Source organism: Malus domestica, chromosome 14 (assembly GCF_042453785.1).
Source record: "Malus domestica chromosome 14, GDT2T_hap1".
NCBI lineage: Eukaryota > Viridiplantae > Streptophyta > Magnoliopsida > Rosales > Rosaceae > Malus > Malus domestica.
The window spans coordinates 15365883-15437971 of NC_091674.1; the positions used below are offsets into that span (position 1 = coordinate 15365883).

Sequence of the window (72089 nt, forward strand, 5' to 3'; positions counted from 1 at the left end):
ATGCAAACTTCACAGATTTAATTTATTCAAAAATTCAACTGGGGTCTTTGGTGTAGAATTTCTTGTTAAAATGTATTCTATTTCATATAAATAAGGAAGTACAAATAACACATATATAAGAGCTATTAGAGAACCGGTTACAAGATGAAGATAAAAAAACTAACAATTACATATAATACTAATCAGCTCCATGCTTGCATATAATACTAGCAGCTGCCATGATGCGTTCCTGTGCTTGCCTTTGTTAAAGACCACAGATTATGTAGCTCCATGCTGCCATATATAATACTGGCAGCTCCATGCTGTCATGCTTGCCATCAGATCAGTGCTCCAATACATTACTACTTTAACATTAGAGCTCTAATCTCTATAGATTAAACTCAGGTTTTATACCTTTCAAAAATTATGGATTTGAGATTTCCAGTGTCCTTGCTCTTTAGCATGAATTTTTATATGGATTTTCGAACTGTTGATCTTATTGAACAAGAACATAAAAGAGGAGCTCAATGGAGATGATAGCTTTAGTAGTCATGCATTAGACTGCTTAGCATTCACACATTAATAACTACGCGAAAGGTTGTAAAAACATCAAGAGTTCCACTTATTCTTCCTACCTTTCACCTCCAAATCATCCAATTAGAATAGATTTTGTTGTTATACCTTTAAATGATGGATCTAGAACGAAGACAACTCCATAGTGGTTTTTCCTTGAGAGGCGATTTGGGGCTGTACTAGTGGTTGCATCGTCTTTTTTTTTTTTTTTAAAATACAAATCTCAGGTCCCTGCAAAAGAAACAACACAAGCATGAGGAGTTGAAGATGTTTTATCTTGTATGGCATATTTCAATCCGTGAACCTGAGTACATGAACAGGCAAGGCAGGGTGAGAAGTTTGCCTCTGAGTGCATCTGCACCAAGATTGGTGCTGCTACCCTTCTGGTGATGCAGTAAATTCATGGCTGTGAGGTCTTATGGGTTGATTATGGAAGATTAAGGTTTGGTTTGCAGAAACAAAGGTTAGGGTTTGAGAAAATGTGCAGAGAAGAGCTGCGGTTTTAGGGTGTTCTTGGAAGAAGGGAGAGATAAATGAGGGAGGTGAGCCTTTTGAAAGAGGGAGACTAGCATCCTCTTTTTGAAAGAGGGAGCCTTTTGTCATGCAAGATAAGTATTTAAAAAAATAGAAACACCAACCTGTCGGCTACAATCGACATGAAGTTTTAAAATATTTAAAAAATATTTATTAGTGTCGGGTAGAAGCGACATGTGTTTCGTTTTTACCAACACTAACTTTATTTTGGTTGAAAGCGACAATGTTTTCTTTTTATACGACACCACCATTTAAAAATATTAAAAGCTAGGTCAGTTATAAGCAACGTAGACAGTTTATGTCGCTTATACCTGACAACAATTCTGACACCATGTAAGGAGGGTGTCGGAAATGTCTTATCCGCCAGTATTTTATATAAAATCGACACCAACCACCGACACAATAAGCCACTTTTGTAATAATATTAATATGCATCAACATATAATAATAGTTTATTTAAAAACATTTAGTTTTCAAGTAGGTCACTCACAGGTAAGTAGAGCGTCCTTCCTCGTTAAGCTCATTGCCTGGTTCCTTTTTAATATGTACTAAACTTGTGAATTTGACATATAGCTTAAAATGAGCTTTAATGGTCAATTTATGAAATTTAATCCATAGCTTCCATTTAGGCTTTGAATTTGCACAAACGGAGGGCAGCACGTGACTCAGAACATACAAAAACCTTAGGATAAGTCTCGGGTCCTGCACACGCCGCCACACATTGTTGTGCTTCGGCCACGCGCCATCATCGTTTCATCATTGTTGGCGAACATGTCTTTGCTGGTGCCACGCATCGGTCGTCAGAAAATATTATAAGGGTCAACAGAATATACCTTTAGCTGATTCTGTTAACTCTAATAGAATAGCAGTCTACGTCGTCAATTCTAACGGTGGCTGTCACCGTTCACTGCCATTTATTGCCATTCATCACCGTTTGTCGCCAGCAATAGCTATTAAATTCCAGAAATCGATTAAGACCTCCTTGAATTCAACATATTTCTTAACCAATATTCATTAATTTAAGGGGGTGTAGAACCGTGTTCAGAGCATACAACTAATCAAGAATAATGTGAAAGAATTACCATAAAAACGTACGGACAAAGAAACGGGTCTTACATAGAGGAGACTCGAAGATACCTATGCGAAAGTGCCCTGACGCCGAGATTGAATGCCTTAATTCTAACTCTTGAAGGGGGCACAAAACAAAAGGATGAGTGGACCAAAGTTTATAATACTAATACTAACAATAAGAAAACCATTTTCTTTCTGAACATACTAACCCCCTGTTTTGGAAACACATATATAGTACTACATAGTAGGTTTTTTTAAAACTCTAGCATGCCATGAAAATGTTCCTACAAACATGTACGTGTAAAACAATGCTCAATAATGGTGATATCACCGCCCGAAGGCAAATCCATAAATCTCATCAAAGATGTACTCACTAGGGGTATCATAGTCGCCCGAAGGCAGTATTTGTCCATCACTTGAAGGTGAAGCTGTATGACATTGGGTTACGCTAGTGAAGAAACATGGTAGGCCCCATCATCTGAAAGTGAAGCTGTACGACTCTCGGTTACGCCAGTGAAGAAACATATAACATCACACACTAGCACTAGCCGTGACTAATGAAGCTGTCCGACACTAGTTTTGCCAAACCTTTAGGCAATGCAAACCCAATAACTAAAGACCAATCCTATAACCCTTGGCCCATTAACCCTAACTTGGTCCAACCCAACTCACCCAGAACACGAATCTAAACTGGATCCAACCCAGGCCCAACCCAGCAACCCAAGCCCAGATCAGACCCAGACCCGACCCAAGCCTGATACAAATTTCCATGGTTAGTGCGTGGGTCGCGTGTGGGTCCACGCGTGGGAGATGCCCTGGCCGACACTTGGAGCACATGCGCTTCCACTGGAGGTACTGTGCTTCGCCGCCCGTGAATTTTCCAACGACCTATCTCGGCATGTGGCAGTGTGTGGTCTCTCGTGCCGCCGTCCCATGGTGGCATGTGGGGGAACCCAAGGTCCCTCCTCCTCCTTAGGTTTTTTAACGTGCCAAATCCAAATTTGTTGTCCGTTTTCCTAAATTCCATTGTTTTGGTAGAGTTTTATTAAATGCTTTCTATTTGTGTTTAGGTGCATCGGTTGGAAGTGATCCAATCCTCTCTAGTTCAAGCAGCTTCCCTGTAGAGTAGCCCAGTTTCTTACAGCTTCACCTCCAGGTGATGGACATGTTATGCCTTCGGGTGATTATGATACCCCTAGTTGACTATACCATTGATTTGAGTTATGAGATTATTGAGTTTTGCCTTCAAGCACTTCGATACCACTTCTAGAGATGATTTTATTGCTACGAACATTTTTGGCATGTTAGAGTTTTATCAAAACCTATATGTAGTATTATATACGTTTTCAAAACAGATGGATAGTATGTTCAGAAAGTCAATGGTTTTCTTATTGGTAGTATTAATATAAATTATGGTCCACTCACCTTTTGTTTAAAGAAGCTTAGGAACTTACCCAATGCTATTTTAGGAGAAGGAGAGGTCGAATCCACCTGGGATTCGATGAGTTTGGCTTTGAGTAGCTCGCTGGATTTTGGAAAACGGAAACACAGTGCATGCACAGGTAGGGTCTTCGATCTCAACTCGAAAGCACCTACAATTCATCCTCAAGTCCACACGAATTAAAACACAGAGAATGTCACCTCAAGTGGCTTCGAACTCAACGGTTTTACACCGAAGTTAGTCGCCGGTGCGGGGACGCATGCACAAAGGAATAATAGATGTTTGAACCCTCGCATTCACCACCAAAATCACATCACATACATGACTCAGGGATTCGAAGATAAGATAGAAAACCTTACCTGGGTTTGAGTTTAAGTGCTTGGGCTATCGGCTTCAATGGTAGAGCACTCTATGATGCCCCGTTGATGCATGCATGACCATATTCGAACTCCCAAGGTCTCAAGGATTCCAAATCTACAGTATTGGGGTTGAGTTTTGGTCGGAATCGTGAGTGGTGAGGGTTTTTCTTGGTGCTAGAGAGAGTGAGTTGCAAAGAGGGAGAGAGTTTAGATAGAGAGCAACATGAAGTGAGGGATGAGAGGCCGAGAGTGGGTATAACCCCACTTCAAAATACTTAAAGTGAATTACAAATTTGTCTTTCCATAGTTGTAAATTTACAAATTGACCTTCATGTTGATTTAAATTTTGTTTCCGATCTCATTCGAATGACATGAATATTTATGAAGACTAAGAAAGTATAAGAAATTGAAGTTCGAGTCAAGGCTTAAAAATTTCTCAAGACACCCATCCAAGGGTAATTTGGTCAATTCACATGGTTTAAGAATAAAATACAATATTTTAAGGTACATGGTGTAACACATAACTGTTATGCCCAATACCATATTGTCACATGTTATATGCTAAAATAAACTAGTATTAGAGCATCTTCAAGCATTGATGATGATTCACTTGTCCCCTTGTCTATAGGGACCTAATGGCATACAACCGAAACTACTCTAGATGGATAGCAAGGGTAAAGGCTTAAAGCATGCCCTTTAACTCAAAAACCACCACTAGTGGGCCAAATTGAAGAGGGAAAGTGGTGCAACAAATGTTGAAGAAGATTCATGCACAATTTGTCGAGAAGATTCGAAGCACATCCCAGACCAAGCAATCTCTGTCGAGTAGGTACAAACATCCACATAAAGAGTTGAAATCTTGGCAAGAAGCCGTCACAAAGGCAGAAGCAATTTATGGAAGTGACAATAATCTAGCCAATAAGGTAACAACATTTTACTATTAATAAATTTCAAATATAATTAACATGTTCTTATTTGGACCTTTCGGTGATTAAAAGTAATCATTTGATTAATTAAATTATTATGTTGTTTCACAATTCTTTTTTCAACTACTACAAGCACAAATGTGGTTCAATCTTTAGCAACTACTAGGACCACGCTTTGGATGCCCTAGGTTATAGGCTACTGAGAATAATAATATTTTAATATTGTACTATGTTGTAATGCTATGCTTTGCTCTTCATTTGAAATTGGAGTTAAATATGGAGTTTATTTTAAAAGAAAAAACTTACAAAGTTCACACTTAAACACATTTACAAGGCATAAAAAAATAATTTGTGAATAGTAATCACCCTTTGCCCTTGCTCAATGGGTGGAGTTGCACAAATGCAAATACTATTCAGAGTGAATTGCAAGAGCAATTCACATGCTCTAGCCCTTGCCTTGCTCTTGCCCTCTTAAAACGGGTGGAACTACTCTTAGGAAACTAAAAATTGATTCAATAGTTAAAACATGGTAGGATTTTCTTTGGTACAAGCCCTACTTCACGGAAATCGTCAGCCTTCTTGGCCACCTTATTATGTTCTATCCTTTTCCCCTCTACAACCATCGCCCTCTTCTCTTCTGCTGCCTTATGGATTTCAGCTAGTTTGTTTTGCATCTTTTCAACGTACAAAGCCTTCTTCTTTTCTAGTTTTTGCTGCCAAACATTAGACATATTTAGAAAGCAACGATAATCAGCATCCTTCGTAGTTAATATATATACTACTAAGATATAATGAAGCATATATAAAACCTCAAAACTCATAAGAAGACTAAATTATGGACTTAAAATTTCTCGAGTTCCAACTGATGTGGCATTAAATTTCATTTGTTATGTTATGTATGCAAGAATATGAGCATGAGATAGAGAAGTTTTAGGACCGCTTATAGGTATTCAATTTGATGGAAAGTCTTGTTGATGAAAGGAATGGTGATCGTTGACAAAGAAGGATTTTGTATAGCATTAAGATCAGTTTTATAGGACACGGAAACAAGGATTTGTTTCCTATATGGATTTTGATAGGGAATCCTAGTCTTGTTTGGTAAAGTCTATATGTATATATATGGTGACCTCTCTTCTCACAGAACACACGCTCGTACTGGACTAAAACCTATCTGTAAGTCGAGCCTTTGATAATCTGCAAGAGAAGAGAAGGATCACTGAGAGCTTGCTACTATGGCTTCGAGTTCTGGTGGTGCTGCAGGTATGCTTTTCTTCCTAGTTTTCTTATACACATAATTGATTAATTCTCTCGAGGTTGTAATTCATGCTTTGGTCTTGGTGTTTGTGAATTCTATGCTTACAATGTATTCATATCTGATGTGGCTTAGGGTTTATTAGCAGAGGATGCTTTTCAGATTGCGAAAACTCTACACCCTGCTAAGTTTCTACACGTCTCTAGAACATATAATGGAATAGCTCATAGATTGGCTCAGTTTGCTACTTCAATTGGCAATGTGATAGTTTGGTTCAAGGATCCCCTGACCTTATTTAGAATCTCATTGTCCAAGATATGATGTAACCTTCAGTTTCAAGTCAATAATATATAGTCTTCCTTAAAAAAAAAAAAAAAATATTCTCATAAGTTAGCTCATTTGGTGACTAACAAGCTTTTAAATATGTGTTCAATCCAAAGTAGGGTTGGGCAGTTGGCACCCGATATTAGAGACTTTTGGTGCGGGCGCCCGCACAATGGGCTATGTCCGGTCAAGATTCATTTGGTGGGATCAAAAGAGAAGTGAGTGGGGTCATAATGCAACAGGTGTGCCTGAGTGCGTTTTTGTTCACTAATCTAAACTGTTAGTGAATACCACCACTATATTGATTATCGTTAATAAGTATGCTTTAATTTATTTACAATGTAAATTTCAAAATTTAAACTTATCTAATGACAATTAATATTATACTGAGCATCCCTACCATTTAAGAGTAAAATAATTATTATGGTTCTTAGATAGGATTTTTATGTGTGGGTCATAGGAATGTGATGGTCTGTCCAAGAAGACCCTATAATTTCGTCACCCAGTGGGCAAACCTACTATAACTACCGTTGCATCTCTAACACCGTACGGGTAACCACAGTATCGTGCAATCCTTATCAAGAGAAGTGATTTTTGCACACAATTTTCTCCTTCTATACATGTGTTTATTTCTATCCATTAAATTTACTTTATTAATCTAATAAGGATAAAACATCAATATATATTTTTTGAACAAATAATATTATCTACACTAAGGAGAGGAGGAGAAGTGGGCTTAGCCTCACAATAGGCTAGTAGTAATGTAGTTCAAACTCGTCTTTGGTGAAAATCAAACTTAAGACCTCTCACTTATAAATGAAGAGACAAAACATAAATATGAATGTGCATGATAAAGAAAATGGTATAGGAAATTTCTCTAATTCAAAATAGTCCTATCAATTACCTCATATTTCTTTTGACGTGCATCAATGGTTGCTTGCTTGCTTAGCTCCCAAGCCACAACATTAGAAAACTTTTTCTTTGCTCTGTTCAACAATTTGAATAATTAGTTAAGTTAAACAATGGATTTTAAAAGTTTAGCTGTTAATGAATGGATAATAATCTATATTAATTACGTTGTATAAATGTGCCATGTTTCTCCTATCAAATTAGCAAATGTGCTAAAAAGCTGAAATGGTTTTGAATGTTTTACTTGTTATCTACTTTTGTTTTCTCGCTTTCTTCCCATGCTTTGATTAAACCCAATGACTTGATTGACAAAACTGTTGTGCAAGCACAAGAAATGATATAAGTACGAAGTTGAGGGAATAAACTGTTCGTTAATTAAATAATCAAATCACTACGTAAAGCAGGAATAAAATAAGAAACTTCAAAGTGTGCCCGACCAATTACCTTTTCTAATCAAACCTGCATCCTCTGCGTAAACAGAAAAAAAAAAAAAAAATCCATAATTAGAAGTTGTGTTCATGATACATGATGACCTAGCTACCTACTAAATGAAATATGTTCCATCATAAAATTAATTGACAACGTAGGGAGCAGTTCAATTATTTATGAGCACATGCAAGGTAATTTCTTTCTTTGATGTGGAATAATATACTCTCAAGATGCCCCTAATGTGTGACGAATTTTCAAGCATAGCACGTGAACAACACAAATTAGATGACGTGAAGTATGTGTCCCATTGAGCTTTACATGCCGAACAACATGCTCTGATATTATGAAGGTAGTTGAGTTCCACCTTAAAATCAATTGGCAAGATATGAAATATAAATCAATTACTTATAACCATATACAAGGTTCTTTCTTTCCCAAGTAGGATGGATACTCTTCAACAACTTCTTAATGTAGTGCTATCATATACCAACTTACATGTATATGCACCACCCGACTCGTGACGGATCATATAAAAAGAAAAAGAAGAATAAAGTGACAAAAAAAATTGTAGAAATGAAAAGAAAAAAAAAACTACACATATAGATTAACGTTTTATTCCTAAATTTTATCACCACTTTTATCATTCTTGATCTATTTCCCTTGTTTGTCATATAGACTCGCTCTTAATTACAATAAAAAACTAAAAAAAGGGGCAAAAGAAAAGATAGAAATGTTTTGAAACTACCTATATAACAAATGGTTTTGCATTGTATCACAGGAGCTTTAAAATTTTATAGAAACTTGTAACTCTAGTTTTGCACTTAAATTTGAGGTAAAGGGACATAACACAGTGGCATATCAAGAATTTCTCCTCAGATGGCCAATATACAATAGTTTATTTTTTGAAAAACAACATTATAACATTCATACATAAATTAGGAATTAAAATAAGAAAAATCTCTAAGAAAATAGGAGCATAAGGAAAAACTAATTTCAATGCTACAACATTGATTGATACGTTAAATGAATGATTGAAATTAAAAATAAATTATTCAAACTGTTATGAAAATCAAATCTAACCGTTAAAACACATTAAGCATTGAATATGAGAGAGAAATAAATTATTCAAACTGTTATGAAAATCAAATCTAACGATAAAACACATTAAGCATTGAATATGAGAGAGAGAGAGAGAGAGAGATTACTTTCAACTTTTGCAGGAACAGCCTTTTCTTTTTCTGGTGTTGTTGGCGCTGGGCTCGCCATGGAGATTTTGGCCAAGGCAACCAGATTATGGGTCGTATTCTAAAGAGTGTGCTATGAACTTAAAAGTTAGATGCACCCCAATGTGTGTTACCCACCTTTGTAGTAAATTAATTTAGATCAGAGAAACAATGAAGAGAAACCCGACGGCCTAAGAAAATAATTTCTCAGGCGCTTCATTATTAGCTCTGCTTTCTTTCTCTTCTTCTTTTGTTATGGGTGATCTGAGAGAAGATAATAAGAAAACAATTTAGAATATTTAGTTTGAAATTAAGAGACCTAAAATTAATCTAAACCATCAACTTCTTCTGGAGGTACATGCAAACTCTAAAAATTGCGTTTTCCTAAATTTTGGACTCTGGGTAGATGGAATTATTTAGCATTCTTTGCGCATTTCCAATAGGTGGAATTAAATGTAGACAAGTCTCTAAACATAACTAGATGGATTCCGCACACGCATGAGCAAGAGCACAGTATTCCAATTCGGGGCTGGAACTTGAAACCGTAAGTTGTTTAGATGAGCTCCAAGATATAAGACCATGAAAAAATAAGTACCCATACGTAGAACGATGTTTATAAACTTAGAGACAGAGAGACAGTACCGCTATGAGAAAAAATGTTACTAGTATAAGGATGGAGGTCTTGAACTGCCAGGGTTGGTCATCTGATGAGTGGCTCCAGTATCAAGGAACCAAGTAGGATCCGCACCATAGCTAGAAGCAGCATGAAAGCCAGCGAATGGAGCAGCAGGACGATGAGAACAGGCCATGACACGGTGACCCGATGAATTACAGTAATTGCACCAATAGGCCGGGGGAGTTGCTCTAAACGCACCCAAGAGTCTTCGCAAGTTGCAAGCCTGCCTAACAGCAAGAAGTTCCACTCGCTTGACCGAGGCAATGCCGCTGCCCCCCTGAAACTTCCTCCTTCCCATATGATTACGCCTACAGCAGCCCCAACTCCCCTCTGGTACAATAGTTCTTAGTTTCATTATATTCCAATGTCCTAATTCAATATAATCTGCAACCGTTTCATTTTTGAGTAATCAATACTACTAGAAATTAAGGGAAAAGGAAAAACGCAATTAAATTAAAGGTCCGAAATTTTATATACTACTTACCATCACCAACAATCCCATCCCATTCCGTTGAGTAAAGTAGAACCAACTTCCATAATTCCTTTCCAAGCCTCTGAGTTTACTTGCTTACAACATCAACAACAACAACAACAACAAAGCCTTTTCCCACTAAGGGCTGGTTTGGTATTGCTGTGCTTTGAAAAAAAACTGCTGTGAGAATAAGCGGCTGTGCTGTGAGAATAAGCGGCTGTGAAATAAATCAGCAGAGTGTTTGGTAAACTTTTTTGTAAAATTGCTTTTGGAAAAAAAAGCAATCTAATAGTGGGTCTTTTCATTAAAGAAGCACTGTAGCTCCGTGTGCTTTGAAAAAAAACCAGTTTTCCAAAGCTGCAAATAGCAGCTTCAGTTTTTTCCTTTGATTTCAGCTTATTCTCACAGCAGCTTCCAAAATAAGCCCTTTTTTTTCAGTTTACCAAACACCTAAAACCCTCACAGCTTTTTTTCATGGGTGCTTTTTTTTAAGCACCTCACTCCCAAACTAGGTCTAAGTGGGGTCGGCTATATGAATCCTAGAACGCCATTGCGCTCGGTTTTGTGTCATGTCCTCCGTTAGATCCAAGTACTCAAGTCTTTTCTTAGGGTCTCTTCCAAAGTTTTCCTAGGTCTTCCTCTACCCCTTCGGCCCTGAACCTCTGTCCCGTAGTCACATTTTCGAACCGGAGCGTCAGTAGGCCTTCTTTGCACATGTCCAAACCACCGGAACCGATTTTCTCTCATATTTCCTTCAATTTTGGCTACTCCTACTTTACCTCGGATATCCTCATTCCCAATCTTATCCTTTATCGTGTGCCCATACATCCCACGAAGCATCCTCATCTCCGCTACACCCATTTTGTGTACGTGTTGATGCTTCACCGCCCAACATTCTGTGCCATACAACATCGCTGGCCTTATTGCCGTCCTATAAAATTTTCCCTTGAGCTTCAGTGGCCTACGACGGTCACACAACACGCCGGATGCACTCTTACACTTCATCCATCCAGCTTGTATTCTATGGTTGAGATCTCCATCTAATTCTCCGTTCTCTTGCAAGATAGATCCTAGGTAGCGAAAACGGTCACTTTTTGTGATCTTCGCTAGATTGCTCCGGTCATTAGTGTGGATAAGTATATAAATGGATAGAGATAGGAAAGCAAACACAAGATGTACGTGGTTCACCCAGATTGGCTACGTCCACGGAATAGAGGAGTACTCATTAATTGTGAAGGGTTTACACAAGTACATAGGTTCAAGCTCTCCTTTAGTGAGTACAAGTGAATGATTTAGTACAAATGACATTAGGAAATATTGTGGGAGAATGATCTCGTAACCACGAAACTTCTAAGTACCGGAGTATGGTATCATCTTGACTTGCCTTATCTGTCTCATAGGTAGATGTGGCATCTTCTCTGGAAGTACTCTTCCTCCATCCAGGGGTGGTATCTGTAACTGGTGGAGATGCACAAGGTAATGTATCAATTTCACTTGAAGCTTAGTTGTAGTTTCAGGCTTGGTCAAGCGCGATACAAACCATGTAGTAGGAGTCCCCCAAGTCGCCGGGCTAGGGGATCTGCTGAAAGAGGTGACAGACAAGGTAAGCAATCAGAGCTCCGGCTGATTGTTCACATTCTCCCTATCTTGCAGGCAGCATGAAGGATAAAGAGAAGAAAAATGAGAAGAGATGATATGGGATACTTTTGCTTTTGAAGAAGTAACTTTCCACAGGCTTATTCTTGAACAGGGCTGGAGGGTTTTCTGGTTTCCTCCAGAGTATAAGGCCGACTGAAGAATTTGAGGGTCAAAACAAGTCCATCAAATATAGAGTACGTTCGACCCTACTGATATGGGATACTTTTGCTTTTGACAGAGTAGTGGATGTATCGGCACGTGTCCTGTTACGCTTGTCTCCACATGCTTCCTTGTATCCTTCTCACTTGCCCTATTTGTTCCTCAGGCAGATGCGGTATCTTCCCTAGAAGCATAAGATGTTGAAGATGAGTACTCGAGAGCAATGCCAGGTAAGTAATCAGGTAAGGGGTTCCAGGCAGTCAGTTCCTGGCTGGAAGCTTGATTCCAAGTGATGACTGATTGCTCTCTTTCTCCTTGTCTTGCAGGTAAGAACAAGGCCAAAGGAAAAGACAGGGAAAAAGCATGATATGGGATACTCTTGCTTTTAACCCTGATGATATGAGATATTCTTGCTCTAGTATAGCTTGTTTACAGAGGTATTATCGGGGGGAAAGAAAGCTGAATATTTCGAAAGGCTTCGTTGGGAGTGCCCTCTCAGATAAGAGAAAGGGTTGAGCATTTTTGCAGGTCTGCCTGTCCGTTAGGGATGGAGGTCGACATATATAGGAGTCTCCCTAACATCAAGTAATAATGCTATTCCTTTACCCTGCTTGGTCATAGCACGGTAGTGGGAGCTGCCAGCTTCACATGTTTTAACTCTGTCAAAGCACTTTGAAAAAGTGGTCTGTGGTATCTGGAAAGCTGATGTTGCGTGTGAAGATTACAGACAAGCTTTATCCAAGGAGATCCAGCTCTTGAAGTTGGGAAAATGGTGCCTCTTCGGTTTTCGAACAAGCAATCCTGTCGGGGATCTGGCTCTCGAGATTCAGAGAACGATGCCTCTTCGATTTTTGAGAAAGCAATCCTGCTGGGGGTCTGGCTCTCGAGATTCGGAGAGCGGTGTCTCTTCGATTTTTGAGAAAGTAATCATGTTGGGAGTCTGGCTCTCGAGATTCGGAGGGCGGTGCCTCTTCGATTTTGGAGCAAGCAATCTTGTTGGGAGTGTTTTCTCGAATGTGAGTAAAGGTTGGGCATGTTTGCTAGTCTACCTTGCCACGAAGCACAGAGGTTGACACACAGGGACTTTCCAATTATCCAGCAGTGGTACTGTTCCTTTACCCTCTCTTCGATTTTTGAGAAAGTAATCATGTTGGGAGTCTGGCTCTCGAGATTCGGAGGGCGGTGCCTCTTCGATTTTGGAGCAAGCAATCTTGTTAGGAGTGTTTTCTCGAATGTGAGTAAAGGTTGGGCATGTTTGCTAGTCTACCTTGCCACGAAGCACAAAGGTTGACACATAGGGACTTTCCAATTATCCAGCAGTGGTACTGTTCCTTTACCCTCTCTTCGGATTTTTAGAAAGTAATCATGTTGGGAGTCTGGCTCTCGAGATTCGGAGGGCGGTGCCTCTTCGATTTTGGAGCAAGCAATCCTGTTGGGAGTGTTTTCTCGAATGTGAGTAAAGGTTGGGCATGTTTGCTAGTCTACCTTGCCACGAAGCACAGAGGTTGACACACCGGGACTTTCCAATTATCCAGCAGTGGTACTGTTCCTTTACCCTTGTGGGTAATAATATGGTAGCTAGATCTTCAAAATTTATGTGTCTAAACTTTGTTAGTGTTGTTTCTTTGCAATTCTTTTACCCTTCTTGGTCAGAGCGATGTAGCGGGAGCTGCAAGCTTCACGTGTCTCAACTTTGTCAGAGAACTTTGGCAAAGTTATCTGTGGTACCCATGAGTTACTGTTGCGTGTGGGAAGTGGGTGATTGAACAGTACGATTCATGTGCTTTCTACTTCGCCAGAAATCTTCGACAGAATGCCCATAATTTCCCAAAGCTGAGTGTGCGTGTGACAGGTGCTAACAAGGCTGGAAAAGTAGGTGCCTCTTCGATTTCTGAGATCGGCCCTCGTGGTCTCTTAGCAGCCCAGCTTTTGAGAAAGCAAGCCTCTTCGATTTCTGAGATCGGCATTCGTGGTCTTTGAGCAGCCCAGCTTTTGAGAAAGCAAACGCCTCTTCGATTTCTGAGATCGACCCTCGTGGTCTTTGAGTAGCCCAGCTTTTGAGAAAGCAAACGCCTCTTCGATTTCTAAGCAGGCGCCTCTTCGATTTCTGAAGCTTCGTCGAGTGCAGATTTTTACAGGGGCTGACATTAAGTTCCTAAGCACACTTGAATATCCACCAGTAGAAGCTCCATTCTTGCACTTCTAAGATCTTGATTTGTCCGACCTCTTCTCTCTTCAACACCTTTGAAAATGTCTGGCCCCTCCGACCGTCGTTTTGACTTGAACCTTGTTGAAGAGGCACCCCGCCTTCTCCAGACAACATATGGCGCCCATCCTTCGCCTCCCCTACTGGTCCTCTTACCGTTGGGGATTCCGTGATGAAGAATGATATGACCGTTGCGGTAGTGGCCAGGAACCTTCTCACTCCCAAAGATAACAAACTACTTTCCAAACGGTCCGATGAGTTGGCTGTTAAGGATTCTCTGGCTCTCAGTGTTCAGTGTGCAGGTTCTGTGTCTAATATGGCCCAACACCTATTTGCTCGAACCCGCTAAGTTGAATCATTGGCGGCTGAAGTGATGAGTCTCAAACAGGAGATTAGAGGGCTTAAGCATGAGAATAAACAGTTGCACCGGCTCGCACATGACTATGCTACAAACATGAAGAGGAAGCTTGACCAGATGAAGGAATCTGATGGTCAGGTTTTACTTGATCATCAGAGATTTGTGGGTTTGTTCCAAAGGCATTTATTGCCTTCGTCTTCTGGGGCTGTACCGCGTAATGAAGCTCCAAATGATCAACCTCTGATGCCTCCTCCTTCTAGGGTTTTGTCCAGTACTGAGGCTCCGAATGATCCCCCTCCGGTGCCTTCTCTTTCTGGGGCTCTACCGACTGCTGAGACTTCTCCTAAGCAACCTTTGTGAAGGTTCCCTCTTGTTTGTTTATTTTGACTCAAGTATATGTACATATTTGTAACTTATCGGGGATATCAATAAATAAGCTTTCCGTCATTTCAACGTATTATGTTAAATACACCAAAGCCTTCTTCGCTAAGTTCTTTGAATTTTCTTTTGTTGAAGCTTGTATGTTGAAGCTTTGTGAGTGGAGCATGTAGGTTGAGGTAATGTTCCCTTAATTTCCCGAGTGAGGAAAACTTCTCGGTTGGAGACTTGGAAAATCCAAGTCACTGAGTGGGATCGGCTATATGAATCTTAGAATGCCATTGTGTTCTGTCCTGTGTCATGTCATCCGTTAGATCCAAGTACTCTAAGTCTTTTCTTAGGGTCTCTTCCAAAGTTTTCCTAGGTCTTCCTCTACCCCTTCGGCCCTGAACCTCTGTCCTATAGTTGCATCTTCTAATCGGAGCGTCAGTAGGCCTTCTTTGCACATGTCCAAACCACCGTAACCGATTTTCTCTCATCTTTCCTTCAATTTCGGCTACTCCTACTTTACCCCGGATATCCTCATTCCTAATCTTATCCTTTCTCGTGTGCCCACACATCCAACGAAGCATCCTCATCTCCGCTACACCCATTTTGTGTACGTGTTGATGCTTCACTGCCCAACATTTTGTGCCATACAACATCGCCGACCTTATTGCCGTCCTATAAAATTTTCCCTTGAGCTTCAGAGGCATACAGCGGTCACACAACACGCCGGATGCACTCTTCCACTTCATCCATCCAGCTTGTATTCTATGGTTGAGATCTTCATCTAATTCTCCGTTCTTTTGCAAGATAGATCCTAGGTAACGAAAACGGTCGCTCTTTGGTATTTCTTGATCTCCGATCCTCACCTCTAACTCGTTTTGGCCTCCATTTGCACTGAACTTGCACTCCATATATTCTGTCTTTGATCGGCTTAGGCGAAGACCTTTAGATTCCAACACTTCTCTCCAAAGGTTAAGCTTTGCATTTACCCCTTCCTGAGTTTCATCTATCAACACTATATCGTCTGCGAAAAGCATACACCAAGGAATATCATCTTGAATATGTCCTGTTAACTCATCCATTACCAACGCAAAAAGGTAAGGACTTAAGGATGAGCCTTGATGTAATCCTACAGTTATGGGAAAGCTTTCGGTTTGTCCTTCATGAGTTCTTACGGCAGTCTTTGCTCCTTCATACATATCCTGTATAGCTTGGATATATGCTACTTGTACTCCTTTCTTCTCTAAAATCCTCCAAAGAATGTCTCTTGGGACCCTATCATACGCTTTTTCCAAATCTATAAAGACCATGTGTAAATCTTTTTTCCCATCTCTATATCTTTCCATCAATCTTCGTAAGAGATAGATTGCCTCCATGGTTGAGCGCCCTGGCATGAACCCGAATTGGTTGTCCGAAACCCGTGTCTCTTGCCTCAATCTATGCTCAATGACTCTCTCCCAAAGCTTCATTGTATGACTCATTAGCTTAATACCCCTATAGTTCATGCAATTTTGTACATCGCCCTTATTCTTGTAGATAGGCACCAAAGTGCTCATTCGCCACTCATTTGGCATCTTCTTCGTTTTCAAAATCCTATTGAAAAGGTCAGTGAGCCATGTTATACCTGTCTCTCCCAAAACTTTCCACACTTCGATTGGTATATCATCTGGGCCTACTGCTTTTCTATGCTTCATCTTCTTCAAAGCTACAACCATTTCTTCCTTCCGGATTCTACGATAAAAAGAGTAGTTTCTACACTCTTCTGAGTTACTCAACTCCCCTAAAGAAGCACTCCTTTCATGTCCTTCATTGAAAAGATTATGAAAATAACCTTTCCATCTGTCTTTAACCGCATTCTCTGTAGCAAGAACCTTTCCATCCTCATCCTTGATGCACCTCACTTGGTTTAGGTCCCTTGTCTTCTTTTCCCTTGCTCTAGCTAGTTTATAGATATCCAACTCTCCTTCTTTGGTATCTAGTCGCTTATACATATCGTCATAAGCCGCTAACTTAGCTTCTCTCAGAGCTTTCTTCGCCTCTTGCTTCGCTTTTCTATACCTTTCACCATTTTCATCGGTCATATCCTTGTATAAGGCTTTACAACATTCCTTCTTAGCCTTCACCTTTGTTTGTACCTCCTCATTCCACCACCAAGATTCCTTTTGGTGTGGGGCAAAGCCCTTGGACTCTCCTAATACCTCTTTTGCTACTTTTCGGATACAACTAGCCATGGAATCCCACATTTGGTTAGCTTCCCCCTCTCTATCCCACACACACTGGGTGATTACTTTCTCTTTGAAAATGGCTTGTTTTTCTTCTTTTAGATTCCACCATCTAGTCCTTGGGCACTTCCAAGTCTTGTTCTTTTTTCTCACTCTTTTGATATGTACATCCATCACCAACAAGCGATGTTGATTAGCCACGCTCTCTCCTGGTATAACTTTGCAATCCTTACAAGTTATACGATCCCCTTTCCTCATTAGAAAAAAATCTATTTGTGTTTTTGACGACCCACTCTTGTAGGTGATCACATGTTCTTCTCTCTTCTTAAAGAAGGTGTTGGCTAAGAAGAGATCATATGCCATTGCAAAATCCAAGATAGCTTCCCCATCCTCGTTTCTCTCCCCAAAACCATGGCCACCATGAAAACCTCCATAGTTGCCTGTCTCCCTGCCCACGTGTCCATTTAAATCTCCTCCTATAAATAACTTATCCGTCTGAGCAATTCCTTGCACCAAGTCTCCAAGGTCTTCCCAAAATTTCTCCTTCGAACTCGTATCCAACCCTACTTGAGGGTGCGTACGCACTAATCACATTGATAAGTTCTTGTCCTATTACAATCTTGATTGCCATGATTCTATCTCCTACCCTCTTGACATCTACAACATCTTGTGTCAAGGTCTTGTCCACGATGATGCCAACACCGTTTCTCGTTCTATTTGTGCCCGAATACCATAGTTTAAACCCTGAGTTTTCTAGATCCTTGGCTTACGACCAACCCACTTAGTTTCTTGTAGGCACATAATATTTATCCTTCTCCTCACCATAACTTCTACTACTTCCATAGATTTTCCCGTCAAGGTTCCTATATTCCACGTTCCTAAACGCATTTTGCTCTCTTGAACTCTACCCTTTTGTCCTATCTTCTTCACCCTTCCCCGTCTAATAGGATCAAAGTACTTCTTTTGTATGTCCCGTGTAAAGTTGATAGGAGCATATGCTCCCAAACAACTTTGAGTGGAGTCGTTCGAAAAGAAGTTTCTATAGCCCCCTTGCTCATTTAACACTGCATCCGGGTGCCGATGGAGATACAGCGACCCTTACTCACTTATCACTGTGCTCGGGCCACACAGCGCGCCACTTACGAGTGACGCCCTAGCTTTAGCGCGATTTCGTTCTGAATTCATTTTCATAAGGATTCGACGTGATCATGGAGTGCCGGTTGTCGACTACCTGACGCCCTCCCCCTCCTCCTTTATCCGGGCTTGGGACCGGCAATGTAAGATAAACTTACACGGCGGAGTTTTACTTGCTTACGACATACTTAAAAAAAAAAAAAAAAAAGAGGTATATATGTTTTAAATATTTTTTCTTTATAATTCTAACCCACCAATTATTAGGACCAGTAAGTATTTCCATCCTAGCTTAGCCAGAGCTGCATAATTAAAATGTTCAATATTCCTAATACTAAGACCTCCTAATTTTTTAGGACAACAGACATTACTTCAACCAAGAGGAGGATGAGAACCAAATTCTTTTCCCCAGAAAAAAGTACGTGCCATAGCGTTAATTTTTAAGTAACTTTTTTGAACAGGAAAGACATCACATAACGTGATTAGGCATCTTACAAATACTAGAGTTAATAAGAACAGATTTACCTGAGCTGGAAAAGAGACAATCATCTGCAAAGCATGAATTTGATATATGAATGCCTCCTGTCGAAATAAGCAGACCAATATGGGATTTAGAAGTATTCGCCAAATTATTATGATCGCCAATAAATGGTCCAAGGCAAAGAATGAAAATATAATAGCATCTTCAAGGGAGATGCCCAATAAATCAGCACTAACAATTAAAAAAGGTAGTAACAATGTTTTCCAACCGAAAAGCCAAATCTGATATGACATGACATAGATTGGTAGCCCTCATCCTTCCTCCCAAAATAGATAGCTATTTCAAATCCTTTTTTAATTAATTACTAGTATATTGTTTTTAAAAATTGAAGGAGAGAGGAATGGAGTAAGAGAGAGAATGTGAGAGTGGGAGAGAGGTTTATTTATTTTAAAATTTTTTAAAAATAGAGATGTTTAAATCACCTGTAAGTAGGCTTGGCAGTTTTTGACATGACACGATAACACGACACGAAAACGACACGAAAATAACGGGTTTCGGGTCAACACGATAACTTATCGGGTCACTATCGGGTGACCCGTTAAAAACCCGTTAATAACGGGTTCTTAACAGGTATACACGTGGGTAACCCGTTTCGACCCGTTAAGAAAAAAATTATTTTAATAATTTTAAAGTTTAATTACTAAAAGATTTATTATAAAATACAATAGTCATATTAATATATACAATATATTCTATATTAAATATATAGTTTTGTATTACTGTTCTATATAAATTATAAAAAAATTAAAAAAAAGTTTTAGTCATTATTTATTTTTATTATGAGAGTTCTTTATTATCATTACTAGGATAAATTTTACATAACATATTCTTGTTCAAAATTAAAATATACTGGTATAGTATTTGTATATGCAAGAACTAAGAAGACATACATACAAGTATGAAAAATGTGAAGAATATATAAACACTCGTGATTTATCATTATTCCTCCACGAATAGATAATTGTTACACTTATATTATCGTTTAGATTTTTTAAATCCTTCAAACCCTCATGAATAATGTTTTTTATTTGAGGGCAAAATTAATAAAATTAATAATAATTATTGTAGAAGTGTAAAAAATGTAAAAATATATATATACAATCACTCATATATAAAAAAATGTAAATGCTTTAAATTAAAGATCAAATTTATTCATTACATTCTTATAGGGTCGAGGAGTGTATCTGTAAAAAATCATCAAAATCAGAGATAAAATAACCGTTAAATTATGATTTTTCGTTTATAACCGCCGAAAACTTTTGTTCCATTACGTAATCTCTGAATGTTTGTTTTTTACGATTTTTTACATATGCGATCTTGGAATGTGTACAAATACGTTTGACGGTTAGATCGTTGAAAAGAGTTTCATAGAATGCATATTGCGTTAAAACGGTAGATTAAGCAAACACTTAGAGTTAATATTATACTTCTATTAAGTATAAAATAAGTTTTTGTGGTATCCACTAGTGTAAATACATTAAATTAAAGATCAAATTTATTCATTACATTCTTATAGGGTCGAGGAGTGTATCTGTAAAAAAATCATCAAAATCAGAGCTAAAATAACCTTTAAATTGTGATTTTTCGTTTATAACCGTCGAAAACTTTTGTTCCGTTACTTAATCTCTGAATGTTTGTTTTTTATGATTTTTTACGTATGCGATCTCGGAATGTGTACAATTAAGTTTGACGGTTGGATCGTTGAAAAAAGTTTTGTAGAATGCATATTGCGTCAAAACAGTACATTAAACAAACACTTAGAGTTAATATTATACTTCTATTAAGTATAAAATAAGTTTTTGTGGTATCCACTAGTGTAAATACTTTAAATTAAAGATCAAATTTATTCATTACATTCTTATAGGGTCGAGGAGTGCATCTGTAAAAAATCATCAAAATCAGAGATAAAATAACCGTTAAATTGTGATTTTTCGTTTATAACCGTCGAAAACTTTTGTTCCATTACGTAATCTCTTAATGTTTGTTTTTTACGATTTTTTACGTATGCGATCTTGGAACGTGTACAAATAATTTTGACGGTTGGATCGTTGAAAAAAGCTTCGTAGAATGCATGTTGCATCAAAACGGTAGATTAAACAAACACTTAGAGTTAATATTATACTTCTATTAAGTATAAAATAAGTTTTTGTGGTATCCACTAGTGCAAATACTTTAAATTAAAGATCAAATTTATTCATTACATTCTTATAGGGTCGAGGAGTGTATCTGTAAAAAATCATCAAAATCAGAGATAAAATAACCGTTAAATTGTGATTTTTCGTTTATAACCACCGAAAACTTTTGTTCCATTACATAATCTCTGAATGTTTGTTTTTTACGATTTTTTACGTATGCGATCTCGGAATGTGTACAAATAATTTTGATGGTTAGATCGTTGAAAAAAGTTTCATAGAATGCATATTGCGTCAAAACGGTAGATTAAGCAAACACTTAGAGTTAATATTATACTTATATTAAGTATAAAATAAGTTTTTGTGGTATCCACTAGTGTAAATACTTTAAATTAAAGATCAAATTTATTCATTACATTCTTATAGGGTCGAGGAGTGTATCTGTAAAAAATCATCAAAATCGGAGCTAAAATATCCGTTAAATTGTGATTTTTCGTTTATAACCGTCGAAAACTTTTGTTTCGTTACGTAATCTCTGAATGTTTGTTTTTTATGATTTTTTACGTATGCAATCTTGGAATGTGTACAAATAAGTTTGACGGTTGGATCGTTGAAAAAAGTTTTGTAGAATGCATATTGCGTCAAAACAGTACATTAAACAAACACTTAGAGTTAATATTATACTTCTATTAAGTATAAAATAAGTTTTTGTGGTATCCACTAGTGTAAATACTTTAAATTAAAGATCAAATTTATTCATTACATTCTTATAGGGTCGAGGAGTGTATCTGTAAAAAATCATCAAAATCAGAGATAAAATAACCGTTAAATTGTGATTTTTCGTTTATAACCGTCGAAAACTTTTGTTCCATTACGTAATATCTGAATGTTTGTTTTTTACGATTTTTTACGTATGCGATCTTGAAACATGTACAAATAATTTTGACGGTTGGATCGTTGAAAAAGCTTCGTAGAATGTATATTGCATCAAAACGGTAGATTAAACAAACACTTAGAGTTAATATTATACTTCTATTAAGTATAAAATAAGTTTTTGTGGTATCCACTAGTGTAAATACTTTAAATTAAAGATCAAATTTATTCATTACATTCTTATAGGGTCGAGGAGTGTTTTTGTATAAAATCATCAAAATCGGAGCTCAAATTACCGTTAAATTGTGATTTTTCGTTTATAACCGTCGAAAACTTTTGTTCCGTTACTTAATCTCTGAATGTTTGTTTTTTACGATTTTTTACGTATGCGATCTCGAAATGTGTACAAATAATTTTGACGGTTGGATCGTTGAAAAACGTTTCGTAGAATGCATATTGCGACAAAACGGTAGATTAAACAAACACTTAGAGTTAATATTATACTTCTATTAAGTATAAAATAAGTTTTTGTGGTATCCACTAGTGTAAATACTTTAAATTAAAGATCAAATTTATTCATTACATTCTTATAGGGTCGAGGAGTGTATTTGTAAAAAATCATCAAGATCGGAGCTAAAATAACCGTTAAATTGTGATTTTTCGTTTATAACCGTCGAAAACTTTTGTTCCGTTACGTAATCTCTGAATGTTTGTTTTTTAAAGATTTTTTACGTATGCAATCTTGGAATGTGTACAAGTAAGTTTGACGGTTGGATCGTTGAAAAAAGTTTTTGGACCGCCAACAATAGATAATTTTGTAGTAGTGAAACCTTAAATTTATTTAACCGTCAATTGTTATTTACACTTTATTCTTCTGACTGAATTTCATTTAAATTTTTTTTTTTTTGAAAACATGATCATCTGGTGGATGTAAGAAGATGATTTCACGTTTCGATATTTACGATTAACTGAAATATGAGTTAATGTCATATAATTTGTAGAAACTTTATAAACATCAAGCAATATTTTCACTAACCGTAGAACTCTAAATATAATATCAACGATCCAACGATCCAAACCGTTCATCTACCTGCACCCTCTAATAGATCATGTTTTCAAAAAAGAAAATCTAAAAAAACGAAATTTGATGAGAACAATGAAGCATAAATGTAAACAACAATCAACGGTTAAGTTTTGATCTATGATTTATATGATTATAGTGGCGAATTTCGAAGTTAAACTCTTCATGAAAGTTATAAAGCTTGTCATTACGAGTGTTTATATATTTTTTTACACTTCTACATTAATTAAAAAACTATTAAAGACTTTAGGTAAGCGAAAATATACTTAAAACAAAATTGCGTTTTTATGTTTTGGATGTGATAATATGGAATGTATATACTTATTTAGTATTATGTTTTTCATTTGATTATTTATTGGTTTAAAATATATTTTCCTTAACGGGTAACGGGTCGGGTCATATTACCTGTTAATATTATCGGGTTGATTTCGGGTCGGGTCATTTTACCCGTTTATTTTAACGGGTGTTACACGACACGACCCGTTAAGATATCGGGTATGACACGAAAACGACACGAACACGGAAAACACGACACGAATGCCAAGTCTACCTGTAAGTAAGGTTCTAAAAGGCGCTAAACGCTAGTAGGACGGCAAGTTGAGACCTAGCGCCTAAGCGGACTAAATGGATTTATATAATTTTATTATATATCATATAAATTAATCAAATTTACTATATAGTATATAAATAAACAATAAATAATTGTTAGTTTTGTATCATTTTCGAAGTCCAGAAGTTGTGTTGGGCATTTTATTCTTAGTAATAAAATGCAAGGCTGGACTTGTATTCCTCGTTTTAATTAACAAAATTGTCACCGAGTATCCATGGACAATCCACTCCATTTATAAATGGGCGTAATGGATCCTAACAGAAAAAAAAAAAAAAAATTAAAGAAAGAAAGAAGAACACTAAAACTCATCTAATCCATTTATTATCCTATTTGAATAAAAATACGGAAAATTTGGAAAAGTAACCAAAATTTGGAGCCCATATAAAATTATAACCACCCTTTGAAGTTTCGGATAATAATAACCTAAATTTGATATAAAAGTACTAATATATCATTAATGCATCAAATTTTATTCCTCGAAATCCTTGGATGTCGCCTCCTTTTCCCCTCCTTTTATTTATTTTGTTTGAACTACAAGTGTAATGCGGTATTGTTTATTGTGTCTGCTGAGCACCTTGCCCATCTATTTCCTTTTAATCCTGGAATAGATGTGTCATTTGCTTTAATGGTTACCCTTTTTATTTTTGATAAGTTACATAATGCCTCCAGCAATGAAGATGAGGTCTCGAAGGCAGAAGCTACTGTTAAGGTTCAAAAGTTTACTGAATGGCCTCTGAAATGAATAGGCTTTCATTCTTGTTTCCTAGGCAATAAGGATAGAGTTAACAATAGCTCATCAGTTGAGACCTGACTCCATTTATCAGCATTTAAGGCGTTCATTGATCTTGCTGGTAACCAGCTTTTCGGGAAAGGGCGAGCTAGTGCAAAAAGCTATTGGCTGTTCTAGTTTTTTCATGGTTAAGAACATGAGGAAGTTTATAACTTTTCACTCATTAGGGGTATATTAGTACTTTCACATCAACCATATCTGGACTTTGAAATTTTCCTAAAAATATTATGGATGCTTGTATGCATAGGTCAAGTGGCCATCCAATCACCGACTCACCTCTTTAAAGAAGAAAACCTAACTAAAGCTGCTACTGCTAAGCCATTTCCACCGTCAGCCATATCTGCAATTGCCAATCTATACCCCTCCCTTTCCCTCTCATTCTCTCTCGTCTCATCAACTGTCATCAACTCATCTTCTAACACACCGAGAGGGATACAGTGAAACTCATGGAGACAAGATGCGAGAAGCAAAACGCATAGACTGTCCAGCGTTCACCTTCTTCTGGGTAGGCATTTATTTTTTCCCAGGCCGCCCAGACCGTCCAACCTTCGCCTAGTCCGCCCAAGCGACCGCTTTATGCCACTACTACAAAAGGGCCCTATAGTGTCAGTTGTTGCGTCGGTTTAATATAATATAGTGGCGCACAAGAGAGTTGCGACACCCACTGAATATGACGTCGGATTTAGAAAGCCTGCGTCGCTTTTAAACCGACGTAAACATTTAATGTCGCTTATAACCGACACACATTTTAATAATTTTAAATACTGGCGTTGCTTTAAATAAAACAGTGTCGCTTTTAAGCGACATAAAGTATGGGTGTCGCATATAGAAGCGACACTAATTGATTTTTTTATATATTTTAAATCCTGCGTCGGTTCTGAGCGACATATATTTTATTTTTTTAAATATTTTGAAATCCGGTGTCGGTTGTAAGCGACAGATTGATGGTCTTTATATACCCTCCCCCGTTTTTTCTTCTTCTTCTCTTGCATTTATCTCATTCTCACGGTTTACAAACCTTCTGCTGTTCTCTCTCTTTCACCTTCAGAGTTCTTCCAAGTTCATTCTTCACAAAGGTAAGTTTTTCTTGCTTGTAGTATTTTTATTTTCTCCTCTTATGTTTAATTTTTGGATACAATTTATTTTTGTAGGGAATTTATTTGAGCTGGTTGAGTACATAAAGAATTAATCGACGGCGGAATTCTTCTATAATTCAGGTTTCTATCACTAAATTCTTTAATTTTTAAATTGTATAATACACAAGTTTATTTATTTAAAAATTGTAATTTAAGTAGTTAGATAAATTTCTATTATTTTTGTTAAATTAATTCATATTTAGGTGAATTAATTAATTTTGTCACTTGAATTGTTATGAGAAAATGGAATGAATATTATTTATAAGCGTTTATGTTAAATTAACAACATTAAATATAACATAAACTTATAATATTGAGTAATTTAAGAATATATTATGTTAAATTAATTTTTTTTGCACTCTAATTGTTATTTTAATTTGTTGTTATTTTGATAATTTTTTGTTGTTATTTACTAGAATGGATTAGATGAGAATAATTTGAATTGTTAAGAGAAAATGGAATGAATATTATTTATAAGCATTTATGTTAAATTAACAATATTAAATATAAAATAAACTTATAATATTGAGTAATGTAAGAATATATTATGTTAAATTAATTTTTTTTTGCACTCTAATTGTTATTTTGATAATTTTTTGTTGTTATTTACTAGAATGGATTAGATGAGAATAATTTGAATTTTTATGAGAAAATGGAATGAATAATAATTATAAGCATTTATGTTAAATTAACAATCTTAAATATAACATAAAATTATAATATTTAGTTATATAAGAATATATTATATTAATTTTTTTTTTTTTTTTTTTGCAATTTGAATTGTTATGAGAAAATGGAATGAATAATATTTATAAGCATTTATGTTAAATTAAAAATATTAAATATAACATAAACTTATAATATTTAGTAACATAAGAATATATTATGTTAAAGAATTTTTTTTTTGCAATTTGAATTTTTATGAGAAAATGGAATGAATAATATTTATAAGCATTTATGTTAAATTAACAATATTAAATATAACATAAACTTATAATATTTAGTAATATAAAAATATATTATGTTAAATTAATTATTTTTTTGCAATTTGAATGGTTATGAGAAAATGAAATGAATAATATTTATAAGCATTTATGTTAAATTAACAATATTAATATAACATAAACTTATCATTTTTAGTAATATAAGAATATATTACGTTAAATTAATTTTGTTTACAATTTGAATTGTTATGAGAAAATGGAATGAATAATATTTATAAGCATTTATGTTAAATTAACAATATTAAATATAACTTATGCACTATAATTGTTATTTTAATTTATTGTTATTTTGATAACTTTTGGTTGTTATTTACTAGAATGGATTAGATGAGCATAATTTTGATAACTTTTTGTTGTTATTTTAATTTGTTTTTACTATAGTAGGTGTTGAAAATTAAAAGATTGCAATCGTGATAGAGTTCGAGGGTTGAAAGATAGAAATTGAAAATTCTAATAGTTATGCCTACATGATAGGGATTGCAAGATTGTAGGCATCTTAGTGTCAGCGTAATATTTTACCCTCGTAAACTGGTAAAACATGGACAAGAGTTTGTTGACGATACCCCGAAATTTTGAAGCGTATACAGCTGGAATTAATTTGTTTTTGGATCAAGCAGTTGCAAATGGTGTTGGTCCTGATAAGTTTAGATGTCCTTGCAAAAGATGTTGTAATCGATATACTTTTGTTAGGAACACTATTATTGAACATCTCATATTGTATGATATGGATAAAGATTATAAAAATGCTTGCTGGCGACATCATGGCGAGCAAAACATTGGAGAGCAAAATGTGGCAATTGGAGAAGAAGAAACAGGAGATGAGGTGATTGGCATGCATGACTTTCTTAATGATGTATTTGTCCAACCATTAACAGAAGAAGGTGTTGGGCCATCTACTGAACCGTCTATTGGGGAAGGACGTCCAGAAGAGGTGGAGACTTTTTTTAGGTTACTTGAAGAGGCAGATCAAGATTTGTGGCCAGGGTGTAAGGAGTTTAAGAAATTAAAAGCAGTTGTAAGACTGTATCAGATCAAGTGTTTAGCGGGAATGTCAGACGACATCTTCACAACTTTACTGGAGTTAATTAAAAGAATGTTGCCTGAAGGGGATTGTTTGCCTGAATCTTGTTATAAGGCAAAAAAACTTATAAATGACTTGGGTCTGACGTATGTGAAAATTGATGCATGTCCCAATGATTGCATGATCTATTGGAAAGATACTTCGGATTTGACCTTGTGCTCAGTTTGTGGTGAATCAAGATATAAAATTACCAACGCAGCGGATAGGTCGAGAAAAAAGATCGCAGCTAAGGTTATGTGGTATTTTCCTTTAAAACCACGATTGCAACGATTTTTTATGTCGAAGCATACGACTGAACATATGAGGTGGCATGCAATTGAATGTCCTAAAGATGATTTTATGAGACATCCTTCAGATTCTCCAGCATGGAAGCATTTGGATAATTTATATCCAGATTTTGCGTCAGAAATTCGACATGTCCGATTAGGGTTGGCCAGTGATGGATTTAATCATTTTGGAAAAATGAGGAATGACCATAGCACATGGCCTGTGGTGCTTTCTGTTTACAATTTGCCGCCTTGGATGTGCATGAAGCAACTAAATTTGTTGTTGTCTCTTTTAATACCAGGACCGCGCAGTCCTGGTAAAGAGATTGATGTATACATGCGTCCACTGATTGACGAGTTGAATGAGTTGTGGGAGGTGGGAACTCTAACTTATGATGCGTATTCCAACCAAAGTTTCACGATGAAGGCTGCTGTCTTATGGACTATAAGTGGTTTTCTAGCTTATGGAATGTTGTCAGGATGGAGTACACATGGCTATAAAGCCTGTCCACATTGCATGCATGATAAAGAATCTATTTACTTGCCGGCGAGTCGTAAAATTTGTTATATGGGGCATCGACGCTTTCTTGAAGATAATCATAGGTTTCGAAGGCAAACCACAGTTTTTAATGGTCGTTGAGAGCATCGTAGTGCACCAAGGCAGTGGACTGGTTTACAATGTCTCGAAGAACTTTGTACATTGAGATTTACTTTTGGAAAACCAAAGAAAAATGCTTCAGTTGGGCAACGCAGAAAAAGAATTTCGAGCAGTACAAGTGGTAACAGTCAGTGGAAGAAGAAATCTATTTTTTATGAACTACCTTATTGGAGGCATATGTTGATTAGACACAATCTTGATGTTATGCATATCGAGAAAAATATATGTGACAGTGTGGTGGGAACATTGCTAGGTATAGAAAAGTCTAAAGACGGATTGGCTGCACGTGCAGATCTTGAAGTCTTGAACATAAGACGCAGTCAACACCCACGTAGAGAAGGAAATAGAACATTTCTACCTCCAGCTTTGTTCATGTTGAAAAGAGAAGAAAAAGCTGCGTTTTGCAACGTGTTGTCTACTATTCGGGTCCCCGATGGATATTCATCAAATTTATCGCGATGTGTGCACGTGAATGAACGAAAAATACATGGGTTGAAAAGTCATGATTGCCATGTTTTAATGCAGCAGTTGCTCCCGCTTGCAATACGCCCGGTTTTGCCTAAAGCTGTTACTATGGTTTTATTAGAGTTGAGTGCAATTTTCAGACAGTTGTGTAGTAAGAAGGAGTCTGAGGAAGGATTCAAGGAGCTGAGTTCAAGAATTGCCTTGACATTATGTCAACTTGAAAAAATATTCCCTCCTGCATTTTTTGATATAATGGTGCACCTTCCAGTTCACTTGGCAGATGAAGCAGCTCTTGCAGGGCCTGTTCCCTATAGATGGATGTATCTAATTGAATGGTAATTAATAAATTTTTTACAATTGTAGTCATAACTTTAATTTATAATTATAATTGTTTGTGTTTCGTTTATAATTATAGGTATTTGCAAACGTTGAAGCGCTATGTTCGTAATAAGGGTCGTCCTGAAGGTTCTATTGCTGAAGCATATTTGGTGGATGAGTGCTTATCCTTCTGTTCCATGTATCTTAAAGGTGCCGAGTCTCGTCGTACCCGTAGAGGACGAAATGAAGATGGTATTGGACGTGGAGTATCTGGTGGGCTATCAATTTTTGACTCCAAAGGATGTTATATGGGTTCAGGAGAAAATGTGGAGCTCGATCTAAATGTTCTTGATCAGTGCCATAGATACATTCTAAATAATTGTGATGAAGTGAACCCATTTAGAAGGTAAGAACGTTTAATCATACGTCTTAATGTTTTATTGATTTTCTTAACTTTGAAAAATTAATTATCTAAATTTGGACATAATTGTGTAGCCAACATGAGGAATTCTTGAAAACTAAACATCGTCGAGAAAGGTTAACTATGCGACAAATTAAGGAGCTAAGCAAGAAAGAATTTCCAGAATGGTTCAAGCAACATATGAGTTGATATAACAATCACATTATTTATTTATTGTTTTGCATTTTAATTATAACATGTTATAGTTATTCTGTCAATTTTTATCTTCATACTTATTACATATGAATTCAAGCTATAATGCTAATGACACGTTGATATCTCAAGACTTGCAATGGCTAGCTAATTATCCTAGTAGGGTTGTGAGTAGGTATAAAAGTCACATTGTTCATGGGTTTAGATTTCGTATAAAATTTGTGGATGATAAGCATAAGAATCAAAATTGTGGTGTCTTTGTACCTGCAAATGTTCCTGGAGCAATTGGGCAAGTGAATTGTTATGGCAGAGTTGTAGATATGTTCGAGGTTAAATATTGTGGTCCTACTGAGGCAGGAGATAGGGGTCGAGCTGTGATGTTATTCAAGTGCGAATGGGTTAATAGTGAAAGTCCACGAGGAATGAAGACCGATCAATATGGATTTACTATGGTGAATTTCAATCAATTGGGATTTAAAGAGGATCCTTTCATACTAGCATCACAAGCATTACAAGCATTTTACGTGGAGGACACAATTGAAAAAGATTGGCACGTAGTTGTTCGAACCCATACCGAACTTGGATGATCGAATTCTTGATAATGAAAATTTCCATACAAGGGTTGGCGTGGAAGAGACTCCTTTTCTTGAATCATTAGCATTGCCTACCGAGTTCGTTAATCATGCCAATGTCGACGATGAGCTAACAGATGATGATGGGGAATAATTGTGTAGCCAATTATTTTATGTATTAATTATACTATCTTTCATTTCGTATGTTATGATATCTTATTATAAAATTTTATTTCTGCTTTTTTATTAAGTATTATATATAAGTTAAACCTTTTTTTTTAAATATTGGGTTATATATATATATATATTTTAGCTTGTTTCTTGTCGCTTTTAACCGACGGCATATGTCATCTGCGTCGGTTTAATTGAAATATTTTGGACGCATGAGGATTGGAAGAGCCTTTTCATTCAGTTAGCGTCGGTTTTAACCGACGGCATATGTCATCTGCGTCAGTTTAATTGAAATATTTTGGACGCACGAGGATTGGAAGAGCCTTTTCATTCAGTTAGCGTCGGTTTTAACCGACTCAACCTCGGATTATTTCGATGCAATGAAAGCTTATTTCGACAGACTGTAATGTTATGTCGGTTTAATCCGACACAATATCAGTCTATTTCGACACAGACTGTCACGTTACGTCGGTTTAATCCGACGCAATATTAGCCTATTTCGACGCAATGTTAGTCTATTTCGACACATACTGTCACGTTACGTCGGTTTAATCCGACGCAATGTTAGCCTATTTCGACGCAATGTCAGTCTATTTCGACGCAAGGTAAATACCTATTGTCAATTATATGTTTCTTTTTATTTACAGTTCACGAAACTTTTGAGTTGTTAATTACACTATTTTTCTTTTTATTTAACAATTTTATACTTCTAAAAACTATAATAATTATATATATAAAATTATTTGATCTTTTATTTAACAATTTTATACCCTATATGAATATAGTGAATGATTTCGATCTTCAATTTAAAATATTTATACTAGTGGATACGACAAAATCTTATGTTATACTTAATGAAAATATAAATAAACTCTAGTAGGGTTAGTGAATCTATCGTTTTGATGGAATACGAATTCTACGAAAATAATTTCAACGATCAAACCGTCAAACATGTTTGTATATAATTCGAGATCGCGTACGCCAAAAATTGCAAAAAAAAAAACATTCTGAGACAAAGTAACGGGAAAAACCTATTCGATGGTTATTAACAAAAAATCACGATTTAACGGTTATTTTAACTCCGATTTTGATGATTTTTTATATGTACACTCCTTCACCCTATATGAATACAGTGAATGAATGCAATCTTCAATTTGAAATATTTACACTAGTGGATATCACAAAATCTTGTGTTATACTTAATGAAACTATGAATAAACTCTTTAAGTGTTAGTGAATCTATCGTTTTGATGGAATACGAATTCTACGAAACTAATTTCAACGATCGAACCGTCAAACATGTTTGTATATAATTCAAGATCGCATACGCCAAAAATTGCAAAAAAAAAAAAACATTCTGAGACAAAGTAATGGGAAAAACTTATTCGACGGTTATTAACGAAAAATCACGATTTAACGGTTATTTTAACTCTGATTTTGATGATTTTTTATATGTACACTCCTTCACCCTATATGAATACAGTGAAGGAATGCAATCTTTAATTTGAAATATTTACACTAGTGGATATCACAAAATCTTGTGTTATACCCATATTAATACAAATTGGTACGTTATATTTAATATTTGTGCATGTTATATTTCATAATTGTATGTTAATATGATGTTTATATGTTTTTATAGTTTAATACAACAAATTATTTGCATAAGAAAAATTCATTTTAAACGAATGATGATAAGATAAGATAGGATGTTTGTGGTGATTTTAGAATATTTATCATATTATTTTATGAACTAGTTGGTCAATTATTTACAATAAAAATCAAATTTTTAATTAAAAATTAACAGAAGAATGTTTGATTAAAAAAATTCAAATTCAAGGCATCTATATCAAAATGATCCTAAAATTACATAAGTTAAATTTTAAGGCATCTATATCAACATGAGGAATTCTTAAAATTCAAATTTAAGGCATCTATATCAACATGAGGAATTCTTAAAATTACATTTCTCTTTTTTATTAAGTATTATGTATAAGTCAAATTTTATATATTAAAATATTATATGAAATAACGTAAGTTAAATTTTAATTTTGGGTTAAACTTTTGTTTTTTTTTTTCTCCTGCGTTTCCATTTTTTTTTTAGTTAAACTATTTTTTTTTTTTTTTATGTTGGGCGGGAATTTTCCCGGTTTTTTTTGCACGGGGAAATGGATTGGAAGAATTAGGGTGGAATTGGACGTGCGAATGAACCGAGGCATCGAAATAATAAATGGTTGCGTCGAAATAATAAGTAGTGGCGTCGGTTTGAACTGACGCAACTACTTATTATTTCAACGCAACCACGTATTATTTCGAAGCTTCGTTTTATGCGTCGGTTTAAACCGACGCAACCACTTATTATTTCGACGCAAGGGTTTATTATTTCGATGCCTCGGTTCATTCGCACGTCCAATTCCGAGGCCACTGCAATGACTGTCTGTCAGAAGAACGTCGGTTCAAATCAACGCAATTGCCTTCTATTTCGATGCTAGGCATATCTGTCAGACTAATGTCGATTTTAAACGACGCAACATGACCCTATTTGGACGCCAGTATCCTTGCAGTCAAAAGTGTGTCAGAGGTTGTGTCGGTTTGAAGCGACGTAATGTTTGCATATTTCGACGCTAAGTTTTTTTGCATATTTAAGCTTCTACGACCTATTTCCGTGTGTTTCCTTTTCACTCTCCTATTTCACTCCCTCATTTCACTCCCTCTCCTTCTCCATCTTCTGTATTCCGCATTTCTTCCGTGAATCCTTTACTTTTGCTATGGATAGTAATAGTGATCATCAACGTTATGAGGAACTTCATGTGGAAGAGGAAGAGGTCGAAGCTGGTTATTTTTCCATATTATTATTAGTTTCGTTTTTTTTTTGTTTGTTTAATCTTCTATTATTCTTATAAACTGAAAATTTACATATGTTTCCTACTTTTTTGGTGTGTTTTAATTGTGGTTTTTGTATGAACAAGGAACATCTCAACGGAGGCGAAGACCTTCAGTTCCCAAATGGACGAAACAGCTTTGTTCGTTTGATATGTCCGGAAAATGCATTAGTGATAATTCTAGTGCATTTTCAAAATATGTGGCATCGGAGGTTAGAGACTACAGAAATCTCCCATTGGCGAAGCATTGGCGTAAGATTAAGGATGTAGATAAGGAAGCTTTCTGGAATAGAATTAAGGTATAGGTATTTTTATTTTTATTAGAAAATAAAAGATTAATTCAATGATTGTTATAATATTTGACTTGGTTGATTTTTTTTTTTTTTTTTATGGATGTAGGGAAATATTGTTTTTGAAGATGCAGATATACCAAAAATTCCTTTGATCCGCTTTATGACGCTTAAGGTTACTGAGCATGCACATAAAGAGTTTAGAAATAAGTTAAAAAAAAAGTATTATACCGAGAGAGCAACAGAGGAGCGTCGCCAACCTCCTCCTGATGTGAATCCTACCCAGTGGGGTACTTTGTTGGCATACTGGAGTGGAGATAAAACAAAGGTAATCGATGTAGTTTATTTCGTTATAACTATAAATTTGTGTAATAATTTTTTTATTTTTATTTTCAGGATGTTGCTGAAAAAAACAAGATTAACCGGCAAAGGAAAACAATGAACCATACTACTGGTACAAAATCTTTTGCAAGAAAGCGGCAAGAATATGTATGGATTGTACAATTTGAAGAAATGTTATTTTAAATATTCTATAGTTGTTATAAATATTAATTTTAATGAGGTTTGTCTAAAATTGTTTGTGTGAAATTTTATTTTTGGTAAAGTGGAAGAAGCATGGGAAAGAAGCCGATCCTGTAACCTTTTTTCGTGAATGTCATACACGAAAAAATGAAACTTGGATTGATGAAGAATCGGAGCGTACAGGGGTAATTTATTTTAGTGTGTTAGTATTTCATTGTTATTAATTTTTATTATCTATAGCTTATTTTTCTGTTTTACGATTGAATTTTTATTTTTAAAAATTGTAATGCTAGGCAACAATGGAGAGTAATCTGCAAACTTTGATTCAGTCGGGGCAAGAGGATAATGAAGATCTTAGGACCCAAGTGTATGTTGATACAATGGGTCCTGAGAGGTATAATAGAGCCAGAGGATACGGTCATGGGGTGACTCCTGATATGGTGTCCTATGCGTCTTCTTCGTCTTCTACATCAATTTCCTCCAAGAGGTCATCTAACAGTGCAATGGCATTGCTGATGACTCAAAATAATGAGTTGAAATTGAGGGACGAAAATAACAATAAACGGATTTCGGACCTAGAGAACAAGCAAAGTCAGATGTTTGCGTGGCTTTTCCAAAGATTTCAGCCACAACCACAACCACAACCACCATATAGCCCGGGAACTCAACAGTCAGGCCAGAGTCAGCCTTCTCCTCCTCAACAGTTGGGTCAAAGTCAGCCACCCCCTGCATATCTGTATGCTGGCTATAATCAACAACCTCCGTATCCTATGCATTCGATGCCTATGCAGCCCACGCCATACATGCAGCAGCCGCCTATGCCATGCATGCAACAGCCTCCCATGCCTTACATGCAGGAGCCGCCTTATCAAGTGCCAGTATATCGACCCGAGATGGCTGCTCCTTGTCTTGAATTTCCAGCTGGGGGGTTTGATGAAATGCTTGCGGGTGTTGGATCTGATGTGGACTTGTCGAGGATGTTGGCATCAAATATAGGACCTCAAGAACGAGAAGGATCTGTGCCACGTTCAGGCGCAGATTCGGTTCCGTAGTTTATTTGGTTCGCTTTCTTGTCGGTTAAATATGACTCTTTAATCGTTCTATCTTTTTTGTTTTTTTATGTTATGTTTGTAATGTCGGATTTAGCAGTTGTTATGATGGATGAGTTTTTGTATATTAAGTGGAACGTTAGATGTACAATATTTGTGTATTTTGGCACTATTTTTATTGTTAATTATTTTCATTAATGTATGTACAATATTTGTGTATTTTGGCACTATTTTTCTTTTTAATTATTTTCATTAATGTTTATTTTGGCCTTGGAATTTATTAATATAATTATATAAATTTTTTCTGTTACAATGAATTGAAGAAGAATGCGGTTTGTCGGTTTTTTTTTATTATTATTAACAAAGGTGGTGTCAGTTAAGACCGTTATTCGTTTGCATATTTTATTTATTTAATTGTTATTTGACGTCGGTTTATGGGGTATTAAATTGATTTAATATTATTTCAGTGTCGTTTAAAAGCGACAGTAGGATTTATATTTTACAATTAAATTGCTAATGAACGTCGCCTTAAAGCGATGTAACGTGTAAGTATGCGTTGCTTTAAACCGACATGAATTTTAGTGTTGCTTTAAAGCGACGCTGTTTAGTGTCGGTTTAAGCCACGAAACCGACGCTAAAGCCCTTTCGTGACGCTAGCAATGGTGTCGCTTTGAAAATGCGACATTACATTGTTTTATGTCGCATTTTTGCCAAAATTGCGACAGAAATCGGATTTCTCGTCGGTTTTTGCTCCGACAGTGATAGCATATATTGTAGTAGTGTGCCGCCGAATAGCTTAGCCGATTTATTAAACATTTTCGGGTTAATCGTGGCTGAGCACTGCCGCTGAGCGACTAGGCACCGTGTAGACTGCGTTTTAGAACATTGCTTGTAGATGCTTAATAAAAAAACAACAAAATTTTGTTTTGTGAAATTACATTCTTACCCTTGATTTTTTTTTTTTTTTTGTGGTAGAAGATTAAATAGTCTTTTCACATTTTTTTGGTTGACAAAAAGGGTTCTGTTAATATGTAGTTTAGATTAAGGGTTTTTTTTTACTGAAAATATGAGTACACCTCTTAAAATTCAATTTTCTTTAATTAAAACCCATCATGATAAGTTTCTCAAACAAAAACCCAATGACTAGGCTCCAACTAAGCAATATCCATAATTAAGTTTGACTTGGCAAAATTTGTATTTTTGGATGTCTAAATTACCCTGAATAACTTTGTGTCTCTCACTTATTATCTACATTTATTGTACATTATTTCATTCAATTACATGTTCAAATACCTTATGGGGATTTGGAAAAAAAATTTAAATGTCATGATTCCTATGTATTTAATAGCAAAAATTTACATGATACCAATGTTCCTTGTATAGCTGTTTTCACATGATGCTAACAGGTAAATTAGTATATCCCACAATATAAAAAAGTTATTTTATTCAAAATTATCAATATTTTAAATGTAACTTAGGTAAATTATTTTGCACAACATATATAACAATATAAGTTCCTAGTAAATTATGTAATGATCCATGCAAAATAATAATGAGAACTTTAACGAAAAGCACCTGGTACTGTTCAATTTAACGAAAAACCACATTTTTACACTAAAAACTAAAAAGTCAATTCTGGTACTATTCACTTTACCCTTTATTTTGTCCTCATCATTAAAACTCAAAGTTTTCAAGCCATTTTTATTAGTTTTCCTAATAATTTACCTACAAAATAAATAAATATGTTTTATTCAAAATTAATTAAATACCAATATTTTGCAAAAAAAAAAAATATATAAAACAATTTAGCTACATGCAAAATAATTTACCTACAAAATAAAAGAATGTCGATTGATTGCACACTCTATATAATAATGACAACATGTGGGTAGTATATATGTAATATCACATGAAAAATAATTTACCTACAAAATAAATAAATGTTTTTAGCCAATTGATTCAGATTAATTAATTACATATTATTTTACATAAAAATATAGATATATTATTTGTATGCATATGTATAATTTAACAAAATGTGTCTAATACATACATGCAAAATAATTTACCTACAATGATTGTCAAACAAATAAAAGAAATTAAACATATGATGGTAAGAGAAGTATAAAGTAGATAATTTCATAATAATAAGGCACTTATTTCTCACAATTATGGTGAATAATTAAATTCATTAACATAATTAGAGTGTTGTGGCACAATTGTAAATAGTTTGAAAATAATAGGTATTTATTTGTTTACATGGCCGTCTACTTCAAATTTGGGTTTTATTTGGATGTTTAAAATGAGATGGGTTTTTGTCAAGAAAATAAGTGTTGCATGGGTTTATATCTAAAGAACCCATCTTTTTATTAACACCCCACAATCTTATGAATACACCCCAGTTTTTTGAATTCTTGTTGAACTACCTCTTTTACCCTTATTTAAATTTGAAAAAGAAAAAGAGAAAAAATAACAAACCCAATACCCACAAATGCATCACGTATTCCCTTCTCAACAGCCAAACAACATGCACCATCATTAACGAATTCCATTGATCTCAATAATTCAATTGTTACAAGAATGGTCTTGATAATTTTATTTACCCAAACATATGCCGACCTTATATTACAGAAACACTTTCCATATGTTTTCCTGCCTATAGCCATCAAGTAGACATCCTTGAGTATGGCGTCTGAAATTGCAGTTTGTAGAAACTGCTAAAGGCCTCGCATAACTACAGGGAGGGAAAGGGGAGGGGAAGGTGAGGGAATGGAGTGTGTAGCATGGATCGACGAAGTGGCTGAGGGTGAGCGAGATGTCAATTAGGTGAAATGTTATTGTTGTTTTGAATAGGTGGGTGGCTTCAGTAGAAGTAGGGTTAAAATTGGAATTTAAATGAATAATTTTAAGTGTGGGGTGTATTTATAAAATTGTTGGGTGCCAATAAAACAACACTTAGATTAAATGCACTTCATTATTGTTTCTTTGTTTTAAAACATTTATTATAATAGTTTAATTTGACATATTGGGTGGAAAACAAAACTTTAAAATATGTCAAAGTGCCACATAGGCTATTAAATTTAAATTTTATTTTTAAAAAATTGACATCTCTTTTGGAGATAGGTATAAAGAATCAACTTGTCTACCTTTGGAAGGCTTAATGTAACATCTAGGTTTTCCATTTGGTAAAATAGAATAAGAAGTAGTAGTAACTGTTGTGGCCAATTCTTTTAAAGGGAGAGGGAGGGGGAAGGAGGGAGGGAGGGAGGGGGAGAGAGGGAGAGAGAGAGGCATACATAAATGATAGAATGCATAGAGATATGTTTTCTACCTTTATTTATGTAAACCATGAGAAAAGATTAACTTGTCCTCCAAGTAAATACAAAGTTTAATACGAAATAATCACTAGGATATTGAGTAATCTTAAATTGAATCTAACTAGAATTTACATAATCATACATGTGCTAATAATGTTCACAACAATCCCCTTGAGTGTGTAAATAATCAAGTAGATAGAATACCAAATTCAACAAAGATAGTTGATGAAGTCATCTCATTAACACTGATAGAGTAACATGCTAGTCTCAAACAAGAAACACTTGCATATGGAAATAAGTCTAAAAAAAACCCAACTATTGGACAAAAATCCATAGTATAAGGAAAATGGTGAGTTGAATGTAAAGTTAGTTTAAACGTCTACTGGACATACACAAGGGTATAACTAGCCTAGTATGGGTTTCTCATTAAAACCTAGTTACATGGCAAAAACTCAAAGGGAAAAATGTTCCTAATCATAAGGAAAAAGATTACATTAAAGTCTAGTGACTTTGATTCAGGATACTTTCCTTGAGTTTGACATAATTCTAAAGAGAACTAACTATGTTGCAAATCAGAAAGTTTATGCATACCAATTCCTCGAACAAGCTTCTGGAAAGTAGACTTCAACAGTGACTTCGGATGTATCCTTTCTTGATTAAGGTATTAGAAAGAATCGCCTTTATGTAGAGAAAGAGAAATGTTCATTTAAATAGACAGAGATTTTGTTTGAATATGCTCGACAACAGCTCTCAGCCTGAAGTACTCACGCATAGCTTCGTGTAGGGCGAGAATTTCAGCATGGTTCGATAAAGTTGTAACTAAGGTTTATTTGGTTGACCTCTAACATATTGCGGTGTCTTCAACGGTAAAAATGTAACCCATTTGAGAACGTGCCTTGTGCGGGTCAGACAAGTAACCTGGGTTTGCATAACCAACAATGAGAGCATTGACTCAGTGACTATGGAGCGTGTCGGCACTCATGGAAGCATATATATGGGTAGAACATGTTGATATTGCTGCAGCGAAAATGAAAGATTGTTGCTGGTGTAAATTACAGAAAGCAAAACACAGCTAAATAGAAATTAATGATGAATAAAAGACACCAGAATTTTATGGAAAAAAAAAACCCCTCTGATGTGAAGGGAAAAACCATAGGACAAAGTCCGAAATACTTCTACTATTAAAAATGGGATTACAAGCACTAATCTTTCTAAAAATTTAGAGGCTGAATGAGTCAATATCATGCACACAATCTTGGATGAACTCACTATTTTTCTGTTTTGTTTCTCTCTGTGGAAAAGCTACAAGCTTAAACACATAAATATTCATAATCAACTCCCTTCTAGAAAACTATGGAAGGGGATAGACAAAGCAATTAATATTGGGGCTGCTTTACATTTACTCAGTTCTTGAAACTAGAAAAACCTTTCTTTGTCCAAAGATATTTCTTCTTAGATAGTTGTGCATTAAAGATGGATATTTAATTTCATGATAAGGGAATTCTAACAATCTCCCCCTTCCCAACTCATGTTGAAGAAACACAAACCTCTTACTGTTGTGCAATGCTCATTTTTCCTTTTAGGAAGAGCCTTCGTCAACACATCAGACTTGTTGTCATTGGTATGGACTTTGTCCAACTGCAACAATTTTTTCTCAAGCACATCTCTAATACAATGATACATGAGATCAATATGTTTAGACTTGTAGTGAAAGCTTGGATTCTTATTAAGATGGATGGCACTTTGATTGTCATAGTAGATGCCAAACTTTTTCTGGTGTAGACCAAGTTCTTTGAAATATCTCTTCAACCACAACATCTCCTAGCAACATTCTACATTAACAATGTACTCTGCCTCCATAGTAGACAAGGTCACACATTTTTGCAATTTAGATTGCGAAGACACCGCGCCCTATGCAAAAGTGAATAAATAGCCCGAAGTTGATCTTTTCGTGTCTCTGTCTCTTGCCAAATATGCATCAGTGAAGCCTTTGAGAACATGCTCATACTTCCAAAACACAAACATAACTTTGAAGTACCTCTAAGGTACCTTAGAATCCATTTGACTGCTGCCCAATTCTTCTTTCTAGGATTTGCAAGAAACCTACTGATGTGTTATAAACTAACACACAAATTAAACCTTCTTGTTGACGATTGTAGTAAAGATGCAAGTTGGAATCGTTCTAGGCCGGGGATTAGGAGGGATTGCTAATCTACTCTAAACTGACTTAAAAACACAAAAAATAAACTTAAAAACACTTACCAAGACTCACAAAACTCAAAACAGCTTAAAACAACCAAATAGACTCAAACTAGACACTAGGAATGACTTTGGACGAAAATTGACTTTTACTTGACTCAAAACATTTAAAAACACAAATTAAAATAGATTCTAACTAATTAGACACACTAAAGTAAAGGGGGATTGGATTTTGGACCAAAATAAAGTAAAAACAAAACAGAAACTAGAACTAGACAGATTTGCATGAAATTGGGGAAAATATGGGTGATGGGCTAGCTAGAGGCTCCTTCTCCACACATGACACACTTGCATACAAAATCAATCTCCAGTTGTTTCTTTCAATAAACCATAAATCTCAACGCCTCAGATTAACCGTGAAAGCGCACGCATTAACCCTCGGATTTACCTTATATCATTGAATTGGATGGAAATAGTGCATCGCAATCAAATTATTCTTCAAAAGTTCCCTACATGAAAGCGCATAATAGAGATACAATCAAAGATCATTAAGCTCTATGAAAATCATAAGCATTGACAAGGCACTCGTAACTATGAAAGCGCATGATACTTATTCCAGGAATTTACTTAACACGATCGTGACCAGCAACCTCCACTACTTGTGAATATAAGTTCATAACGATTAGGTGAAACTCCCTTATATTCTAGCATCAAATTCATGCATGCAAACTAAGTGTCGACCCTTAATCAACATACAAGAATAAGTTTTGAATCAAACAGTTAAGTAAATTGCATTCATAATTTATGAAATCACAACTAGAAGTAATCAATTCATATTGCAAATATGTTCATGGCTTTGAAATTCTCCCTAGCCAAAAGGGGTTTAGTTCCTTATACTTGCAATTAAACATAAACAATTGAAATTAAACATTGAAAACCAAAGTAGAATACACTTAGAATGCTCCAGCAATCCAAATTGAATGGCTAGCACAACTCGAAGCAATCCTCCTTCCTTGCAAATATGTGGCACAAGGGTGTGAGTGGTGAATGGATGGTCTAAGGGTTGCGGCAGGTTATGTAGAGAGGGTTAGGGGTGTGTAGAGAATCTGTGGTTATGGGTGATAGAGGATGGATAGGTAGATAGGTGGATGGAATGGCTGAGGAGAAGAGAAGAGAGCCCTAAAGTGTGCAGCAATATGTTATTTATATAGCAAAGTAAGTCAAAACCCTAAGGAATTAAAGCTAGGGTGCAGCAGAAAATAAAGGAAAAGGGAAATAAAGTTTTCATTATTTTAGAAGGATTTTAACTCTAAATCCACAAGGAAAAGGCTAAGTAAAATCATAAATCCAGAGAGAAAGGGAAAGGAAAGTTGCGGCAAGGACAAAGGGAAAGGGAAAAGGGAAAAAAGGATGAAAAGGAAATGGGAAGTTGCGGCAAAGGATGAAAAGGAAATAGAAAGATGTAATTAAGTGTCCTAACATATTTAGGACACTCCTTTGCAGCTGGAACCTTGATAAATTAGGATTAGGAAAGGTCAAAACCAAAGTAGAAAACCTTGGCTAACATTCCTTCTTTGAGTAGGAATCCTCATTCTTCTAAGAATCCTCATTCTTCTGGGAATCCTTCTTCAACTAGGAATCCTTCTTCAATTAGGAATCCTAGTATCTTTAGGTCTTCAATTTCGTCCATACCCTTTGCTCCAAGCCTATGCTATCCATTCCATGCCCAAAACTGCTCCAAAAGGCTCCAAAATACATTTCTTTGCCACATTAACCCTTTGGACCTACAAACACACGAAAATAGCTTAAAATACTAAAATAACTAAGAACTAACAACATAAATGCAAGAAAACAAGCTAACTAAGTCGCATAAATATGCTCCTATCACCTGCTCACCACTCATATCACATGCAAGATCTGGCTTAGTACATACCATTGCGTACATTAAACTCCCTATGGCTGAAGCATAGGGAATTTTCTTCAATTCTTCATTCTCTTCCTTTATTGAAGGGCTTTGACAGTAGCTTAGCTTGAAGTGAGTAGCAAATGGACAGTTTACAACTTGTCCAAGCGTGGGCCGTTCTTTTTCTTGACTCTCTTTTGTATTAGAATCTGCCTGTGCATTCTCTTGGCCATCATGATCATTATATGTAACTTCTGCTTCAGCTTCCCCATCAACATCCTAAGCTGCAACATGAGAAATTGGATCAAAATCAATCAGACTATCAAAATAATGCTGATCACATTTTTCATTCGTCCCAAAATCTTCAATTGTTTGGTCTTAAAAGAAAATGACATCTCAACTTCGAACCACTTTCTTGCTTATAGGATCCTATAATCTATAACCAAAATTTTCATCTCCATAACACAAGAATACACATTGCTTGTGTTGGAAATGTGCCCTAAAGCCAATCATATGATGATACTTTACGGACATTTATATGTTAAACTAATCTAGTTTAACTATAAAGGGCAAAGATTATTGTTTGAGCCGTCTCATATAAATGTTATATGCTTAAACGATAAAGTCCAAGGAATATGTGATTGGAAGAATGTAATCTAATGAAGTTAGATTCATGAGACCATTCTTTCGTAGACACATCCTAAATGTTCCTGATCATAGGATTGCCAATTGGGCATTGACAATCCGTCAAGATCGGTACGTGCTATGTCTTCTCTCAGGGAGAGTGACTAGTCTCGAGTCATTGGTGTGTGTGACATCAAGACAAGTACGTAGGTGCTCAGTAGAGAATGAGTTCACTGAACGCGATCAACGAAGAGTTCTCATACTAATGTCACATGAGAACTCATGTTTGGGATAATGCAAATTAGTCATTTGACCTGAGGCATCACAGTTGTCTTGTGGTTAAGTCCTTGATCTTTGATTATGTCAAAGTCACCCCATCGGGGTGTCCACGGCATCGTTGGGGTTAAGCCACTTAGTCATGGAGGCAAGTGAATGCGCAACAAGGGATCTCTAACCTTCAAACCGTTTGAGGGAGAATACTTTATGATATGATTTAGAATCTCTGGCCAGAGTATGAATGAGATTTAGAAAAGTCGTTCTAAATCACATTCAAGGAAATCATATAAGCACACGAATCACATTGGATAGTAGACATGAATAAATAAACTATCAAACCAAACAATGTGGTCAGGAGTATTAGATTAGAGAAAGACCGTATTGCATTTGTAATCCCAAACTGAATAGGTTTTCTCTACCTCTTCTGATTAGCTTGGGTAACCATGATATGCTACAAGGTGTCACTCATGGTTTGTGGAAGCCCTAAACGTGTGTAATCACTAAAGGGAGAATTGAAATTAAGTTTCAATTCACAATCGATGTAAAATGGTTTTAATCGCCCACTGCCTCGCTAAAAGGAACCTAATGGATCGCACACCGTGTAAGGAGGAGATTGAAGAAACAATGGAGATGAGTAAGAATGATTAAATGGTTTAATCATTTATTTATGGCAAGGATTAATTAATATGTTAATTAATCAAACGAATAAGTTCGTGAAAGCCCTCGGGATAGTTTTGGACCTTAAGGCCCAATGGGCTTCGAACGTCAAGCCCATTAACTTAAGTTGTATGACAACTTAATGAATAATGATTCACAAAGGCCCAAGTAGTCCAAAATATCCTAATGTCCGGCCATATTGTTTAGGGTAGTGAACTTGGACTTATTTACAAGTTTGCCACTCAAATGAATAAAGGTATAAATATGACTTTATAGCCAAAATTCATTAAGGGTTTGTTTTGGAGAAAATTGGTGAGAACTTGTCTCTCCATTTCTCTCTAAAGAGGCCGGCCACCTTGAGGGGTGCATCTTGCAATCCCACTACTCCAAGGTCACTCATTTCTTCTCCAATCTCTCCTTGGTGAAGAGACTTAGAGGTTCTCAATTTTGGGAACTTGGAGAAACCTATTCTTCCATCCAAATCCATAGATTTAAGATGCAAGGAATGAAGGCCCTCTCTTTGGGTGATTAGCCTTTGCTTATCCAAAGAGGAATCTACAAAGGTATAAATTTCAACTCACTATGTTTTGAGTTGAGTTTTGGTTCACCAATCTACTAGGCTTTGAATTTCATGGTTAAAGTTTTGTTTTTAAGTGCATGCAAGCATGATTCCGCCTTTAATTGTTAATTGCATGCTTATAGATGTTGCTTAAATGAACATGTTTTCACAAAATATTCCTTCAAGTGGTATCAGAACCAGGTTTAGTAGTTGGTGAATCCTTTTGTGTTTTGTAATTCATAGTTTGTGATTTAAAAGTTGTAATATGTTACAAGCTTTATTCTTGTTTCTTTAAATGTAAATTTTGTTAGAAAATTTGCCATCTCAAATGTTGTAGATGTAGTTCATATGAGCATGAATATTGGAGCTAAAATTTGGTGCCATGACTTTGGGGATTTTCGGCCAAATCCAAAGGGTGGATTTTTGGGTTCTTGTTTGACTTGTTAAAAGTGTTTTCAAGTGACTTTTGGAACCCCTATGTACCCTAGTTTGGTTAGATGTTATTTCCCTAAAGTTTGAATGGTTTTGGAATGTTTTTGGGTGAAAAATGTTCATGGAAAATTTTGAGTTTTTTCATGAGTGTTCTTCATTGTTCTTGACATTTTTGCCAAGAACGAAAATGTTTGTGTTTTGATTCAAAGTTTTGATTTATTTCATAAAGTTTATGTTTTATGTTTTTCAAATGATTTATTGCATAAGATATTTATTTGAATGGTGATGGAAATGGTGATGGGTGTGTAAGGATTAATTCCCTTTCACACACACCACTTGCACCACTTGTTGCTTTATGTCTAAAACTCACAAATCAACACACACATCACTCTATCTTCTTCCAAAACCGGCCAACCCCTAGTGGGGGTACTTTTGGGGCCTTTTATGCAATTACATAAAGTTTTGATACTTTTGTGTATTTGCACTTTGACCCAAAAGTTTACGTTTTTACGTTTAGGTCCAAAAACGCTAAAGGACAAATTGTTTTGCTCCTTTAATGAAGTTTTTACATTATTAAAATTTTGGGTTCTAGTTGTAATTACATGAAGTAGTGGACTTTTGTGTCTTTACAAAGTGACCCCAAAAGTTTTGCAATATAGCCCAAAAGTTGAGGTTAATTGCTTTATGGCCCAAAAGTTGTGGTTATTGCATATTGGCCCAAATTAAGTAGAGAACAAAATTGTTTTGTCTCTTTAAATGAGAATTGGATTTTCATTTTGTTTAGCTCCATTTAAATCAATTTTATGGATACAAAAAAACCAAATGAAAATGTTGCATTCAATTTAATTAGTTAAAGTGTTAATTAATTAAAGGGTGATTATGAACCTAAGCCTAAAATAATTGAGCTATGTGAAAGGCCGTTTCAAATTTGTTTGAACCATGGGAATATGTAGATTAGATTTTGGTTGTAATTTGATTTGATCAAATGTTGTAAAAGGGCATAAGCTCTTCTTTACTTTAAAGTACTTTGTTTTATGCAAATGTTGTAATGAGCATAAGCTCACCTTTACTTTGAAGTACTTCTTTCTTGCTTTATATGATATGCATGAAAATGAAGTAGTTGGGTCCAACGCCCCTAAGACAACACGCCTTAATGTGTTTAAACGCGTAACTAAAATCAATCACCATCCCTAGACCGAGATTCAACACAAGGCTCGTGTTGAATCCAAACAAAGGTTCATAGTCATCCTAAGGCCCTAAGGCAACTATATAGTCCATCAAATGAATGCAAAGATTATGTTAGTAGTATCATGTACTCTTGCTTTAAAAACCGTTTTATAAGCATAGTGGGAGTATTATATACAACTAAAAACAATCATATGGACCAATAGTTGTAATAGGACCAAAATAGTTTTAATAGATATTAAAATGTATGTTTATATGTGATGAGACCTAAAACCCTCAACCAAACCATTATTAAGTTGATAAGCGTGAGAGTGCTTAGAACACTCTTTCGTAGGCCTTCCACCGTGGTCGGATCCAATCGTTTATGACTTGTACACCGGCTTCACCCTATCATGGGGGAGTACAAAGTGCATGCTTATACTCAGGAGGAATCCATAAACATATGATGAGGTTGGTGTAGGCAACGAGGATAGCCGATATCATATCATTGTGAGGCTATTCTTGAACCCCTTCATGAACTAAGCATGGTGGGAATGACTTAACTAAGTGCAATGGAACCAATATCATATCATTGTGAGGTTACATTCTCTAGAGGCCAAATAAGATGGGTACTTGCATTAGTTGCAAATGAGTAAGCGTACTCTCTCATTATTATTAATGCTAGCCAATATCATATCATTGTGAGGTGGGCTTGGTAATAGTGAGCCTCCCATAACCTACTAGGAGTTTCATCCAAAACTCTCGAATTCCAATGAGGGATATGGAATTTGCCAAAAATAGTGGGTGGTGCTATTTGATTTAAAGACCCGAATCAAATGGCCTAAAATCAATCAATTTATATTCGTTATGTATTTGTTTACCAATATATTTGCAAACGCTATCCAACACTTGACAAATAAAAGCCGAAAGTTTAGTTTCCGGACTTAGTACTACAAAACCATAGATTGTCTTTAATGGCTTGTAAATGTACCTAAGTAGTCTCATCCTCACAATCTTCCTATTGATAATGTATCATTAGAAGAATATGTTAGAAAAGTCTATCATAAAGAGGACAACAATTTTAAATGTCATAATTCTTCAATTTCAAATTGTTGTATGAAGAAATAGGAGTTGCTTTGAACAACTCTTAGTCAATGCAAACACTTAGTGCTTGTTTCTTTGTTACATGAACAAGGAACTTGAGAAGAAAGCACAAAGGCATGGACACTTTAAGTGCTATGATTCTTCACTTACAAATTGTTGTATGAAGAAATGAGAGTTGCCTTGTACAACTCTTGAAAATTTGTAATTATGTTTAGAACATAATGATTGGTTGACAATAATAGTCCATTAACATGGACTTATGATGATTTTGAATCATTGAGTGTTGAAGTGATAAACCACTTAGCGAGACGGAAACTAGGCAAGGACTTCACCTTTGTTTCCCTATACTAATGGTTCACTAAGTTTATTGTAAACTATGTAGTGAACAATAACCACATGCTCTCCAAAATGTTTGATGTGTACAACACAATTGAAATAAGTTTCAAGAGAGATAGTGGGAGTTTAGGGACCATGACTAATGTAGTCAAAGGTGAAAGTCAAATGAAGAAGATAAGAATTAACTCCAAGGGAACAAACTTTCTTTATGAAAGGATGGACATTGGAAAGGGTATTTACAAGAAATGTCTTGTAAGTGTCAAGAACACACCTTTCGAAGGTGTTGTAAATTGTTCTTGAATAGTTCAAAACAGTTGGTTCTTCTACTTGAATGCTTGATTCTGTATTAGTAACTATGTTTTACAATCGTTGTAAAAGTGTGACTAATAAGAAGTAGAAGATTAATGAGAGAAGAGAAAGTACTTCACATTCGAAACGTGAATCAAATGTAGATCTCTACGAAAGCAGATGGTACTTACTTCCTCATATGAACTACCAAAGAAATTGGAAAAACATAGATTGTCTTTATATTCCAATTTTAAGGAACTAAATTCCGTCACTATGTGAAATGGATAAATGTTTTGTTTGACAAAACAATGTTCTTTATTAATCAATGATTGGATTATGGTAATCTAATTGATTGTCTCTATAGTAGAGATGATATGGTAGTGTTAACTGTTTAGAATATAATGATGCTTAAAACCCAAAAGGTTGCAAGGTAGTGACTAATCCCAACTAAAGTTGTGATACCTCTAAAACATAAATTACGAGTTGGTCATAGATGGACGCTTTGGATCGTTAGATCCGGATCCAATACCTTCTTGTTAAAATTGTATAGAGGCGAAATGTTTGAATCTTTATTCTTTTGGAAAGAAGAAAGAATCACAAAGTTGTTGAGGTTAATTCACTTAGATGTTAGTGGCACTTGTCCACAACATAATACTACTCATGTTGGATGACATTCACCGAAGATCACTCTCGGTTGGACTATAGTTTATTTTGAATAAACACAAGTCCGAATACTTTGCAAAATGTTTCAAAGAATTCAAGAAATGTAAGTTGATGAGTAAGACATCTAAAGTATTTACTTCCTTAGATTTGATCCAAGGAAAGGTAACACTTTAGATGAGTTTCCTTGAAAGATATCAAGGAAAATAGCATCAAAAGATGATGGATTTCTCCATTAGGAGAAGAACGAACTCGAATAAGATTTAGTTCGTTGGATGTTATCTATTACCCATATATAGGATATATACTTCTAAAACAATATGATTGTCAATTAGAAGATCTTCCAAATTTTTCATGACTCCATAAGATGTAGTTGGAAAGAAAAACAAATCTTAAAACATGTTAAGATTTGGGGTTGTGTGCTAATAAGCAATATTTGTTTGATAACAATCTTGTAGGATATCCTTAAATTAACTTTTGGATATCGCTTCTATATACCAACTAACAAATGTTGTTTTGTTGGGTAGTTCATTGTAATCCTACAATGTGTTTTGCCTAAAAGCAAATGAACGAGAGATAGAACTCAAAGAATGTGTTCTTAGAGAGACAAGAAAGTAATCAACAAATATAAACAACCTAGTTCCTATACCAAAAGCTCCAAGGTAGTCGAGAAGGATTTATAAACCGTCTCAGTTGAATGGTTTGAACTTTATGACTATGTCATAGAGTTACACCTCTTAATTCGAAAGAAATGAGAATGAAAATCCTTATGACTACATTGAGTGTATATATATGATATATACTCAAGGAAATGGTAAAGTACCATTTGACCCGAAATAATGAAACCTTTATAAGCTAATTGGTAGCTTAAGATCACTACAATCAAAGAGAATGGTTGACTTTGAAGAAACCATCTTTGAGATAGTCATGGTTTGAATTAATTCAAAGATTGCTAGCTACAACTAAATGGTGATTCAATGTTTGGACATAATATGGGTTTTATGAAACCATTATTAAGATAGTCTTGATAATATATGTCTAAAACTTTGAATCACAAGACATGTAAGTTGTATAGATCCATCCATCATGGATCTTAGCAAGCTAGTGGGAGCTATAAGCGTCTTATGAGAGAAAGGTCAAATCGTTTGATTTCTCATAAAGATGTAAATGAATCTTTTGTTTACTAGGTTTACAAAAGATTAGTGGGAGTTAATCATATTCCTAAATTTGTATATATATATATATATATAAATATATATGTGATATATATGAATATATATATGATATATTAATTTTGGAAAAGAAAAGAATATTTCTTCGTTAAAGTTATGACTTTAAGCATTCTATAACGATAGAATGTATATGGGAGACATAGTCTATATACATGGGATGGAAATCTATATTGATAGATTTCAAGATATAATTTGATTATATCAATCCCTAATAATAGACAAAAGTTGCTAGGAAGTTTCTCATATGATGATAAACTTCAATTAGAAGGATGACTCTAGTGTGACTAGCAAGTTGCCCTTCTCAAAGGGAACGTACCCTTTGACTCCCAAAGAAATAATGCGTAAATAGAATCCTTTATGCATACGCATAAAGGTGATTTATGTATTTCATATTGTATGAAAAACATTGATATGAGTTGTACCTAGAACGGTACAAGATGATATCAGTGCAAGCCCAGGATCAGAACCATGGCAACTGTCAAGTGAGTCCTTAAGTATTTAAGAAATACTAAAGGATAAATTCCTCAAAGATCGAGGAAGAATTAGAGTAACGTAATGGAAGCGTAAATGTATTAGATTATGAATCTAATCCATCATTGGATGTTTCTTCATTATGAATGAAGAGATAAACAGATATCTCTTTATTATGACTAAAGAGATATTTGGATGGAAACATTAAAGTAATGACTTTAGTGTGTTCCATTATGAATGCAAAATATATTGCCATATAGAAGTTTGCAACAATGTTGTTTGGATGGGAAAGTTCATTTAGTGAACTCTCTATTCGGTTCCAACCAGAAAGTGTATCTAGTGTACTGACACTATGACACTAATGGGGCGATAGCTCAAGCCTGGGAATCAAGGTCTCATCAAGATCCGAACTCATATGAGAGACTGAACCACATGATTGAGAATCATGTATAATGGTGACGTCGTTATTCTCAAGGTTGCTTCTATGGATAACATATAGATATCCATTGCCTAGGCCTACTATTCAGCCATTTATGAAATGACTACAGAAGAGGTATCATCACTGATGACTAAGCTGATTGGCTCTAGTGCAAGTGGGAGATTGTTGGAAATGTGCCCTAAAGCCAATCATATGATGATACTTTACGGACATTTATATGTTAAACTAATCTATTTTAACTATAAAGGGCAAAGATTATTGTTTGAGCCGTCTCATATAAATGTTATATGCTTAAACAATAAAGTCCAAGGAATATGTGATTGGAAGAATGTAATCTAATGAAGTTAGATTCATAAGACCATTCTTTCGTAGACACATCCTAAATGTTCCTGATCATAGGATTGCCAATTGGGCATTGACAGTCCGTCAAGATCGGTACGTGCTATGTCTTCTCTCAGGGAGAGTGACTAGTCTCGAGTCATTGGTGTGTGTGACATCAAGACAAGTACGTAGGTGCTCAGTAGAGAATGAGTTCACTGAACGCGATCAACGAAGAGTTCTCATACTCATGTCACATGAGAACTCATGTTTGGGATAATGCAAATTAGTCATTTGACCTGAGGCATCACAGTTGTCTTGTGGTTAAGTCCTTGATCTTTGATTATGTCAAAGTCACCCCATTGGGGTGTCCACGACATCGTTGGGGTTAAGCCACTTAGTCATGGAGGCAAGTGAATGCGCAACAAGGGATCTCTAACCTTCAAACCGTTTGAGGGAGAATACTTTATGATATGATTTAGAATCTCTGGCCAGAGTATGAATGAGATTTAGAAAAGTCGTTCTAAATCACATTCAAGGAAATCATATAAGCACACGAATCACATTGGATAGTAGACATGAATAAATAAACTATCAAACCAAACAATGTGGTCAGGAGTATTAGATTAGAGAAAGACCGTATTGCATTTGTAATCCCAAACTGAATAGGTTTTCTCTACCTCTTCTGATTAGCTTGGGTAACCATGATATGCTGCAAGGTGTCACTCATGGTTTGTGGAAGCCCTAAACGTGTGTAATCACTAAAGGGAGAATTGAAATTAAGTTTCAATTCACAATCGATGTAAAATGGTTTTAATCGCCCACTGCCTCGCTAAAAGGAACCTAATGGATCGCACACCGTGTAAGGAGATTGAAGAAACAATGAAGATGAGTAAGAATGATTAAATGGTTTAATCATTTATTTATGGCAAGGATTAATTAATATGTTAATTAATCAAACGAATAAGTTCGTGAAAGCCCTTGGGATAGTTTTGGACCTTAAGGCCCAATGGGCTTCGAACGTCAAGCCCATTAACTTAAGTTGTATGACAACTTAATGAATAATGATTCACAAAGGCCCAAGTAGTCCAAAATATCCTAATGTCCGGCCATATTGTTTAGGGTAGTGAACTTGGACTTATTTACAAGTCTGCCACTCAAATGAATAAAGGTATAAATATGACTTTATAGCCAAAATTCATTAAGGGTTTGTTTTGGAGAAAATTGGTGAGAACTTGTCTCTCCATTTCTCTCTAAAGAGGCCGGCCACCTTGAGGGGTGCATCTTGCAATCCCACTACTCCAAGGTCACTCATTTCTTCTCCAATCTCTCCTTGGTGAAGAGACTTAGAGGTTCTCAATTTTGGGAACTTGGAGATACCTATTCTTCCATCCAAATCCATAGATTTAAGATGCAAGGAATGAAGGCCCTCTCTTTGGGTGATTAGCCTTTGCTTATGCAAAGAGGAATCTATAAAGGTATAAATTTCAACTCACTATGTTTTGAGTTGAGTTTTGGTTCACCAATCTACTAGGCTTTGAATTTCATGGTTAAAGTTTTGTTTTTAAGTGCATGCAAGCATGATTCCGCCTTTAATTGTTAATTGCATGCTTATAGATGTTGCTTAAATGAACATGTTTTCGCAAAATATTCCTTCAGCTTGGCCTTGTCATCAAGCTTTGATCTCTCTTTCTTAGGTATATGCACATATACTCTGCAACCAAATGTCTTCAAGTGTCCATATGAGACATATTTCTTACTTCATACCTTCCCTGGAATATCTCCATTTAAGGGTGATGAAGGAGACAAATTAATCGAATAACATGATGCTCTCATACATCCCCCCAAAACGTTTTGGGCAATTTCCCATGAGACAACAAACATCTTATTTTTTTCCACAATGGTGAGATTCATCCTTTCCGCAACACCATTGTGTTGTGGAGCTTTTGGAATAGATTGCTCCTATCTAATGCCATGAATTTTACAATACTCATCAAATGGCCCCAAGTACTCACCGCCATTGTTGGTGCGAATGTATTTTAGTTTCACTCTTGTCTCACTTTCCCCCATTTCATGAAAGTTTTTAATGTTGACAGCACCTGGTCTTTTATTTTTAAAGTATATGCCCAAACTTTTCGTGAATAATCATCTATAAAAGTGACAAAATAAGAAGCACCATCCAAGGATTTAACTTTCAATGGGCCACACACATCCAAATAAAACCTGTCTAAAATATTTGATTTTCTTTCATGATTTCTTTGAAAAGAAACTTTATGCTGCTTGCCAATTCAACAATGAATGCAACTGTTTATGTGCGTACCTTTAATTTCAGGAAGGATTTCTCTCTTGTCAAGAATCTGCAAACCCTTCTCACTTATATGGCCCAGTTGCTTGTGCCATAGATCGACCGAAGAGTCATTTTCCATTGCATTCATCTCCCATTTCCATAGTTGAGCATGGGTTATGTACAGAGTGCAACATTTTCTTCTCTTACAATTACGAGGGATCCCTTTTTGAGCTTCCATCTCCCATTTGAAAACCTATTCTCATATCCAACATCATCGAACTTTTTGATAGAAATTAAATTTAGGTGTAAGTCTGGCACATATCTAACCTTCTTGAGCATGAGTTTGCTGCCCCGATCAGTTTCTAGAATCACTTCACCAATCCCTGCAATTTTTGATGTATCCTTATTTCCCATCTTCACTAAGCCAAAATCACTAGCTTTATATGATGAAAAGAATGAGTAGCATGAAAAAAGGCTCCAGAGTCTACTGTCCAAGTGGTATCTTCATAAGACATATTCAAGCATGATTTTTCACACTTGAAGAGAATAATAATATACCATATGAGGATATAGCAGCAGTATTTTTCTCTTTGTGTTTTTCTTCATTCTTCTTCTCTTTCTTGAGTTTTATGCATTCTCTTACGTAGTGACCTTTTAGACCACAATAATGACATACCACGTCCTTTCATGGCCTCGATTTGCTTTCGACCTCCCATAAGATTGATGATAAGCACTTCTATTTTTATTCCTTCCTCTCTTTTCTACAACCAAAGCTTCTGAGTGCGAAGAATCTATGGGTTTTCTTCTCATTTCTTCATTCAGCAAACTAGCAATGACTTGATTCATTGGGAAGACTACATATGGAGTAAAGTTGATGATAGAAATGGCCAAGGTTTCTCAACTGTCTGGAAGAGAACTGAGAAGCAGGAGAGCTTGTAGTTCATCATCTAACACCATATTCATTGAAAATAACTGATTGACGATGTTTTGCATCTTGTTCAAGTGTTTGTTGACGGAGTGGCCTTCTTTAAGCTTTAAATTGACAAGTCTTTTCATAAAAAAAAACTTTGTTGCCCGTTGTCTTTCTTCATATAAGCTTTCAAGCTTCTTCCACAACAAAAGTGCATTGCTCTCATTCAAAACGTGATGATACACATTATCATCAAGCCATTGCTAGATAACTCTAATGGTTCTTCGATTTTGTTTCTTCCATTCCTCATCGGACATTTTTTCGGGCTTGTCACCTTCAATTGAACTAAACATATCCTTGCAATACAATAAGTCCACCATTTTCTACTTCTAAATAATGTAGTTTCTTCCATTCAGGCTCACCATTCGACTTGTGTTGATATCCATGATCTACAAAGCAACCCGGCTCTAATGCCAATTGTTGAAATTGTTGTAGCGAAAACAGCAACTTCCTGCTAGTGTAAATCATAAAAAGCAAAACACAACTAAACATAAATTAAAGATGAACAAAGGACACCAGAATTTTGTGGAAAAAAAAAACCTCCAATGTGAAAAGAAAAACCACATGACAAAGTTTGAAATATTCCACTATTGGAAATGGGATTACAAGCACTAATCTCTCTAAAACTTTAGAGGATGACTAACTCAAGAGCATGCACACATTCTTGGATGAACTCACTATTTTTTTGTTTTTTTGTTCTCTCTCTCTCTCTCTCTATGGAAAAGCTACTGGCTAAAACACATAAATATTCATAATCAACTCCCTTCTAGAAAACTATGGAAGGGGATAGACAAAGTAATTAATATTGGAGCTGCTTTACATTTTCTCAGTTCTTGAAAGTGGATAAAACCTTTCTTTGTCCCATGATATTTCTTCTTAGACAACTTTGCATTAAATATGGATATTTAATTTCATGAGGAAATTGCACCGAGGTATGGAACTTTAAGCTCCAAAACTTCTTCCTCATCGTCTTTAGGACAGAAAAGAGTTTTCCCGATATCTAAACAATGCTCAATCAATACCATCTAAACAATGCTCGATCAACATGCCAACACAGTATCAAGTTTTCTCGATATCTTTCATCTCAATTTCCATCTTCAGGTGCACGACTGTTTTCTCAAGCTCTTCGGGAGTCCCATTGAGATTCATGCCATCGACATAAATTGCAACGATCACAAAATTGGAATGTAATAAACACACTTGGGCATAGTTCATTATTCACATAACTCTGACTAATCAAATACTCACTCAGATGATTGTACCACATCTGTTAGGATTGTTTCAATCCATAGAGTGAATGCCTCAATCTAATCAAAAGGGTGTTCCGTAGTATAACTATTTGACTCAGTCAATGTAAGTCATTTAAGCTTTCATGTAGATTTTCGTATCAAGATCCCCATAAAGATACGTGGTTACCACTTCCATGAGCTGCATATTCAGTTTTTCGAAAACTACAAAATTGATAAAAGTGTTGGAACCAAATTTGCACATATCCGTGGACGGAAGTGAAATCAAGTTGCACTTGCGCGCCCTTGATCTCCGGCAAGGAGAGATGGGGTTGATTTGTTGAGGGGGGGGGGGTTGAATACGAATATGACTACTTACATATCTCCAGGAATGAGAATCAAACTGCGGGTGTAGTTCTAAGAAAGAATGGTGTCATGTGCAGTACATCGTGAATCATCCTTGAAGAATAGCCTATGGTGAGGTTTTAGGGAGATGAATTCTCCATGGACGTGTCTATGCGTAGACGGCGGCATATGAGAGAAAAGTCTCGCGTAGAGAGAATATGCAAATATTATATAAATCTTATACAATATTGATGTGCGACATAGTGCATCAATAATAAAACACCCAATGTTAGGTGAATCAATATTGTGTTTTATGTAATGCAAATATTATATAAATCCTACACCACTCTCTCAATATAATATATCATAGTATTAAAAAAAAAAAATGAACAAACGACGTGTATCATATATGTGAGCTAGTATATATCATGTTCTTGTGATGATCGAATTGTGCGACTGAGAACAAGAGTACATAAGTTAACCAATGACAACAGTTATCGATCAGTCCACGCCTTCAAATGGACTACAATGACTATTTGCCCTATGTAATCAATTATTTATCCATGAGCATTCTATTATCTATCCTTTTATGTAAATAATCCACTTTTTAATTCAAATAATAATTAGATTAAAAGTCTAACCATATATATTATCAACCCATAGAGGCATTATTTCTTTTTTCCTTCAATTTTCCCCTGAATTTATTCATGTTTCCCAATTGGTACATAGCATGTAACACACCAACGCATGGAAAGGCCAAAAAAGGACTAATCAGTAACTCAATTGGAAACGTCTGATCTCAAAACAATTTTTTGTCTGGTCTCAATCTATTATATATATGCAACCTCCTACCACACCATCACCTTTCACCTAGGTTTTTCCACCAATCATTTTTCTTGTAACACACGACAGATTTCCAGATCCCTCAAAGCTAAATCTGTTTGTCATCATTGGGCTTATTTAGTTGGCTATAAATTTTGGTGACGGTTGACGTTTATTTTCATTTCTCTTGAACTTTTTGTTTTGTGTGTGTGAACTGTGGCTAAGCTTAAAGACTACGTTATGGGAGATCACGAGGAGCACAAGAGGGCTGAGGGTGAAACTCCCTCTGTATCCGCAATACCGCCAGCAGCAGAAGTCCCGGCGGTTGTTAAGAACGAAGGAGAAAATCATGCCACTGAAGACAAGAGTGCGATCCCAATTCCTGAAGAGACGGCATCTCCTCCTCCTGCTGCTCCTGCAGCAGCTGTCAAAGGTGCACACTCCCCTCTATATCTTTCTCTCTATTTCTGAGCTTTTTAGATAATTTTTGTGACATGAAGCTAGAAGACGTACAAAATAAAAAATATCTTCACTTTTACGAATATTTTTCTTGATCAGTGGCATAACCAGACTAAAGTAATTTGTTGGAGTCACAAAATATTTTTCATATTAGAATTGGGTGGATCAACATTTTGTGCTTATAGAAGAGATCAATAAAGATGAATTTTAGCAAGTGATATTGATCTTAGTTGGATAGATAAATCATTTTTGCTTATGTCAAAAAGTGAGAATTCATAAACTCATGTACAAATATAAAATTATTTATTAATCTTAAACCCTAAACCTTAACCCAAAAGAAAAGTGATTGGCTTTTTTTTATTTGAAAAAAAAAATTATATATTTAAAAAATAATAAAGATGCTAAGCACTCCCACTTTAGTTTTTTATTATTTTTATTATTTTTAATTTTTTTTGAAATTTTAATGGGAGAAAGGGAATCTAGAAATTATAAAACCTTCACCATTTTTACCTTCTTGCTTTATTTATATATAGAAGATAAGCAGTTTGCAGATATTCATATTTTGCTCATATTCGTCAACTAACATGTGGAATTTATTTAACATTCTTAGAGATTGCAGACCCCGCAGTAAACAAAGGTGTAGGGAGTTCAACTGACAGAGGTATATATGTCTCGGATGTGTTTATTTCTTTGAATTATTTTCTGTACATCCGTCAGTTACAAGATATATATTAAAAACTCATCATTGTCTCGTTTTATTTTTTATTTTTTTGTTTTTTTAGATGTATTGTTTGCAAAAATTGAAATGGAGAAAAGGCTGGCCTTAATTAAAGCATGGGAAGAAAGTGAGAAGACAAAAGCAGAGAACAAGTAAGTGGTCATATATAACTTGATATGTAAAATAAATTAATAAAAACATGTAAAGTGTTGAAGCATCCTTCAAAATAATTATTATTTATAATGCTTGATTAAAGCAATTGAAGTATTCCAACGTTTTCAACCATTGACAGGGCATACAGAAGGATGTCAATCGTAGAATTATGGGAAAACAACAAGAGAACCAATGTAGAGGCAGAACTCAGAAAAATTGAGGTAAAATTCTTGAACCTCGGTTGCAAAAATAAATGCTTATTAACCACCTAAGCTACAAGGTCTTTACAGTTCTGTTAAATTCCTTCAAGTATGCTTGTGGCTATTTGATCCATATGATTACATTAGAACCTATTTTGGATACTTGATCAAAATGTTTTTTCAACTAATCTGCGTAGGAAAAATATGAAAAAAAGAAGGCAGGGTATGCTGAGAAAATGAAGAACAAAGTTGCTGAAATACATAAAACAGGAGAAGAAAGGAGAGCTATCATTGAAGCCAAGGAAAAAGAGCAATCCCTGAAGGTGGAGGAAACAGCTGCAAAGTTTCGTTCGACTGGAAATACACCAAAGAAATTGCTGTTGTGGTGCTGCGTCTGTCAGCATTCTGCAGTCAAATAATGAATCAACAACCAAAACAAAGGGAGGGGCTTGCTTTCAACTTTGGTTAATTTGTTGGTCTTTTTATTTGTAGTGCTGCACAGTTTTTTCAGTAAGTGCAAAATCAAATACATGCAGAATATTTATAGTTTACTATTCTTCTATTTTGACTAATCTACTAAAAAAAATAGCAAGTTTTGAAAGGGCAAACCTTTTAGAAAGAAAACGATGGGGACAGAGTGGAGTTATATTTGAAATTTCTGCCCTCCCTCCAAGCCACTTGTATTGAGCCCTGTACTTCCATAAGTCCAGTTGAAAGTTGGGCTTGTCTTCATCAAAGGTTTTCTGAACTTAACAAAGACCAAAAGTGAAGCTTCCTTAACTGCAAAATCCCAGGTCCAACAAGGGCTGTGAGAGTAGTACTTACCTAAGTTGCCTTATCAAAGCAAACGTAACAAATCAACTCCATTGTGCATGAACAAACAAGAATAGCTAAAGATGGGCGCTGCATCAAAATAATGTCGACAGTATTTGACTAGTAATGGATATATCGTGGGTATTTAATTTTGTGATTTATCACTGACTCGGCTCCATATAAGTATAATGAGGCAACTAGAGATTCCTAACTTCAGGTTGTGCGTAAATTGTAGACAATTAATTATTTTTTTTGACAAACGATAGAAAAATCTACACTAAATTCGTCTAAATTAGAGAGAGAGATTCAAACACAGTATGCATGAGCGAACACTCTTAACTAACTGAATGACATATAACTTGCAAATGTCTGAAAATTTTAAGTGGCAAGGACCGAACTATATTGACTCCAAATGAAAGTAGTGCAAGGTAAAACCAAGGTATTAAATATCGATAATATCGGAAATATCGGTAGTTCGAAAACACGGAAATATCGATGGAAATATTGGGATAATATTGATATCGATAAAAATAATATGGAAACCACGGAAATTGTAAGAAAAACTTGGAAATTTTTATTGAAATTTTGCAGGATGTTTATTTAGTCAATTATCTATTAGTTTATCACAAAAAATTGGAAGGAAATGCATTGCATGATGGATTTAACATTATCAAGTTGATTATATAGCGAGCTGGCAAACATTGTGAATGTAGAAACTATGTAGTAATTAATGAAAGAAGTTTAAACACACCATAATCATTTATATATAATGAATTAGTACAATATTTTACACTTTATACATTGCATGGTAAGATACATGAGTGACTTAGTACCACATAGAGTTCCTATGAGGTTCAAAAATTTTCATTATCTTCATCATCTCTATGTGTAGAGTGAGTGTATTGTGAAGAGTAGTCATCAAATGATAAATCCCCAAAATAGTTTTGCATGTATTGGGAATATTATAAATATGTGATATGGTTCAATCCCGCTCACATACGCCCTATAGATTAGTCACTTTTAGGTTTTAATTTATTTACATTTTTCACATCATTACATTTTATGGCTTCGTCACATTCCAAGTGTCGGCCAACACATCACGATTCAGGTGTCTAGGTGGACATTCCGGGTCGGGGTGTGTCTTAGGTTATGACATCCTGTCCCGCGATTTATCGTATTTTATTCTTAGTAGTAGTGAAATTACCAAAATACGATGCCACCTAGGCCTTTCACGTGGACCTCAATTTTCCCTTCATTTTTCCACTCTTATTTTACTATTCTTGAGTAATTCTCATTTTTACGAGCACGTGGCTGTAAACGGAACTCAATTCGGAGTTATAACGAACAAGTTATGCTCGAAAATGTGTAAAAATATCTGAGGCGAATTCAAACTCGAAATTCTTGTGCAGTGTGCCACTGCTTTGGTTTGATTTTCTGAATAGCCTTGTGGGTTGTGTACGTTGGAAACCAAGAAAGTTGGTTTAAGTGTGCAGCAAGTGGACAGTTTAATATTGTTTTATTAGGTTTTGAAAATCCACATTTTTGTGCCATCATCCATCATACATCATTTCTTTTCCATTTTTTAAAATATATTTTCTTTCTCTCCCACAATCTCACATATCTCTCTCTCTCTCTCTCTTTTACACACTCACACACGCCATATCCCATCACTTTTCCCTCACATCTCTCTCCCTCACGGTTCCATTTTCCCCCATTTTCCCTCATTTATGCTGATTCTTTCCCTCTCTTCCCACTTACTTCCATTCATTTCTCTTTCTTTCATTTCCTTTCATCTGCAACTCTCCATTCTCCACTCCCACACACACACACAGATCTCTCGATCTCTCTTCTCCCTTCTCCCACACACACACCACAGCCTTCTGCTCCTCCCTCTCCTTTCTCTCTGCACCGAGACCCACATGCACACCATCGCACTTGCTCCGGCAAGTTTCACGGAAAACGGATGTTATAAAAACGTTCCTCTCGTCTTCTATTTCATTTTCATACCTAGATCGGAGTCTAGGGGGCTGTTTTACAGTCAGCTGGAGCTGTAGAAGCTCCGGCGTTCGTCTTCGACTTGCACAGCTCCGAAATTTCGCGATATTTTGACGAAAATCATTTAGATACCTATTAAAATATTGGTCCAGCGAAAAACCGATAATATCGGCGATATATCGCCGATATTATCGGCATTTTGTTCCTTGGGTAAAACTAAACCCTTAAACAAAATCATTTCTCTCAACCCACCAATTAATAATTCGAATCATGTACACTGTTATGAAATTGATGGTATGTGCAGTGGAATAAAGTAAATAAGACACAATATTTATGAGTTTCGGCAAGTGTGCCTAAACCCTATGGGCAATAGTAGTACTTTCTTTAATTATCTGAAATAATAAGAGTACAAAATAACTCTCACTATTTTCTCTCTTCTCTTTAGCCTAACTCACTGGTATTTTCTTCTGCATTTCTCTTCTTTCTTTCCTTACATTCTATCTCTTCTTTTATTTCTTTCTTCTTTTCCAATTTTCTTTCCTTTCCTCAGTATGTTTCTCACCTCACTTCTTTCCTTTATTCTTCAATCTTTTATAGGCAAAAGTCAGGACTTAACAAACCCAACATATGAGTTATTTTAATACATTAATGGGAACCAAAGTTATCAAGTGAATAGTGAACTTTAATCATATTTCAAAGTCTTTATTCATACTACTTTTTCAATAGGCATTCACATTGATTTTTTTATCACTTTCCCTTGGATGCCCACATGTCTTTGATTAACTATCTCATTAAAACTTCTCATGAGATGAATGGATGGTTTGAAGGAAACAAAAAAAAAATAAATATTTTGCTCATGTGGTTGATGACGCATACTTTTAGACAAAATTTAAAAAAACGCTAAGTGCTAGTCGGGTAGCCAGCTAGGGCCCAGCGCCTAGGTGGCTAGGTGAGGTTTAGGCGGGCACCTAGGCGGATTTAAGTAAATTTCTTGTATATCCTGTAAATAAGTGCGTATTGACACTTAAAAAAATTACCTGTATGGAATCCATGGATAAGATAATAAAAGAATGATAAAATTGCTAGAAGTAGTGCATCCAACAAGTCCAAAATTTAAAAGCACAGTAAGCATATATGCCATATAACCATAGTGAGGAGTATTTTAGGATGATACATGTACCCAACAAGTTCTCAATTTTAAAACCACCTAAAATGCAAAATAAGAAGAATAAGGAACTATAGTAATATGAGAGACTTGCAAAGTTTCAAAGTTAGGCATCAAACTCTTCTTCTCCATAACCCTCCAAGACTCTCTCTGTGTGGGATTCAAACTCAACGTCTTCATCATCTCCTTCTTCTTCCGCGTCATCATCTAATGCAAAATCTTCTTCATGAAGTTCTCTTACTTCAACATTTTTAGAACTCCTCCTAGGCTCTAGGGAACTACCCATCTCCGATGTCTCTCCAATTCCCCGAACCAAGCTCAAGTTCTTCATCACCACCCTCCACAATCCATCTTTGTGCCATACTAGCTTCACTTGCTAGTAGTATGTCCACTTTCTTCTCCTTCTCTCTTTTCTTCTTGTTCATGATCTTTGCATTGAATTGGACATAGACTAAATTATTTAATCTTGTTGTATCTAGTCTATTCATTTTCTTTGTATGTATACCTTCAAAAGTGCTCCAATTTCTTTCACAATCGGATGAACTTGTAGTCAATGAGAGAATCTTTATAGCCATCCTTTGCAAATTAGGTACACCATTTCCATAATTATACCACCATGCAACTAATGAAGAAAAAAACACACAATTAGTAAAGTCAAAATTAATATATAAAAAAATAAGGTTATGTGAAGATTTATACCCGGATTTAGTTGTCATCATTCTCAACGCATCCAATCTCGGCCAAATGTATTCCAAATCCACCTTCTTTTACGCTATACTTGTGCATCTCAACATTTATCACTTGGTTTTGAACCTCATAGTTATCGGGGAATGACTTCTCAACACAAGTAAAAATCCCCTCTATGGCAATTGGATCATGTTGTATGCTTTGATGTTTGAAGAAGTAATATGGGTTCAAGAGGTAACCCACCAAATGTAATGGACTATCAAGCCGTCCATGAACTTTTTTCATCAATAATTTGGAGAATTGGTTGATAGTTGGTCTCGTTGTTCTTGAGTGCCTCTCTAATCTCCATCTTTGTTTTTGTAGCTCTCCATATAAAAACCCCATCAATGGTGCATTTAGGCTCGTCATGTCAACGTTTTCCCAATTATTTTAGAAACCAAAACAGCCCAAAACTCAATGCTCAAATTGAAATTTTCTTTTCCTACATTTTCTCAACAACCATGCCGACCAAACACAAAAAGAACAACAATTGAATCCACCATTCCTAATATTCTCCAACTTCCTCACATATCGTCAAATTTTCAGTTTATGTATATCAATATATACAAAATTTCAAATGAATCCACCTTTGCCAATATTCTTTAATAATTGAGTCCACCTTTCCTAATATACAGAATTTCAATCTATGCAACCTGACAATCTGTGCAAAATATCAACATATATTATATATGTATATACAAAATATCAATATAATTAATTATGTTTGTACCATACTTGACCAATCCCGAAACTATTGAGCACCGGTCAATGTTATACCGTCAATGACCCAGAAGAGTTTCCCTCCAATCAGGAGACCAATCACAGCGCGACACATGTCAACATCAGAAGCCAATCACAACACGACAAGTGTCAAAGTCAAAATGAAACTAGAAACTCTCTTCTATAAATAGAGATCATTCTCTCACAATATTTTCTAATGTCATTTGTACTAAATCATTTACTAGTACTCACTAAAGGAGAGCTTGAACCTATATACTTGTGTAAACCCTTCACAATTAATGAGAACTCCCCTACTCCGTGGACGTAGCCAATCTGGGTGAACCACGTACATCTTGTGTTTGCTTCCCTGTCTCTATCCATTTACATACTTATCCACACTAGTGACCGGAGCAATCTAGCGAAGGTCACAAACTTAACACTTTATGTTGTACCAAAGTGCTCACTGATTTTGTACATCAACATTTGGAGCCGTATGTGGGAAAGACACTTATTCCCACTCTCTTCAGCTCTGTCAAGCTGGTTTCCACCATTCGTACACTATCTTTTGACCAGGCATCGCTCTCCAACATGGGGAGTGAATGAAGCCACAACTCACAGAATGACACCCCTCTTGCACCTAGTGCGAAGCAACGAAAGAAGGAAGGAAAGAGGGTTGCTCTTCAAGCTAAAGTTAATGAGCTAGAAGCTCAAAACAACAAGATAGCAATGAAGAATGAGGTCCTCCAGGAGTAGTATGAGAAGCTCTTTGAGACGCTCCATGAAACTATGTGTACTTAAACACGCGAGCTTGTTGCCCCTATGGACATCAACCATCATCTGGGTGCCCCCCAACACGGAGGGTCACCTTCCTTCGACATGGGTATCCCTGATGAGGATCGAGCTAATCATCAAAACATTGATCAACATGAAACTTCTCTCAACCCAGTTGCTTCGACCCGAAGCAGGAGAAGTGGAGGAAGACACCTCCTTGCAAAAGGGTTGGAAGGATCGAAAGCCGTTTATCATGAATGCCGAGACTTCCTAAAGCAACGTCGAGAGAATCCCCCCACATATGCTCGAAGATCAATGACCCAAGGGTTTCTGAAAGACTCGGTCCCCTTCCACGACCCAAGCTAGCTGCCAATCTCGGGAAGGAACGATAGACTCATCCTAGAAGTCAGTACGGCGAGTCCAAGGAAAAATCACACGCCTTTGCTCAAACTTTCCTACTTTCAAGAGGCGATGGAGACTTACGAAAGAAAATCCCAGTGGTATATGACTCCACTCAAGACCCCCTTGTCCTACAGCTCATTGAGGAAGTAAACAAATTGAAGGCCGAACGTCAGGTCGAGATACCTGACTGGATCCAACCCAGGCCTAGCCCTCTCACAAAGAGGATCATTGACACCCTCCTTTAAGCGAAGACAAAACAAAAGCTTGGTTTACAACTCTATACTGGAAGGGAGGACCCAATTGAACACCTTAACCTCTTTGAGTCCACCATGGCATATCGGATGTACACCGACGAAGAACGATGTCTTCTCTTCCCCTCCACCCTCTCTGGCGGAACTCTAAACTGGTATTGCCGTCTTCCACCTGAGACAATAGACTCATTTGAGGAACTGAGGAAACTGTTTGTCTCTCAACACATCTTCCAGACCGATCACTTGCATTCTGCAGATGACTTGTACGCTATTTGCCAAAACCCGGACGAGTCACTACGAGAGTATACTGGTTGTTTCAGCCATGAGTATTCTCGCTGTGCTGAGGCAGATAATAAGACTGTTCTCAAGGCCTTCACGGCAGGCCTACGTGATTGTTTCTTCAAGTACATGATCAATGCCAGCACTTGGAAGACTTACTCTAAGGTGATAGTACAGGCTTACAACCATGCCTCCGTCGAGGGATGGACATATCAAGGGAAACCCCCCACAACCATCCCTTATCAGCAAGTAGGGAGTGGAAGCCAGATCCAACCAAATGAGAAGACCTCAACCTTCCAAACAGCAGCGGTTCCTCCCCCTGCCTTACTTAATATTTTGCCAAGTCAACAGACATATCAATCTCAAGGCAAAAGGAAAGATTTCCATCCTCACCGGTCTCATTTTAGTAAAAGGAGTAAGGGACACTACCGCGGTAACCAAGGGTATCACCATGATAATCCCCGACCCTAAGCAGTCAACACAGTGGGTCAAGCACGTGTCAGGATAACCCCTACCCCGAGGTATAAGGCATACACACCTTTGAATGCCACATGCGTGGACATATACCCCAGCATAGCACACTTGATACCGAAGCCAAAGCCGAGGCACCGGGATTACAAGCCCACAAAGAACACGGGCACGTTTTGCTGCTACCACGAGCATAACAGCCATGATGGCGAGAAGTGTATCACCCTTCGTGATCATATTAAAGCTTTGGAACGTGAAGGAAAAATTGATCAATTCCTCCTTCACCCTCTAAGGGGTAACCGTAACCAACGCCAGGTAAATGTGATATATTGCATAAGTGATGGCACACCCATATCTAAATCTTCCAACAGGGCCATGAAAAATAGTGAACGAGCTTTAAGGTCTGGCCACCAAGTGTTTCACGTGGAAGACATCAGGGGAGGTAAGTATCAAAAGCCTAACTGGGATCCAATATGTTTCTACCCTAAGGAAGAAATATGTATCATCTACCCTTACAACGACCCACTGATCATGGAAGCTCACATAGCCAACTTTGAAGTACGATGAATCCTGGTAGACACGGGGGCTTCGGTCAATATCATGTTTGCTGAAGCTTTCAGGGCACTTAATGTAGCTGAAAACTTGCTCGACCGCTCGATTTCCCCTTTGATAAGCTTCTCCGGTGATATCGTGCAACCTTTGGGGAGCATACACTTACCTTTCACCATTAGTATAAGCTCTTACATAGCTACCTTTACTACTAACTTCCTGGTGGTTGATTGCCCAACGGCATACAATGTCATCTTCGGATGCACAAGCATCAATGATCTCAAGGCCATGGTATCCACACATATGTTGTTGATGAAATTTCCAACCCCCTATGGCAATGGTTACATCAGAGGAGATTAACTTAGTGCACGATCATGTTACAACACTTCGGTCAAGCAACAACACCTGTATGTGCCCAAGGAAACCCTTTTTATACATGACAAAGTCATAAAGACTAGCCCAGACGAAGCCAACTTGGATCTTCATGGTAGCAACAGTCAACCTGACCATCCTCTAGATGACTCTTTCACCTAGCAAGCACAACCCGCTGAAGAGTTGGAAAAGGTCTCTATTTTAAAAGATTATCCGGATCGCATGGTGAAGATTGGTACCACCTTGTCACCACCCATTCGGTTGACATTGATTTTTTTTTTGCAAGAGAACACTGAGGTCTCGCCTGGTCATACGAGGACATGCCAAACATCTCTCCCGATATCATCTGTCATCGCTTAAGTATTGACCCCAAGACCAAGCCAGTGAGACAGAAGTGAAGATCCTATGACGCTGAACGATACGAGGCAATGAAGGTAAAAGTTGAAAAACTCAAAGGCATAGGCTTCGTTCGCGAAGTCAATTATCCAACGTGGGTAGCAAATGTTGTCCTTGTTAAGAAGAATCTGACCAAGGAAAGTCTCCTGCTCCAAAAGGTCTTGTGGAGAATGTGTGTCGATTACACCGACCTAAACAAATGATGCCCAAAGGATAGCTTTCCTCTTCTTCTCATAGACAGACTTATAGACTCTACGGCAGGGTGTGAACTTCTGAGCTTTATGGATGCGTACTCAGGATATAATCAAATCCTCATGAACCCTCCGGACCAAGAACACACAGCCTTCACTACTGACAAGGGACTATATTGCTATAAAGTCATGCCCTTCGGCCTAAAGAATGCAGGAGCGACTTATCAGAGACTGGTCAATTCAATGTTCACTGAACAGATTGAGAAGAGCATGGAAGTTTAAGTTGATGATATGCTAGTCAAGAGCAAACATGTTGACCAACACATTACCAACCTATCTGAAACTTTCACCATTCTGAAGAGGTATCGAATGAGGTTGAACCCTAACAAATATGCCTTCGGCATAGGCTCTGGCAAATTTTTAGGCTTCATAATAAGGCAACGAGGCATTAAGGCTAATCCTAAGAAGATTAAAGCAATCCTCGACATGAAGGAACCGGTAACTTGAAAAGACATCCAGAGCCTTACTGGCAAGGTGGCAGCCTTAACTAGGTTCATCTCTAAGGCCACAGACAGATGTGCTCCTTTTTTCAAAGCACTTAAGGGAAGTAAGAAGTACATTACATGGACTGATGCATGTGCTGAGGCATTTAAGAACCTCAAAGATTACATGAGTAAAGCCCTTTTGCTCTCCAAACCTGAGGTTGGTGACACTCTCATTATCTATCTGTCGGTATCGGCTTCAGCAGTAAGTTCTGTTCTCATTCGAAATGATGGTAATGTCGAACGGCCTGTCTACTACGCTAACAAGGCCTTACAAGATGCGGAGACACGATACTCCAACATTGAGAAATTGGCTCTAGCATTGGTCATGTCTGCTCGAAAACTTCGCCCTTACTTCCAAGCACACTCCATCATTGTGCTTACCAATTATCCTCTTCGATAAATACTCCAAAGTCCTGACACTTCCGGGTGAATGATCAAATGGGCGATAACATTGGGTGAGTTTGACATCTCCTACCAACCAAAGCCAGCTGAGAAGGGCCAAGCAGTGGCAAACTTCATCGCCGACTTCACATATCCTGTTGACATTGTTTCTATGCCTAAAGAAGTGGTTTCATTACCCTCGGAAGCTCAGAAAATAGAACCAACAGCCCCAGCATGGAGTCTATATGTTGATGGCTCGTCCACCCAATAGGGTTGTGGAGCAGGACTAGTCCTTATGACCCTTGACAAAGTGGCGATGGAGTATGCTCTTCGTTTCAAATTCAAGGCGTCGAACAATGAGGCTGAATATAAAGCCCTTCTAGCAAGCTTACGTTTGGCCAAAGACCTTGGGGTTAAACGAATTGATATCTTTAGTGACTCTCAATTGGTGGTTAACCAGGTCACCAACAACTTTGACGCTAAGGATAGCTTCATGGTAGCATATTTGGCATAAACACAATTGTTGCTTAAGCATTTCCACTACCAGATCACCCAAATTCCTCGAGCGACAGACAATCATGCAGATGCTTTGGCTCTCAGCGGTGGAAGACAAGATTGGGAGAAAAATTCAGGTCGAATTGTTGGCAGCACCAAGCACTATGGCTGCAGAAGTATGCAACTTACAACAAGGAGATAGTTGGATTACCCCGATCTATAGATTCCTTGCTCATGGCACCCTTCCAAATGACAAAGTCCAAGCTAAGCATATTCAATATAAGGCTACCCGTTACTTGATCATTAATGACCAACTCTACAAGCGAGGTTTTAACATACCATACCTAAGATGCCTTACACCCGCAGAGGCGGAAACTGTCATTCGGGAAATACATGAAGGAGTCTGCGGAGATCATGCTAGATCTCGATCCCTAGCACACAAGGCTTTTCGCGAAGGATATTACTGGCCAACACTCCACCAAGATGCTATCAGAATATCCCGCTCATATGATAAATGTCAACGCTACGCAACTATTCCTCACTCCCATCCCGAGCCGCTCACTCCTATGATCAGCCCTTGGCCCTTCGCCCAATAGGGACTTGATTGGATCGGCCCAATGCTTGCAGGGAAGGGCAAAGATCGCTATGCAATCGTTGCAGTTGACTACTTCACAAAGTGGGCCGAAGTAGAACCCTTGGTAACCATTACTGAGGCAAAAATAGAAGACTTCATATGAAAGAACATCCTTTGCAGATTTGACATTCCCAATGCAATAGTCACTGACAACGGGTGACAGTTTGACAACAATAAGTTCAGGATGTTCTGCTCTAAGTTTAACATTAACTTATGTTTTGCCTTCCCAGCTCATCCCCAGTCTAATGGACAAGTTGAAGCTATCAACAAAATAATCAAGCGAACTTTGAAAACCAGCTTGGACAAGGCTAAAGGTGGTTGGCCAGAATTTGTACCCCAAGTTCTTTGGTCATACCGCACTTCGTATCGGACATTAACAGGAGAAACCCCATTCTTACTTGCATCTGGTACAGAGGCAGTTGTCCCAGTTGAGCTTGAGCAAACAACGTTCCGAGTCCAAAACTATGTGCAAAGCGAAAATGACAAACAACTTACCCTCAACTTAGATCTAGTCGAGGAACACAGAAACCAGGCTCACTTGAGGAATGTCGCCTACAAGCACCGCATTTCCAACTACTATGACTCAAGGGTCAAACCTCGTTCTTTCAAAGTGGGGGACTGGGTATTGAAGAAAAGATTACTCTGCGACAGAGTCCCGAGTGAAGGAACACTTAGTCTAAACTGGGATGCACTGTTTGAAGTTGTTAGCATCAGTCGTCTTGGCTCCTACAAGCTTAAAAGCTCTGATGGCAAGACCCTTGGCCATCCATGGAACGCTGATCACTTGAAGTACTATTACAAGTAAACTCACATTGTACAAGTGTTAAGCTTCAGCCTATGTAACAAAGACTATTTGGCATGAATTCAATAAAGATGTGATTTAGACAACTCAGTCCTAATCCTCTTACATTCCTAGCAATGAAACACTCGGGTTCAAAGCTTCAACATGAATGCTTCCAACATGAAACAAAGTCTAAGTATGTGTCAACAAGACTATACAAATAAACGAACAGCTTCACAGTATATTCGTTCAATCATACATTCCAACACATTCATACATAAGCCAACTGTGCTTTAAAAGGGTTCAACATATTTTGTGTCATTCGACACTTGCTACAATGTGCCTAGACACCTTGCCCTTATTCTTACCAACCAGGTGATGAAATGTGAAGAATGAACTCATCTTCATGCCACTAACCAGGTGATGAAATGTACAACCCGTACTTTAATATCATTTGGCAACTTACCACTCATGCCACCAACTAGGTGAAGAAGGAACTCATCTTCATGCCACCAACCGGGTGATGAAATGTATAACCCACACTCTCCTTCATGCCACCAATCAGGTGATGAAATGTACAACCCATACTCTAATATCATTTGGCAACTTGCCACTTATGCCACCAACCAGGTGAAGAAGGAACTCATCTTCATGCCACCAACCAGGTGATGAAATGTACAACCCGTACTCTCCTTCATGCCACCAACTAGGTGATGAAATGTATAACCCGTACTCTAATATCATTTGGCAACTTGCCATTCATGCCACATGCCACCAACCAGGTGATGAAATGTACAACCCGTACTCTAATATCATTTGGCAACTTGCCACTCATGCCACCAACCAGGAGAAGAATGAACTCATCTTCATGCCACCAACCAGGTAATGAAATGTACAACCCGTATGTACAACCCGTACTCTCCTTCATGCCACCAACCAGGTGATGAAATGTACAACCCGTACTCTCCTTCATGCCACCAACCAGGTGATGAAATGTACAACCCGTACTCTAATATCATTTGGCAACTTGCTATTCATGCCACCAACCAGGAGAATAAGGAACTCATCCTCGTGCCACCAACCAGGTGATGAAATGTGATGAAAGGTGATAAAAGAACTCACCTTTGTACCACCAACCAAGTGATGAAAACAACTCACCATTCATTCCACCTACCAGAAGACGAGTGGTACAACTTGTACATATGAACTCGTAGCATTCACAAATAATAAAAAACCCTCAAGCTTGACAACTCAACTAGGGGAGCACTTATGCCCAACAAGAGTTATAGTCACCAACAAAGTCTTATTGCAAGCCAACAACAACTTCAATGCATGGCATACGAAGATCAAGCTATTCAGCTCTCTTGCATCTGCTTTAAACATTTCCCCTCTGTAACAATGCAAACACTACAACTCGTAGAAAGCTTCACACACTCTTGATCAAGACAGTGTGAAGCAAAACCAATTTATAATGCTAACAAGAGTTTCATCAAAGGAGTTCAACCACAATTCTCAAAAGCTTCACACACTTTTGATCAAGACAGTGTGAAGCAAAATCAATTTATGGTGCCAACAAGAGCTTCATCAATGGAGGGCAACCACAATTCTCAAAAGCATCACACATTCTTGATCAAGACAGTGTGAAGCAAAACCAATTTATAGTGCCACCAAAAGCTTCATCAAAGGAGTTCAAC

At 36.5% G+C, this 72089-nt stretch overlaps 4 protein-coding genes and 1 long non-coding RNA gene across 5 annotated transcripts; 3 read left to right on the forward strand and 2 right to left on the reverse strand.

Moving 5' to 3' along the window:
- Window positions 1-2082: 2082 nt before the first annotated feature.
- On the reverse strand, window positions 2083-4169 carry LOC139191596 (uncharacterized). The gene is made up of 2 exons (XR_011575684.1): window positions 3958-4169; window positions 2083-3749 (listed from the first exon to the last, which is right to left on the reverse strand). It is a non-coding gene; the product is annotated as an uncharacterized lncRNA (long non-coding RNA).
- Window positions 4170-5147: 978 nt separating this feature from the next.
- LOC103454800 (remorin 1.4-like) lies at window positions 5148-9293 on the reverse strand. Its single transcript, XM_008394396.3, has 5 exons — window positions 9003-9293; window positions 7813-7836; window positions 7613-7682; window positions 7364-7445; window positions 5148-5596 (listed from the first exon to the last, which is right to left on the reverse strand). Exons 1-5 carry the CDS (start codon window positions 9061-9063, stop codon window positions 5396-5398), a joined length of 438 nt encoding a protein of 145 aa, XP_008392618.3. The 5' UTR covers window positions 9064-9293; the 3' UTR covers window positions 5148-5395.
- A 17660-nt stretch (window positions 9294-26953) lies between these two features.
- LOC139191183 (uncharacterized) lies at window positions 26954-30403 on the forward strand. Its single transcript, XM_070811753.1, has 4 exons — window positions 26954-28247; window positions 28674-29220; window positions 29301-29609; window positions 29917-30403. The coding sequence occupies exons 1-4, from the start codon at window positions 26954-26956 to the stop codon at window positions 30401-30403; spliced, it is 2637 nt and encodes an 878-aa protein (XP_070667854.1).
- A 2924-nt stretch (window positions 30404-33327) lies between these two features.
- On the forward strand, window positions 33328-35305 carry LOC139191184 (uncharacterized). Its single transcript, XM_070811754.1, has 6 exons — window positions 33328-33394; window positions 33529-33740; window positions 33841-34059; window positions 34128-34220; window positions 34337-34438; window positions 34547-35305. The coding sequence occupies exons 1-6, from the start codon at window positions 33328-33330 to the stop codon at window positions 35303-35305; spliced, it is 1452 nt and encodes a 483-aa protein (XP_070667855.1).
- A 22873-nt stretch (window positions 35306-58178) lies between these two features.
- On the forward strand, window positions 58179-58901 carry LOC114821112 (remorin-like). Its single transcript, XM_029092998.2, has 3 exons — window positions 58179-58260; window positions 58401-58482; window positions 58659-58901. Exons 1-3 carry the CDS (start codon window positions 58196-58198, stop codon window positions 58878-58880), a joined length of 369 nt encoding a protein of 122 aa, XP_028948831.2. The 5' UTR covers window positions 58179-58195; the 3' UTR covers window positions 58881-58901.
- Window positions 58902-72089: the final 13188 nt, after the last annotated feature.

Bases quoted from the DNA above. Each gene is read 5' to 3' on its own strand.
- LOC103454800 (XM_008394396.3), bottom strand. From the start codon at position 9,063: ATGGCGAGCCCAGCGCCAACAACACCAGAAAAAGAAAAGGCTGTTCCT. The intron at 7,446-7,612 runs GTAAAACATTCA...ATTGTTGAACAG, and splicing joins AAAACAAAAGTAGATAACAA to AGCAAAGAAAAAGTTTTCTA. The intron at 5,597-7,363 runs GTAATTGATAGG...AATGTTTGGCAG, and splicing joins CACGTCAAAAGAAATATGAG to CAAAAACTAGAAAAGAAGAA.
- LOC139191183 (XM_070811753.1), top strand. From the start codon at position 26,954: ATGGACAAGAGTTTGTTGACGATACCCCGAAATTTTGAAGCGTATACA. The intron at 29,221-29,300 runs GTAATTAATAAA...TTATAATTATAG, and splicing joins TGGATGTATCTAATTGAATG to GTATTTGCAAACGTTGAAGC. The intron at 29,610-29,916 runs GTAAGAACGTTT...TATGAATTCAAG, and splicing joins GAAGTGAACCCATTTAGAAG to CTATAATGCTAATGACACGT.
- LOC139191184 (XM_070811754.1), top strand. From the start codon at position 33,328: ATGGATAGTAATAGTGATCATCAACGTTATGAGGAACTTCATGTGGAA. The intron at 33,395-33,528 runs GTTATTTTTCCA...TGTATGAACAAG, and splicing joins AGAGGAAGAGGTCGAAGCTG to GAACATCTCAACGGAGGCGA. The intron at 34,060-34,127 runs GTAATCGATGTA...TTTTATTTTCAG, and splicing joins GGAGTGGAGATAAAACAAAG to GATGTTGCTGAAAAAAACAA.
- LOC114821112 (XM_029092998.2), top strand. From the start codon at position 58,196: ATGGAGAAAAGGCTGGCCTTAATTAAAGCATGGGAAGAAAGTGAGAAG. The intron at 58,261-58,400 runs GTAAGTGGTCAT...AACCATTGACAG, and splicing joins AAGACAAAAGCAGAGAACAA to GGCATACAGAAGGATGTCAA. The intron at 58,483-58,658 runs GTAAAATTCTTG...TAATCTGCGTAG, and splicing joins CAGAACTCAGAAAAATTGAG to GAAAAATATGAAAAAAAGAA.